Source organism: Tachyglossus aculeatus, chromosome 20 (genome assembly GCF_015852505.1).
Source record: "Tachyglossus aculeatus isolate mTacAcu1 chromosome 20, mTacAcu1.pri, whole genome shotgun sequence".
Lineage (NCBI taxonomy): Eukaryota > Metazoa > Chordata > Mammalia > Monotremata > Tachyglossidae > Tachyglossus > Tachyglossus aculeatus.
Window position 1 is genome coordinate 17,405,760 of NC_052085.1, and position 71,029 is coordinate 17,476,788.

General features: G+C 52.8%; 1 protein-coding gene and 3 non-coding genes across 4 annotated transcripts; 3 read left to right on the top strand and 1 right to left on the bottom strand.

The window, feature by feature from the left end:
• The first annotated feature begins 4,980 nt into the window (after positions 1 to 4,980).
• Positions 4,981 to 5,925, top strand: LOC119941275 (olfactory receptor 2W3-like). The gene has a single exon (XM_038761655.1). The coding sequence runs from the start codon at positions 4,981 to 4,983 to the stop codon at positions 5,923 to 5,925; it is 945 nt and encodes a 314-aa protein (XP_038617583.1).
• A 12,000-nt stretch (positions 5,926 to 17,925) lies between these two features.
• On the top strand, positions 17,926 to 17,997 carry TRNAP-UGG. Its single transcript has one exon. It is a non-coding gene; the product is annotated as a tRNA-Pro (tRNA).
• Positions 17,998 to 24,381: 6,384 nt separating this feature from the next.
• TRNAQ-CUG lies at positions 24,382 to 24,453 on the top strand. The gene has a single exon. It is a non-coding gene; the product is annotated as a tRNA-Gln (tRNA).
• A 6,936-nt stretch (positions 24,454 to 31,389) lies between these two features.
• On the bottom strand, positions 31,390 to 31,462 carry TRNAP-AGG. Its single transcript has one exon. It is a non-coding gene; the product is annotated as a tRNA-Pro (tRNA).
• Positions 31,463 to 71,029: the final 39,567 nt, after the last annotated feature.

Below are 71,029 nucleotides of genomic sequence, written 5' to 3' on the forward strand. Positions count from 1 at the left end.
ATGCGTGCTTAATAAAGACACACCTGGCTTATTATTCTCCCAAGTGCTGAGAACAGTGTTATGCACACAGTAAGCACTCTGTACATACCATTGATTGAATAATCCCAGGGATTCTGGAGTAGAGGGAGGGATTCTTCCTTAGGGACCAGGAGAAGAGGAATAATTCTCCGGCATTTAAAAATTCTCAAGAGAGTTCTCTGCTAGTTCTCAGAGGAACTGGAGCTGAAGAAAAACAAAACACTGAGACTTCCTACAGTACAGATTCTGGAGAATCAAGGTTTCTTTCTTATGTTGTCAATAAGAACTTGGACTGTGAGCTCGTTGTGGGCAGGGAAAGTCTCTACCAACTCTGTTATATTGTACTCTCCCAAGTAGCTTAGTACAGTGCTCTGCACACAGTAAGCATACAATATTTATCACTGACAGATGGAGTGATCTATTTGTTTTAAGAAATAACTTCGATTGTAAGCTCACTGTGTGCAGGGAATGTCTGTACCATCTCTACTGTATTTACTCTCCCAAGCATCTAGTACAGTGCTCTGCACATGGTAAGACCTCAATGGGTATGATTAATTAATTGATAGGGGGTTTAAAGGAACCAACTTGACTGTTGCTGGTATTTCCACCACAAGAAGAATGCTTTACGCTCTTGCCACTCATTAGTATTTTATTATAATTCATGATGATGATCGTATTTGTTACACACTTCCTGTGTGCCAAGTACTGGGGTAGGTACAAGGTAACTGTCCGATCGAGTCCCTGGGTCATGGGGCTAACAATCCAAATATGATGGAGAGCAGGTATTACATCTTCATTTTATAGATGAGGGAATGTGAGGCATAGAGAAGTTAAGTGACTTGCCCAAGGTCACACAACAGACAAAGAGCAGAGCAGGAATTAGAACCCAGGGCATTTGACTCCCAGGCTTATGGACTTTCCAGTAGGCCATGCTGCTTGGCACAGGGGAGGGTGTGTGTGTGTGTGTGTGTGTGAGTGTGTGTGAGTGTGTGTGTGTGTGTGCGCGCGCGTGTGTTGCTGACTTGTACTTCCCAAGCAAGTACAGTGCTCTGCACACAGTAAGTGCTCAATAAATGCGATTGAATGATTGAATGAATGTGTGTGTGTGTGTGTGTGTGTGTGTGTGTGTGTGTGTGTGTTTTGAGGACCGTGGAGGAAGGAATGATGCAATGATTTCTTCTTTGCTGTTTTCATTCAGTTCTCCCATGCATCCAAAGACCCTCACTTGGGCAGGGAACATAGCTACCAACTCTGTTATACTGTACTCTCCTAAGTGTTCAGTATAGTGCGCTGCCCAAGGAAAGCGCTCAGTAAATATTCATTCAATCATATTTATTGAGCACTTACTGTGTGCAGAGCACTGTCCTAAGCGCTTGAATGTTAACTAAGTACCACTGAATGATAAAGTGGTCTGCACACGGAGGGCTCTCAGTAAATATTGATTGACACATTTGAAAAGTGATACAGCAGGGATGAGACCCCAGGTCTTCTGACTCCCAGGGCCAAACTCTATCCATAGGCCACAATGCTTCTCTTGCTTAAATCCCTCCTGCTGCTTTTCCACCTTCTGAGATCAGCTACTCCCAATGCATGTGAGATGCAAGCTTCCTCCTTGAATTCCCAAATAAGCTGTGGCAAAGGAAATAATTACTTCAGCTCCTGGAGTGGCTTGGGAGTGGTGGGATTGATTAGATACACCATCATTAAAAGGACACACACACACACACACACACACACACACACACACACACACACACACACACACACACACACACACACACACACACACACACACACCCTCCCCTGTAGCCTGTTACCAGTGTCCCTTTTTTAATTAAAAGATCAAAAGGAGAAGCAACATTGCCCAGGATAACAGCATGACTGGGGTTCTAATCCTTCTGCCACTTATCTGCTTTGTGACCTTGGGCAAGTCACTCCTCTTCTCTGGGCCTCAGTTATCTCATCTGTAAAATGGAGATTAATTCTGTGAGACCCCTTGTATGACATGGATTGGGCCCAACCTGATTACCTGTATCATCTTCAGGGCTTAGTGCAGTGCCTGGCACACAATAAGCACTTAAGAATTGTCTTTAAAAAAAAGATTATCATCATCATCAATGGAATTTATTGAGCACTTTGTGCAGAGCACTGTATTAAGCACTTGAGAGAGCACAAACACATGCACACAAGGAAAATCGGGCTAAGAAGAAAAACAACAATTGTTGTCTTTGTTAAGTGCTTGCTATGTGTCAAGCACCATACTAAGCACTGAAGAAGATGTCTGTCTACTTGTTTTTTTTTATCCTTCTCCTCGCTTCGAGACTGTGAGCCCCTTGTTGGGTAGGAATTGTCTCCATCTGTTACCAAATTGTACTTTCCAAGAGCTTAGTACAGTGCTCTGAACACAGTAAGTGCTCAATAAATACAATTTAATGGGTGAATGAATGAATGAAGAAGATAAAATAAAATTAGATGGGAAACAGTCCCTGTTCCAGTTTAAATGATGTAGAGAGAACAGGAATTGAATTCCCAATTTACAGATGAGGGACTTGAGGCACAGATCATTTAAACAGATTTGCCCAGCCAGCAATTGGGGGAGTCAGGATTAGAACCCAGCTCTTTCTACTAGACCGTGCTTCTCTAGAAGAAGACAGATATAGGCAAGCTTGCTGTGGGCAGGGATTGTCTCTATTGCTGAATTGTACTATCCAAGAACTTGGTACAGTGCTCTGCACACAGTAAGTGCTCAGTAAATACGATTGAATTAATAAATGAATAGGTAGATAATCTATCCATTGATCCATGCAGCCCTGCTCAAACCTCCAGAAGCTTATGATTGGATCCAGAGAGAGGTTCGGTTTAGCCATCCGGTGCCATCTCTCTCTGAGATCTGGTGACTTCACCTCTAATTGAGCTGAGGTTTTCACATCCCAACGGGCCTTATTGTCTCTGGTCTCCACCCAATCCCATTATGCCTCCGGGATAAAGGCTTAGGGTTGAATGGGGGGAGCCGCATATTCTGGATTCAGAGTCTCCCCGGCCCACCGGCTGGAGGAGGAGAAAAAGCCGTTACAAGCATGGGCTGTTCCTGACTGGTAGTGATATCCGAACGTTAATCCCAGGGCTTAACACACTGGGTTGGATATCACAGGCAGAGGGCAGATGTCTTTTTTCTCTCCTAGAAAGAGCTGCTAGATCCGTGAAGAGATAAGAGGGTTGGAGGAAGAGGAGAAAGCCATGGTCTACTGAGGTTTATGACCTTTTGCTTAATAATAGGGAAGCGGGCTATGGCCCAGTGGAAAGAGCCCGGGCCTGGGAGTCTGAGGACCTGGGTTCTAACCCCCACCCCACCACCTGCCTGCTGTGTGGCCTCAGGCAAGTCACTTTACTTCTCTATGCCTCAGTTTCCTCAACTGTAAAATGAGGATTTGACACCTGTTCTCCTTACTTAGGCTGTGAGCCCTATGTGAGACAGGGACTCTGTGTGTGTGTGTGCGTGTGTGTGTGTGTGTGTGTGTGTGTGTGTGTGTGAGAGAGAGAGAGAGAGAGAGAGAGAGAGAGAGAGAGAGAGAGAGAGAGAGAGAGAGAAGCAGCGTGGCTTAGTGGAAAGAGCCCAGGCCTGGGAGGGTCAGGGTTCTAATACTGTCTCTGTCGTGTGTCTTGGGCAAGTCACTTATCTTCTCTTTGCCTCAGTTTCCTCATCTGTAAAATTTAGACTTAATACTTGTTATTCCTCCTTCTTAGGCTGTGGGACTTGATTAACTAGTATTTTTCCCAGCAATTAATATATTTTATTATGCAACAATATATAATAATGCGTGCAGAGCACCGCATTAAGTGCTTGGGGGCGTATAATATAACAGAGTTGGTAGACGACATTCCCTGATCACAGCGAGCTGATCTTGGGGCCAAAGACCTGGGAGAAGGAATTTATTAGACTACTAGTGGTTTGCTATGCACCACTCTCACTCTCCCCTCCCTGCCAGTCAAATTCATATGAAGAAAGGTCAAGCTCAAAGGGGATTTGAAAAGAAGCTGTTCCCATCTCCTGCCCCTAGACTGGGAAATGACTCAAACATCCATAGCAGATATTTTAAATGGCACTTCTTAAGAGATTACTATGCACCCAGCACCGTTCTAAGCACTGGTATAGGTACAAGTTAATCGAACCAAATACAGTCCCTTTCCCACATGGGGCTCACAGGCTAAGTAGGAGGGAGAACAGGTCCATTTCTCAGTTGAGGAAACTGAGGCCCAGAGAACTCAAAAGAGTTGCCCAATATCCCACAGCAAGTAAGCGGCAGTGGAGGGACTAGAACCCAAGTCCTCTGGCTTCCAGTCCTGTGCTCTTTCCACTATGCCACACTGCTTAATTTTGTAAAGATCTCCGGAGGGGGATATACAATCTCCCCCAGTGGCCTAGATGGGTACTGCGCACACAGGAAGCTCTCAATAAACATGATTGACCGACTGACTGTCACCCTGATGGTTTAAAAGGCCTGTTTTTTCCAGTAGTATTTGTTAGGGGCTTTCTAAGCACGAGGCACTGTACTCAAACCTGGGCTAGATGAAAGACAATCAGGTTGGACACGTCCCACATGGGGCGCCCACTCTTAGTCACCATTTTACAGATGAGACAACAAGCAGACACATTTCTGCCCAGAACGAGCTCACAGTCTAGAGGGGGAGACAGACATTAATATAAATAAATAGATAAATAAGTAAATAAAATGCGGATATATACATATATATGTAGATATGTATTCAATCGTTTTTACTGAGCACCTACTGTGCACAGAGCAGTGTACTAAGTGCTTGGGAGAATAGCAATAAACAGACACATTTCCTGCTCACAACGATGGGATCCAACATGCACATCTTCTCTGTTCTAGACCCCATCCTCCTGGCCCAGACTTGACCCCAGGTTGCCCTTTCCCTAGTTCTCCAGATGATGCGTGGGTGATGACCAGCCCTAACGGCAGTGACCAAGGTGACTTCATCCTGCTGGGCTTCTCCGATCAACCCCAGCTCGAGCCGGTCCTCTTCGTCGTCATCCTGGCTGCCTATGTCCTGACACTGCTGGGCAACTCGGCCATTATCCTGGTGTCCTGGGTGGACTCCCGGCTCCACACCCCCATGTACTTCTTCCTGAGCAACCTCTCCTTCCTAGACCTCTGCTTCACCACCAGCTCCATCCCGCAGCTGCTCTTCAACCTGCGGGGTCCGGTCAAGACCATCAGCTACTGGGGCTGCGCGCTTCAGCTCTTCCTGTTCCTGGGGGTCGGTGGGGTGGAGTGCTTCCTCTTGGCCGTCATGGCATACGATCGCTTCGTCGCCGTGTGCCGCCCTCTGCACTACCCTACCATCATGCACCCGCGCCTGTGCATGGGCTTGGTGTCCGTGGCGTGGGCGGGTGGACTGGCCAACTCCTTAGCCATGTCCCCGGTGACCTTTTTGCTCCCCCGCTGCGGGCGCCACGAGGTGGACCACTTCCTTTGCGAGATGCCTGCGTTGATCCACATGGCCTGCATCGACACCGCAGTGGTCGAGGGAACCGCCTTCGTCCTGGCTGTGGGCATAGTGCTGGCCCCCTTGGTCTTCATCCTGGTCACTTACGCCGCCATCGTCCATACGGTGGTGGGCATGGGGTCGATGACCGGGAGGCGCAAGGCGGCCAACACCTGCGGCTCCCACCTGACGGTGGTGTCCCTCTTCTACGGCAACATCATCTACATCTACATGCAGCCTGGCAGCGGAGGGGCTCAGAAGCAGAACAAGTTCCCGACGCTCTTCTATAACATCGTGACTCCTCTCTTCAACCCCCTCATCTACACCCTGAGGAACAAAGAGGTGAAAGGGGCCCTGAGGAAGCTCCTCGGCTTGGAACGGGACTCGAGGAAGAATTGATCCGAGCTTGGGAATGTTCTAATAATAAGAAGAATCGTACTTGTTAAGCACTTAGTCTAAGCACTAGGAACTGCTCTAAACTCTGGATCTAAACTCTAAGCTTCTCATGGACAGCAGACATGTCGGCCTGCTCTGGAGTGTTGGACTCTCCCAAACGCTTAGTAAAGTGCTCCACACACAGTCTCTAGTCTCTAGACTGTAAGCTTCCTCAAGACCTTAAACTCATTATGGGCAGGGAATGTGTGTGTCATATTGTTGTGTTGTCCTCTCCCAGTCATTTAGGATGGTGTTCTGCACTCAGTAAGTACTCAAATAATATGATCGATGGATGTCTCCAGTGCTCATATTGCATTGCAATCAACGTTGATGAAAGATCATTGTTGACTTCATTAGTTTATTTTTCCCATTTCCTGTTTCCCGTTTGCTGCTGGTATGTCAATTGAAGGGATACATTTTAGACATTAGTGTTTTCTTTTAAAAAAATAATTTCAAACGCATCAGTGATCTGATCTTCTCCTCCCAACGTACCCTTGAGGTAGGTAGATACAGAGTGTGTTCTCCCTATTTTACAGTTGAGGAAACTGATGCCCAGGGAAGTTGTGTGACTTGCCAGAGGTTTGACAGCCGGCCAATGGCAGAGCTGAAATTAAAATCCGTATATCTTGCTCCCTGGCCCTGGACTTCCTACAGTAGAGCAGCCTGCAGTCTCAATGTGGATAAAAGCATTACATTTGTCAGACTGGAAGCTCACTGTAGGCAGGGAATGTGTCTGAAATATTGTTGGGCTGTACTCTAATAATAAAGATAATGATTATGGTATTTGTGGAGTACTTACTATATGCCAGGCACTGTACTAAGCGCCGGGGTGAATACAAGCAAATAGGGTTAGTCATAGTCCCTGACCCAAACGGTGCTGACAGTCTCAATCCCTATCGTATAGAGGAGGTAACTGAGGAACAGAGAAGTGAAGGGACTTGCCCAAGGTCACAGAGCAGACAAGTGCTTATTAACAATGCTCTGCACATTATAAGTGCTCAATAAATATGATCGGTTAGAAAAGTGTCAGGGATGACTCGATCAGTCAGCCAATCATCACTGTGAGCAGGGAATATGTCTACTAACTCTGTATCAGACTATCCCAAGTGCTTAGCACAGTGCTCTGCGCGCAGTAAGCTCTTGACAAATTCCACAGACTGAAAGCTGACTGAACAATAATTGTAATAACTTTGGTGTTTGTTAACTTCCCCTCTGTGAGCTCGTTACAGGCAGGGAATGGGTCTGCTAATTCTAATGTATTATACCCTCCAAGCTCTTAGAACAGTGCTCTGCATATAGTAAATGCTCAATAAATATGGTTGATTGATTAAGCACTTACTCTGTCAACACTGTTCTAAGTGTTGGGGTAGATACAAAGCAATCAGGTCAGACAAGGTCCCTGTCCTACATGGGGCTCACATTCTACTTAGGATGGTAGAGTAGGGATTGCAGCCCCAATTTACAGGTGAGAAAACTGAGGCACAGTACGGTTAAGCCCCTTGCTCCAGGTCAGTAGGCCATGCTACTTCTCCAATAATAACAGTGGTAATAATTGAAGAGGGTATTTCATTCATATAATGATTACGGTACTTGTTAAGTGCTATGTGCCAAGCACTGTTCTCAGTGCTGGGGTAGATACAAGGTGATCAGATTGGGCACAGCCCCTGCCCCCATGGGGCTCATACTCTTAATCCTCATTTTGCAGATGAGGGATCTGAGGCCCAGAGAAGGTAAGTGACCCACCCAAGGCCACACAGCAGACGCGTAGCAGAGCCGGACTTAGAACCCGTGACTTTATGACTCCCGGGCCCTATCCACGACATTATGCCACTTCTCCTCATAGTCTCCCTTATGGTGAACCTTCCCAAGGGTGGGGATAATTCTCTTTCACAGCAATGGAGTCCTTTGCGGGATGGGATTTTTTTTTCCCTAAAAAAGAACCCAGGAGTCTGGTGCCCAGCTGGTGACGGTTGAGCAACATGAAGGGGCTGACAGTCGGGTAACTGTTGACCACAGACTGTGAAATGGCCAAGAGGAATTGATCGTTTCTTAGAGTTGTCCCAAGGAAAAGAAAGATGACAAAGCCTCCAGAGTAAAAGGCCACGATGCAGCTCACCAAGAGCAGGATGGTTTGGGTGGTCCAGGCCCCTGGCCACGTCCTGGGGGTCGGGCGGTGGGAGTGGAGATGTTGGACCCACAGGCTGTGATGGAGGAGGATGAAGATCATGTAGCCGTTGGAGCTTCACACGAGCCCCAGGAAGAGGATGTTGCGGACCGTCATGAGGGTCAGGAACAGTCCCTGGAGTGGAGACCTGATGGGTGAGTCAACATGGAACACCACACAGTAGTTGTCGTGGAACTTATTCTCTCTGCTGGTCATATTGGGAGATAAAACAATCGTCAGAAGGTGGTTGGCTTCCACCAGCAGGTTGACGAACCAGATGGAGACGCAGGCCGAGACGACGCACTTGTCCATCTGGGCTTAGAGCCGGGTCCAGAAGGAGTAGCTGGGGGTGATGGCCTGGATAGCGCCGAGAAGGCTGGTGGTACCCATGGAGGCGCCATGCGTGGTGCGGTACACTATGACCAACAGCTTACATCCAACGTCGGTCTTGACGCAGACTGACGCAGGTGCCGTCACCATAACCACGCTGGTAAGGAGCATCATTGTGTGGACCAGGGCCAGATGAGAGATGATTAGGTCCACGGGCTTTGGCTCGTGGCCCAGGGCGAGCAGGCAAACGTGAACAGTGAGAAGGAAGGAGTTCCCGATGAGTCCCACTGAATTCTGGGAAAGGAAGCACATGCCCTGGATGAGGTTGCCAGAGACCATCTCAGGTGAGCCGGGTCGAGGAATGGCGGCAAGTAGACAGGCATCAGTAGCATCAGTATAAATAAATAGAATTATAGATATATAATTTTGACTCCGGCCACACTCCACTTATCAGCTGTGTGACTTTGGGCAAGTCATTCACTTCTCTGTGCCTCAGTTACCTCATCTGTAAAATGGGAAAATACGATTGAATGAATGAATGAATGAATGAATTGTGTGGCTGGGTCGGGAGTTTGGTCGGAGTAGAAGAGAAAGCGAGAAGAGTCGAGCCAGCAGTCGAACCTGGAATCTTCTGATCCATAGTCAGACGCGTTATCCATTGCGTCCCTGGTCCCACACTCTTCTTCGTTAATGTTACAGCTTCTGGTCTAAGCACCAGGATTTCTGCAGTTCAGGACAAGTCACCATTTGTTACAGAATGTGACGGCCCTTACCACAACAAAGAAAGGTGATTTCGGGCCCTCCTAAGACAGTGCTTGGAACACAGAGGGCGTTTAATTGATATTGTTGACTGAAATAGATCCAGAGCAAGCGTGAACGGCTGTCTCCTCCCTCAAGCGACCCCAGACCCTTGGGTCCTCATCATCCTCTTCAATTTAGATCTGTTTAGATCCGAACAAGGGACTGTTCGATTATATTTGGCAGACAGAAAGTGTCCTTCTCCTTTCTTTCCTGTAATTTTCCCATTGGATCTCCTTTAATTCACTCCGTTCCCCGTCTCTCCCGCAGAGACACTCGGGAGTCCCGGCAGAACAGAGATTCCTATCAGAAGCCGGAGCTACCAGCCTCCTCGATCCTGGGTTTGCCCTGACTCGCCCAAAGTTCAGTGGTCCGCCCTATGGAGCAGCGACATGGACATAATAATAATAATATTGGTATTTGTTAAGCGCTTACTATGGAGCAAGCACTGGTCTAAGCGCTGGGATAGATACAAAGTTATCAGGTTGTCCCACGTGGGGCTCACAGTCTTAATCCCCATTTTACAGATGAGGTAACTGAGGCACAGAGAAGTGAAGTGACTTGCCCAAAGTCACACAGCTGACAAGTGGCAGAGGGGGGATTAGAACCCACGACCTCTGACTCCCAAGCCCGGGCTCTCCTCGACTAGACCTCCCTCATATCCCTCCTCCTCTCATTCTCCATGATTAATGAGATTATTTTTATCACTGAAGGAACGAGTCACAGACAGTGTTATGGTCATAAAGAAAATATGTTCCATAATGTGGAGGGTGATATTCAAACTCGGCAACAAAATTTCAATGTGTTTGCCCGGTTTCAAACCAGGGACCTTTGGCATGTTAGGCGAACGTGGTAACCACTACACTACAGAAACGATGCATTTTTATTCCACTATTACAAAATTCTTACCTATGAAACAATGCCTTATTGTGTCAGGAGAGTTTGTGTATACTGATGTATTCGATCACATTTATTGAGTGCTTACTGTGTGCAGCGCACTGTACTAAGCGCTTATGAAGTTTAGAGCTATGCCATTGAGAGGTATTCTCTTACCAGGGTTATCCATAATGGAAAGTTCTAAGCCGAAGCGTCAGATAAAATGGTTGGAAAGTGCCTGGGCTTGGGAGTCAGAGGTCACGGTTTCTAATCCCTCCTCTGCCACTTAGCCGTGTGACTTTGGGCAAGTCACTGAACTTCTCTGAGCCTCAGTTACCTCATCAGTCAAATGGGGATTAGAGCCCTACGTGGGACAACCTGATAACCTTCTATCTATCTCAGCGTTTAGAATAGTGCTTGGCACATGGTAAGAGCTTAACAAATACCATTATTATAAAGTCCATAAATGTGTTAAAACTACCAGGTGTCGATTTTATAATTTGTAAAAAAAAAGAAAAGAATATAGCTCCAGTGGCACAATCGGTTAGCGTGCGGTACTTATACGGTGGTATGAGCATGGGTAATGTTGAGGTTGTGAGTTTGGATCCTCACCTGGAGCACATTTTTGTTATTCCCCGGTTGTTTTCATTCTACCCAGTAGGATTCCTCCCTCTTCCTAATAATAATCATTCTTGTGGTACTTTTCGACTAGAAAGGTGGGACACTTAGTGAAAGGCCATCAGCATTCACTTTCTCCCTCTGGTATAAATATCCCTGTATGAAGGGTTGACCCCTGGTTCTTTTATAACCCGCTCACACGCCTATCGGTGTCTCAGACTCCATTTTTCTTCATGACAGCGGCAAGGTGGTCAACGATGAGGTTGATGCGGTAGTCAAGGTGGTATGCACATATTTATTATTCTACTTATTTTATTAATGGTGCGTATATATCTATAATTATATTTATTTATATTGATGCTATTGATGCCTGTCTACTTGTTTTGTTTGGTTGTCTGTCTCCCCCCTACTAGATTGTGAGCTCATTGTTAGGTAGGGATTGTCTCTGTAGGCGAATTGAACTTTGCAAGCGCTTAGTACAGTGCTCTACACAGTAAGATCTCAATAAATGCGACTGAATAAATGAATGAATGTCATAAGCGTCTTGATCATCGTGGCAGCAGTTTCCATTTAGAGGACAGGGCGAGGTTCACAGCCCACGGGAATCGCTACAACTTCCTATGTCTCCCTCCTCCTCCCACATTCACAGGGTCTTGCTCTGAAGCGGATGGCTCCCTTGATCTCGAGTCACGTCACTCACATTCATTCATTCATTCATTCAATCAATCATATTTATTGAGCACTTAATGTGTGCAGAGCATTGTACTAAGCGCTTGGGAAGTACAAGTCGGCAACATACAGAGACGGTCCCCACCCAACAACGGGCTCATTGTCTAGAAGGGAGAGACAGACAACAAAACAAAACATGTAGACAGGTGTCAAAATCGTTAGAACAAATAGAATTATAGCTATATGCACATTAACAAAAAATGGAATAGTAAATATGTACAAGTAAAATAAATAGAGTAATAAATCTGTACAACTATATACAAGTGCTGTGGGGAGGGGAATGAGGTAGGGAGGGGGGAATAGGGAGGAGGATAGGAAAAATTAAGTGCCCATTATGTGCAAGACATTCTAGTAGACCCTTGGAAGAGTGCAGTAAATGAAGATGACGTGGCCCCAGCTCTCAAGGAAATTACAAAGTAATGAGGGAGCCGGAAAGATACAAATCATCTGCAATTTGATGAAGGAGGAGAAAGAGTAAGGCTACCTATGTTCATAATAGAAGTGTGAACAGATCAATTCATTCATTCATTCGATCGTATTTATTGAGCGCTTACTGTGTGCAGAGCACTGTACTTAGTGCTTGGGAAGTACAAGTTGGCAACATATGGAGACGGTCCCTACCCGGAAATGAGTGACAAAACAACACAGAATGGCTTAGTTAAATCAAGTCAGGACACCTGTGTTTCAATCTGGGCTGTGCGCTTGCCCGCTGAAAATCTCGGGGCCTCAATTTCATCATCCTATCAATGTCCTCCTCTCCCTTTTCACTGTTAGCTCCATGAGAGACGGGAAATTGCCTGATTTGATTATCTTGTATCTATTTTAATGCTTAGCATAGCACTCCATTGCAATCTTCATCTCATTCTAATTCATTCATGCAATCATATTTATTGAGCGCTTACTGTGTGCAGAGCACTGTACTAAGCTCTTGGAAAGTACGATTCAGCAATAGAGACAATCCCTGCCCACAACGGGCTTACCGTCTAGAAGGGGAGAAACAGACATCAAAACAAGTAAAAAGGCATCAACAATGCTCTGCATACAGTAAGCGCTCAATAAATACGATTGATTGATTAGAAGTATAGATATATACACATCAGCCTCTCTCTGCTCCACCGCCCTTGAACCCACAAACCCCGTGTCGGGGGGTGGGAGATGGAGGCAAGAAAGAGGTTTCACCTCCGTGAGATTCACGAGTGTCTCCATGCCGGGAGAGGCCTCGGGAGCCCCGAAAGTCTGGCCAGCACGAAAACCAGAGGGAAAACGGACTGATAGATGCTAGAGGTGCGGATCTTTGGGACTCTTGCTAGAAGTGTGAGAGGTTGCAATGCTCAAACCGAGGACCAGCTGGAGGCGTCAAAGAGATGGTAAGAGAGTGTCGGGGGAAGTGTGAACTTTCCTACCTAGAACCCGAGACGTCTGTTTGGAAATAAAAACAGAAGGATTTGTTAAAGAGATGGGGAGAGAGGGTTGGGGGCAGTGTGAACTTTCCTAGCTAAGACTAGAGACGTTTATTTCGAAATAAAATTGGAAGGATTGCACTCAACGTGGGGCTGGAACCTGAGATTAAGGGTCTCATGCTCTACCGACTGAGCTAGCCAGGCAACTGAGGAGAATGGTTACAGAATAGTTTCTGCTTACCCTCTGTTGTCATATCAACATAAAGTGCTAGGTGTTTGGACGTCAGTTCCAGTGCAAGCAGGAAATGAAGGGGGTTCAGGTGGAAGCATCCATGGTCGGTGTTGGCCTCTTTGCAGAAACTTTGCTCTGGAGCCCCATCGGCCTCGACTCCTTGACCAGCCTCCTTCGGGCTGTGAATTCCAGCCGATGTCTCCAACGCAACGATTGAGGAGTAGTCGTGGGATGGGATGGGAATTAGAGGCTGTGATTGCGGGAGTCATTAGGCATGGGGGACTGTGAAAGGGGATGTCTCGGAGGTGAAAATGATCATTTCTTATGGGTACCGAAGTGGGATCATTAATTCATTATTCAATCGTGTTTATTGAGCGCTTACTGTGTGCAGAGGACTGTACTAAACGCTTGGAAAGTACAGTTCAGTAACAGAGACAATCCCTACCCAACAACGGACTCCCAGTCTAGAGGGGAGGAGATAGACATCAAAACAAGGAAACAAACATCGATAACATCAATATAAATGCATAGAATTATAGATAAATACACCTGATTAATACAATGAATAGAATAATAAATATGTACAAATATACGCAAGTGCTGTGGGGCGGGAGGGGGTAGAGTAGAGGGAGGGAGTCGGGGCGTCTTATCGGCCTGGGGTCAGGTCTCTTTTTGACTGTATTACTCCAGTTCGCCCACCACTTCAACCCTCCGTATTACAGACGATCTCTACATTCGAGCAGAACGATTGTCACGGGCCTCGTTACTATATTGTTGAGTGTCTCTTCCCCTCACCATTGAGACAGGGTGTCTCCTCCCAGATCGGGAGAAGTCTTCATTTCACATCAAACGTTTTCTCCAGTTTCATGATGGATCCGAGAGATGAAATGTCTGGAACATCTCCCATGGATTCCCCCGGTCAGTAGGAAACACTGAGAGTGGCGCTGGGATCCTCAGAAGAGCAAAACTTGGATTCCAGCAGCACTCGGGGGCTATTTGGGTGATTGGGTGATTCCTCCCCTCCCCAACGCCCCCACTACCTCTCTCTGTCCTACTCCCTTGCCCTCCCCACAGCACGTGTGTATATTTGTGCATATTTATTGCTCTATTTTATTAATGATGTGTATATATAATGCTATCTATTTTGACGGTATTGACACCTGTCTACTTGTTCTGTTTTGTTGTCTGTCTCCCCCTTCTAGACTGTGAGCCCATTGTGGGGTAGGGACTGTCTCTATATTTTGTGGAATTGTACTTTCCAAGCGCTTAGCATAGTGCTCTGCACACCGTAAGCGCTCAATAAATACGATCGAATGAATGAATTGAGTGGACAATCTCTAAAAGCTGCGACGGGAGAGATGGAAATTCCGAAGCAAAAATAGGGTTGCATAGGCTTGGAGATGTGACTAAGATCACACAATCAATATGTCGATTAATCAATCTGATTGATTAATTAATCAAACAGAAACTCCTTATCATAGGCTTTAAAGTACTCAATCACTTTGCCCCCTCCTATCTTACCTCCCTGATTTCCTCGTACACTCCAGCCCGCACTCTTTGCTCCTTTAATGCTCCTTTAACTCCTTTGCTCTCTTCCCTGAACTTCAGTCTCGTCTATCCCGCCACCACCCTCTCGCCCACGTCCTGCTTCTGGTCTGGAATGCCCTCCCTCTTCATATTCGACAGATGATCACTCTCCCCATCTTCAAAGACGTATTAAAAGCCCAGCTCCTCCAAGAGGCATTTCCAGGCTAAATCCACATTACCTCTCTTCCCACTCCTTTTGGTGTCGCCTTTGTGGATTTGCACTCTTTATTCTGCCCTCCCTCAGCCTTATGCACGAAAGCACACATCCGTAATTTACTTAATTTTTGACCGTCTCCTCCTCTAGGCTTCACGCTCGTTTTGGAGAGGGAACGCGTCTGCCAACTCTGTTATATTGTCTTCTTCCAAGCACGTAGTACAATGCTCTGCACACAGTAAGCACTTTACAAATACGATTGGTTGATTGATTGCTCTACTGATCACCGTAGTGAGTATGAGTATGAGCTGAGTGAGTATGAGCACCTACTGGGAGCAGAACACCGTACAAGGGGAAATAGAATTAGCAGACAGGATTCTTGCTTTCCTGGGATAAACAATTTAGTGGGGGAAAGGGAAACTGAAAGATATTTTAGACAGGAGGAGAGATGTGCTTGATTGGGCGAGATGAGGAGAGGCAGAAAGGATAGGGAGATGGGTTTGCATCCAGTGGCCCTGTGGGTCTCGGTATCTGTCCAACAAGGTCCTGGTCTTTTGAGGCCGAACCCGATCCTCCCCGTCTCTCCCCACGGAAGCAGCGGGGGCTGGGCTTGGGGCTTCTCCGAATCCGGGCCCAGGGCCCCTGGGCAACCTGCCCCTGAAGGTTTCCCCGTCGGGACAGATCTTTAGGAGTTACGATTGCGATTGGTCGGGGGGGCGGGCCTGCCGCTCCCGGAAGCGGGCACCTTGGGGGACGGCGGCTGGAAAAGTAAGGAATCGGTGGATCCCGCTGCCACTTGCCCGCCTCGTCGCCGGCCCGGGCGGCGGGGGCGGAGAGCGGCGAAAGGGCCGGGCTCGGCAGGCCAGAAAATACCCGCTCCACCGCTCTCCCCCCACTGCCCGCCGTGGGTGGTGCCACCGCTCATTCCCCTGCGCAGCCACCAGGGGCTCCCCGGCCCCTCGCTCCCTAGACATTCCCCTAGTGCAGCCACAAGGAGGCTCCCCGGCCCCTCGCTCCCTGGGCATTCCCCTGCGCAGCCAGCGGGGGGCGCCCCGGCCCCTCGCTACCTGTGCATTCCCCTAGCGCAGCCACAAGGGCCCCCCCGGCCCCTCGTTCCCTGTGCAGTCCCCTGCACAGCTACAAGGGGTCGCCCCGGCCACCGCCTCCACGCCGCCCTCCGGGCTTTCCCCGGCTGTTGAGGTCGGGCTCGGGGCTGGAGCGGGAGGGATAGGGCAGAGAGAAGGCCCGGTGACGCATTCGGTTTGGGTTTTCTTTCTCTTTTTGAATAACCGCGGTTGGTGGTACTAGTAATGGTGGTATTTGTTAAGCACTTGCTATGTGCCTAGAACTGTTCTAAACGCTGGGGTAGACCAGGTTGTCCCACGTGGAGCTCAGTCTTAAACCTCATTTTATAGATGATGGAACTGAAGCCCAGAGAGGGAAAGTGACTTACCCAAAGTCACACAGCTGACTAATGGCAGAGCCGGGATATCCTCTGCTCCTCCTCCTTTTGCCATCTCTCCGACTCCCTCTGCTCTACCCCCTTCCCCGTCCTAAAGCCCTTGTGTATATTTGTACATATTTATTATTCTATTTATTTTATTAATGATGTGTATAGGTCTATAATTCTCTTTATTTTGATGCTGTTGATGCCTGTCTACTTGTTTGGTTTTGTTGTCCATCTCCCCCTTTTAGACTGTGAGCCCGTTGTTGGGTAGAGTTTGTCTCTGTTGCCGAATTGTACTTTCCAAGCGCTTAGTACAGTGCTCTGCACAGAGTAAGCGCTCAATAACTGCAATTGAATGAATGAATGAAATGCAGGAGGTAAGATAAAGCTTTAGCTTGTGACGCGGTAACCGAGTGGATAAGGCAAGTGGATGCTAATCCATTGCACTCTGCCCGCATGTGGCTGAATCCCATCCTTGTCGCTGCCACTTTGTTTTCTTTCTACTTAAGCTCAGTCACACAACCCACCACCACACGTGTCCCTAAGTCACGTTTGTCTAAAGTAATTAAGACAGGGTTAGTAGAGGGTATTTCATAGACTAATGTTGGTTCTGTTGCTCAAAGTTGTCTATAATATCGCAGAGGAAAACTTGCATTTAAAATATAATTGTGATTTTTGTTAAGTGCTTAATGTGTGACAAAGCACTGTTCTAAGCGCTAGAGTAGATACAAGATACCTTGACTGAATACGTACTCTGTCCCATATAGGGTTCACAGTCAAAGCGGGAGGAAGAACCAGTAGCACTTGTTATGCACGGACTATGTGCCAAACATTGTACATTGAACTAAGCGCTGAGGTCGATGCGGGATAGCGAGGTCCCTCTGTCTAAGTAGAAGGGAGAGCAGGTATTAAATTTTCCTGATAAGTAATCTCTTACGCTGATTCCCTCCTCTTCATCCGAGGAAAAGCCTAAAGCTGGGGGGTGACCAGTGAGGAAAATGTATCTGAGAGCCAATTAAGATATTATGTTCCCTTCCCATAACAAGCCTACAGTCTACAGGGGGAGACAGACATTGAAATTAACCACATATATGTACTTATGTGCGGTGTGAACAGCAAATGCTAAAAGGGCACAGATCTACGTGTAGAGGCGATACAGAAGAGGGAGTGGGGGAAAGAAAGTTTAAATGGGGAAGGTCCTTTTGGGAAGGAAGGTGGGAGGTTAGTGAGATACGGCTTCTTGTAGAAGATACAATTTAATTTAATATAATTTAATACTGCTGTGAAGGGAGTGATGGTCTGTCGCCTACGGAGGAAGACAGTGTTCCAGGCCAGCGGGAGGACATGGGCGAGGGGTCAGCAGTGAGATAGTTGAGATCGAAATATAGAGAAATGCCCTTGTGCAGCGAGGATGAGTGACCATTGCCCAGGTCAGCGAATTGCCCAGCGTCCACACTAAGAGCTAGAAGACACCAGAAGCCTGAGGACACCTCAACCGGGGAGGAGCAGCCGGACTCCCGGGTCCGTGAGATAGCACATGAACCCAGAAGAGCTCGCAGAGACCACAGAACACAGGCACGCATCGCCGAAACCAGGTAGAGGGAAGCCTGGCTGGGTAGCTACAGGCGTGGCTCGTTGGTCTAGGGGTATGATTCTCGCTTTGGGTGTGAGAGGTCCCGGGTTCAAATCCCGGACGAGCCCGGTGTTTTTCTCTCACCTTGATTACTCGGAAGTAGCTTTAGCTTTAAATACGTGTCCTTATATTTTCCCATAGCTCCGATCCGTGAACAATGTCAGTGGTGATGTGAAGATGGCCGAGCGGTCCATTTCAATCCCACTTCTTACATCTATAGACTGTGAGCCATTGTTTGGGATTGTCTCTATTTGTAGCAGAATTGTACTTTCCAAGCGCTTAGTACAGTGCTCTGCAGACAGTAAGCGCTCAATAAATACGAATGAATGGTAGAAACAATACTGGTCTTTTCTCATTCAGGGCATTCTCTGAGAGGAAGCAGGAGAGGGCTTCGATGCAGGTGTCAGGATGGCCGAATGGTTTAAGGCCCCAGGCTCAAGTTAAAAATTCCCTTAATTCGGAATTCTGGTCTCCGACTGGAGGCGTGGGTTCGCTTCTCACTTTCCCTTTTTTAACATGCCTTTTTTTCCAAGTGGTAGGAAAAGATAGTCTTTTCTTGTGCTAGTAAACGATTTAGGGTTGCACAGGAACATTTCCTGCCCACAATGAGTGTAAAATCTAGAGGGAAGAGGAGACAAACGTTAAATAAATAAATTACAGTTATGCACATAAGTGCAACCCCACCACTATGCGACCTGGAGGGGATACAGGAAGAGGTGGGGTCAGGTGGGCACGGATGGTGAGGGCCAAGGGGTGGTATGTCCCGAGGTGACCCTTGGGTACCGGCCATCTCAAGGTCAAAAGCTATCTCGGGACCACCTGAGCCAGCAGGCTGAACTCGGAAGTGAGGGTGGGATACCGCCCCCCACGACCAAATCTGCTAGACTGACAGCCCAAGCTGGGAATACAGAAGGTGTCCCTCGCCCCCGTGCCAATCAAATTAGGTATGGAGGAGGGGGAGGGCAGAGATTGGATAGACTGAGGCCGGAAGCTGGAATGGCCTAGGGGCACAGGCAATGAATACCTGTCGCCTCTGACCTTCGGGGTCAGAACACCAGGACACGCAGCAGCAGGAACAGGGTTTGTATTGGAAGATATCTGCCTCTATCTCCCTCTGTTTCTGTCCCTCTTACTTTTTTCCCCTCTATTTTCATTTCCCTTCCCCACTTTGCCTTTACCTCTCTATTCCTGCCCCTCTATTTTTGCTTCTCCTCCACATATCTGCCACTGTCTCTGCCCTTATATTTTATCTCCTCAAAAATCTCCAGTGGCTACCAATCAATCTGCGCATCAGGCAGAAACTCCTCACCCTCGGCTTCAAGGCTGTCCATCACCTCGCCCCCTCCTACCTCACCTCCCTTCTCTCCTTCTACAGCCCAGCCCGCACCCTCCGCTCCTCTGCCGCTAATCTCCTCACCGGGCCTCGTTCTCGCCTGTCCCGCCATCGAACCCCGGCCCACGTCCTCCCCCGGGCCTGGAATGGTCTCCCTCTGCCCATCCACCAAGCTAGCGTTCTTCCTCCCTTCAAGGCCCTACTGAGAGCTCATCTCCTCCAGGAGGCCTTCCCAGACTGAGCCCCTTCCTTCCTCTCCCCCTACACCCCTCCCCATCCCCCCCACCTTACCTCCTTCCCTTCCGCACAGCACCTGTATATATGTATATATGTTTGTAAATATTTATTACTCTATTTATTTATTTATTTTACTTGTACCAATCTATTCTATTTATTTTATTTTGTTAGTATGTTTGGTTTTGTTCTCTGTCTCCCCCTTCTAGACTGTGAGCCCACTGTTGGGTAGGGACTGTCTCTATATGTTGCCAGCTTGTACTTCCCAAGCGCTTAGTACAGTGCTCTGCACACAGTAAGCACTCAATAAATACGATTGATTGATTGATTGATTGCTGTGGGGCTGAGAGGGGGCAAGAACAAACTGATGAAGTCAGAGTGGCACAGAAGAGAGTGGGAGAAGAGGAAAGGGGGGGCTTAGTCAGGGAAAGCTTCTTGGAGGAGATGGGCCTTCAAAAAGGCTTTGAACGGGGGGAGAGTCATTGTTTAGCTCGAGCCTCTTTGGTGTTTTGCTGATTTTCCCTTCGGAAAAGTTCGGATTCCATTAGGGCGAGTTCCCGAGTAGAGCGGAGATTGAGAGGAGGGCCCAGACAGAATGTGCGATTACCTTTAACTCCCCGCCCCCCTCGCAGTGCTTAGAACAGAGCTTGGCACATAGTAAGCGCTTAACAAATACTATTATTATTATTATTATCATTATTATTATTATTATCTCTCCCAGATGCCTCTTGGGCGCTCCATCAAAACCTATCTTTTCCTTCAAGATCCCAGGGCAAGCTGGAGAATCTCGCTCGAGGAATCATACATAGATCGGTCTGAAGAAAAAGGCAGGAGTGCACACTTCCTTCGACCACCTATATCTAATTCGTGATATTAGAATGACTAATATCAGCATTATGACTGAAGTTATCTCGGTTCCCTTCAATTTTAAACCAAGACAACTGGGCCAAGGGAGAAAGGGGACGACTCAAGTGTTTAAATCCAGCCATCGCTTCTATCTGGGGCTCGGATAAAAACAAAGGACACCCTGGAAAAGGAGAATTCCCTGACCGTGACGTTGAAAGTGCTGAATGCTAACCACGAGACCACAAGGGAATCGCTAGCAGTGTTTTCTATACCCTCTCATTTTGGCTTTTCAGTGTTGCATTTCTCCTTGCTTCATTTTTATTTAGATTCATAATGAAATATGAGATTTGTTAGGCACTTACTGTGTGCCAAGCACTGTTCTAAATTCTGGGATAGATGGAAGTTAATCAGGACGGAAGCAGTCCTTTGCCAACTTGGAACTCAGTCTAAGAAGGAGACCTTGAGACCCATCAGACCAACACCTTTCACCACCCCACTCGCCTCGAACTTTGCCCCATCCTCCTTCATCTACGCTCTGTTCTGTCCCTTTGTAGAAAGAAAGATCTTTCCCTCTTCTCGCTGCTTAATTCGGGTCGATTATTGGGTGCCCGAAATACCTGTGCGGACTGCCCATTTTTCAACCATCCTTTACATTCCTTCACTTCTCTGTGCCTCAGTTACCGCATCTGTAAAATGGGGATTGAGACTGTGAGCCACAGATGGGATAGGGACTGTGTCCAACCCGATTTTCTTGTATCCACTCCAGCGCTTAATATAGTGCCTGGCACGGAGTAAGCGCTTCACAAATTCCGCTATTATTGCTATTTTATTATTACTATTATTATTGTTATTATTATTCTTCACTGGTTCGGGGCTAGGGCAGGAGGTGAGGCTACCGAAGTGGAGGATCTTTGACTCTGTAAAGATCATGCCCCTGCCTCCGGGCTGGATGAACTTCTAACCAGCCAGGACCCGCTGTGAATTCACAAATCAGAAACCCCACGTCTTGCGATGGGATTGCCTTGCATGCATTCGCAGTTCAGGCAAATCGCTTTCAAATTAACCTGAACGAGGTTACCCTAGCTGCTCTCCTCCTAATTCACTCCTCTGGCCTCGGCCCCCCTGCTCTGAAATGGCGGGAAGTTGATTCACATCTCTCCGTTTCCTGACGTCAGATATTCTGGAATCAGACAAGGGAGTGAAACTGTGAGAGTCAGGAAGATAAGAGAAAGAAGCGTCAGATGGAGGCAGAGCTCCTTATCCGCCAACCCAAACCTTGTCCTCTCCCGGACTTTCCCATTACTGTAGACGGCACCATCATCCTTCCCGTCTCAAAAACCCATAACTTTGGCGTTATCCTTGACTCCGATCTCTCATTCAACCCACATATCCAATCTGTCACCAAATCCTGTCGGTCTCACCTTCACAGCATCGCTAAAATCCGCCCTTTCCTCTCCATCCAAACTGCTACCACGTTAGTACAGTAACTCATCCTACCCCGCCTAGATTACTGCATCAGCCTCCTTTCTGACCTCCCAACCTCCTGCCTCTCCCGACTCCAGCCCATACTTCACTCCACTGATGGAGTATCTTTCTACAGAAACGTTCAGGACATGTCACCATCCCACCTCAAAAATCTCCAGAGGTTGCCTATCCACCTCCGTATCAAACAAAAAGACCCCCGCCTCTTCCTGCCTCCAGCAAAGTCTGGCGATGGCACCACATTTTATGATGGAGCCCTTAGGCTGGTTCTCCCTTGGGTCTAGTTCCTTAGAAGCTGTTCCTGGTGGAAGCAGGACGTCGGTGAACAGATCTAAGAGTTTAGGGGCTCTTCGCAACGAATCTCTCCTCACTTGCAGCATCGCAATAAGGGTCCCAGAGCAGTTCCGGTCTGGGTGGGCAAGCCTGCCCTTATCTGGACCCGGATTATTCAGGAGCAGCTGCTGAATGGAGTACAAATGAGGATTCCTCTGCCATGACTCGTAGAATTCACTGGAAAATTCATGGACATGAGGTTCCATGAAGTGAAGCTAAATGCCCCAGTGGTCCCATGGTGTAATGGTTAGCATTTTGAACTTTGAATCCAGAGATCCGAGTTCAAATCTCACTGGGAACTTTGTCTTTTTTCCCCCTTCCCCAAAAGTCTGTCCACTTCTACGGAAGTCACATGGAGGTCCGTGCGGCCCCTGGCTATAACAGCGATAAGAAAAAAATAGCCAATGGCGATCAGGGCTGGAAAAACGTCTGTTTGACTAAAAACAGCAAAAACTCCCTCTTTGGAAGAAGGCTTCTTTGCTTTACCAAATAAAGACGGTATCTTTCTTTAGTCTCTCCTTCCCCACTTCGGTCCTAGTGGAAGGGGACAGAGGAAAGGAGCGAGCTCCTGGCCGGGAATTGTCGGATTTGGGCAAACAGGTAGGGAGTGAGCCAGTAAAGGTCCTGGGGGAAAAAGTGAGGAAATGAGGACTCCAAACCAGACTTGCCCGAGGAAGGTCACTGAGGTCCCTCTGGGCTGATCGGAATGACTCTCCTGAAAGGTGAACACCAAAAGACACAGTCCATATGGCAGAAGCTCATGCGGGGACGGAAGGGGTAAGATAATTATGGTAATCGATAACTGTGTTATTAATTAAGCGTTTGCCCGTTGCCAAGCACTATGTCGAATGCTGTCGCAGAGAGGAGGGAAGATGGTAAAAAATAACGATTCAGAAGCTAATGAGATACAAACTCATGAAGACAGGTTGATAACAACAGAATTCTCACTCTAACATCGCTAAAATCCACCCATTCCTCTCCATCCAACCTGCCAACACGTTAATCCAAACTCTTCTCCTATCCCGCCCTGATTACTCTATCAGCCTCCTTGCTGATCTCCCTGCCTCATCTGTAAAATAGGGATTAAAAGTGTGAGCTCCACGTGGGACAAACTTATTACCCTGTATCCACCCCAGCGCTTAGAACAGTGATTGGCACATAGTAAGTGCTAAACAAATACCATAATTATTATTATTAGCACTCCTGTCCATACTACACTCTGCGGAGGATCATTTTTCTACAAAAGCGTTCAGGACATGTTTCCCCACTCCCAAGAACCTCCAGCGGTTACCCATCCACTTCCGCATCAAACAGAAACTTCTTAGCATCGGCTTTGAAGCACTCAATCAATGTAGATCGGGTTTTGTTCTATTTGTTTTTGTATAGATCACGGTTTGCACAAAAGGGGAAAAGTTAAGTATTATTGTTACTGGTACTACGACTAATATTACTACCACTATTACATATTATAATCATCACAGTAAGCGCTCAATAAATACGATTGAGTGAATTGACTCATCATCATCATCATTATGCTTCCTATTTCATATTTTGCTTTTTATGAAAGTTACCATAATGATAGTGATATTAATGTGACAATGCTAATATATCTATTACTATGACTGTGCGCCTCCTAGGAATGACCTCTACCCTTTCCTCTGGGGAACTGAACACCAAAATCATTGGTGCCGGAGCAATCAAACCCGACAGGCCCGATGGGCTCTTCCCCAATTTTAAGGAAGAAAAGAATGGCGACTCTAGTGGGATTCAAACCCACAACCTCTGAATTGCCTCCTCTACTCTTTGAGTCCCATGCTCTAGCCACTGCTCCACAGAACCAGCTGTGAAGTATAATTTCCCATCAGCTCTATCTTTGGGATTGGGAAATACAGTTTTTCTGTTTTCCTGCCCATCCAGAAAAGAAGTTTCCGGCGAGTTTTTAATCCCGTGGCCTACCTGGATTCTCTATTCTAGTCCTGCGGCCTCCCAACGTCAGGCCTCAGAGGAATTTCGGGGATTTTCCAGGTGTGGAGGCTCCAGACGGTGCTGAGCCCTCCAGTAGAGGAAAGGTCAGCCATCGAATGTCGGGGAAGCCACTGAGGCCCGCCTTAAAACACTTTTTTTCCTAGGTAACCCCAGTGGAATTCAGGATGCAAATGCTTCTATCACAAAACGAATGTACCACACTACATTCAGATAAGTTATGACATAAATCACCAGTAAGGGCCCCATGGTGTAATGGTTAGCACTCTGGACTCTGAATCCAGCGATCCGAGTTCAAATCTCGGTGGGACCTTAAGCTTTTTTTCTTCCTTATATCCCGATCTGCTTCTTTCACGACGGAGTCCCACTCCTTCCGTGCCCAGAACTTCCTGACGAGTCACTTTGGTTGTTTGAAGGGTGCAGCTTACACCTTGCGTGAGTAACTCTTAAAACTTAGTGCCCTTCGGCACATATCGCTTCCTGTGATCGCAACCAGCTAGACAGACAAGCTCCAAGCAAAGACCAAATGCTGACATACCAGCAGGGGCTCCAGACGAAGCACCTTTTAAGAATCTAACACAAAGGAACTGTAATTGATAGATTAGGATAATTAGGCGGAAGAAACTCTACGTGACGATCAACAAGTATAGTATAAAACGCTGGGGAAAACGCCTGTCGCTGCTGCTCGCTGTTATGCGACGGGACGACAGAGACCGCCTGGGCACGAGAAGATCTTTTAGCAGGGGACACTCGCGCCCCTTTGCTGGAGGCCTTAACAGAACCAGGATCCGTTGCTACTGATGTTTTGTGCGTGCTGATAAACGTTTTGCTGACTATTGTGGCTTGTTCCATCTGTAAACTGAGTCACAAAACTACCCCTCCCCCTTTTCCCCCATCCTTAATTAACTGGCTTTATGAGGAGTAACATTGTCTCACGTGAGGCAGGACACCCTCGAGCTGGAGTAGAGGTCGAGCCAGCCTGAAGGACGGAGAAACTCTCTCTGAACTGAGCCTCAGGGCACCTTCTCGTGGCAACAAGGCTGAGTGAAGAGATGGTTGATATCTGCAATCTCCTGTAGGGAATAGGAATCAATCAAGCCATTGATCACACACGCCGATCACACACTTTGAAAGAGTAGTCAATGAATAGTATTTATTGAGTTCCTTTTGTGAATATCGCACTGTAATAAGTGCTCGAGGGAGCAATATGAGTATTCGATGAGAATAATGTTGGTATTTGTTAAGCCCTTAGTATGTGCCAAGCACTGTTCTAAGCGCTGGGGTAGATACAAGGTAACTAGGTTATCCCAGCTGGGGCTCACAGTCTTCATCCCCGTTTTACAGATGAGGGAACTGAGGCCCAGAGAAGTTAAGTGACTTGCCCAAGGTCACACAGCTGACAAGTGGCAGAGCCGAGATTAGAATCCACGACATCTGGCTCCCCATTCCGGGATCTTTCCACTGAGCCACACTATTTGGTGCTCTTTCTGAGCACCAAAGCCCTCGGACGAGTACCATAGATTTAGATGAAATGATCCCTGCACTCAAAGGATCTTACAGCCTAATAAATATCATATGAGTTATCCTTATCCCCTCCTACCTTCACTATTTCACATTTTCCCCCCTCAGAAACAAAATGAGGCCTTGACCCCGACACGATTTGAACACATGACCTTGTGATCTGGAGTCAGACATGCTACCATTGCACCACGAGGCCACAGAAAATGTGTCTTGCATGTGTCTTATTAATCGTGCTTAATTACTGGACAGAAACTTTCTAATAGGTGGGATGTCTGCGCTTCCTACCCTTTCCTCCACGATGGGCTTCTCTGTTGGCTGTCAAAGGCAAAAATGTGGCCACTCGTTCGGGTTTTGCAACCTGATTAGATCTCACTTAATTCACTCTGTCCCCTGCTTCTCCTGCAGGAACACTCAGGAGTTCCAGAGGAACAGAGATTCCTATCAAGATCCAGAGCTACCAGGCTTCTCCACCCTCGATTTGCCCTGGCTCTCCCAGAGTTCAGTGGCCACCCTGTGGAGCAGCGACATAGGTGGCCTTCAGCTGCACCTTCATCACCTCCCTCCTCCTCGCATCCTCCATGATTAATGAGATTTTTTCTCTCTCAAGGAATGAGTCACGGGCAGCGTTACGGTTACCATGAAAATATGTTCGGTATTGCGGACGGTGATATTATTGAAACGCTGCAAAAATTTCAATGTTTCCGCCCGGTTTCAAACTGGGTACCTTTCGCATGTTAGGCATAAGTGATAACCACTACATTATGGAAACGGCACAACTCTTCATCGTATACCGGAGAATGGAGAGACAAAAATAATGCCGAACTACTTTGACCAAAAGGAATGTAAGGATGTACCAGCAAGAAATAGAGAAGCAGCGTGGCTCAGTGGAAAGAGCCCGGGCTTTGGAGTCAGAGGTCATGGTTTCACCTCCCAGCTCCACCACTGGTCCACTGTGTGACTTTGGGCAAGTCATTTAAATTCTCTGGGTCTCAGTTACCTCATCTGTAAAATGGGGATTAAGTGTGTGAGCCCCATGTGGGACAACTTGATTACCTTGTATCTTCCCCAGCGCTTAGAACAGTGCTTTGTACGTAGTAAGCACTTAATAAATGCCATTATTATTATTACTATGAAATAGCGGAATGAATCATTGAATATGCAAAGAAGCACACAAATAAAACATGCATATGTTCATACGGGATGAGAAGAAGAATGGAATAGAAAAGTGTTAAGCATGTTATGGAGTTGATTATCTAACTTGGATTTTGTGAGTTAATCGGGAAAGATTTCCCAGAGAAAGTGTTTCTAGGAAGGTTGGAAAGATTAAGAGAAGTGTCGTCTGGATGATTTGGGTTGGGAGGTATTCCCGGAATGGAAGAATGGAGAAAGAGAGAGAGAGAGAGAGAGAGAGAGAGAGAGAGAGAGAGAGAGAGAGGAGGGAGGAGAGAAAGCCAAGTGCGGAATTACATGGGGCTGGGAAAAGTGGAGAGGGCAACATGTAAAGCAGCTGGAAAAATTGCTGTTGATATTCATGGTATTTGTGGAGCGCTTACTATAATAATAATAATAATAATAATAATAATAGTATTTGTTTAGCACTTACTATGTGCCAAGCAGTGTTCTAAGCGCTGGGTTAGATTACATGGTATTCAGGGTGTCCCAAGAGGGGCTCACAGTCTTAACCCCGATTTTCCAGATGAGGTAACTGAGGCACCGAGAAATTAAGCGGCTTGCCCAAGGTCACACAGCAGTCAAGTGTCAGAGTAAGGATTAGAACCCACGTCCTCTGACTTCCAAGCCTGTGCTCTTTCCATTGAACCAGGCTGCTTTTCCATGACGCATCCTGTTCGGTCACCTTCCGTGGACAAAAGCCCAGTGTGGGCGAGGTCTCGTGTGCTCATGTCCACGGTCGATAGGAAGTGGAATGCAGTAGTCGGGGGTGACAGCAAAAGAAATGGGACTGAGGCAGAAAGAAAGACCTCCAAATTAATCGATTTGAGAATTTATAGAAAAGTCGAAAAAGTGTGGCTCCAGTGGCACAAGGGGATGAGAAAACCATAGCTTCAGTGGCGCAATCAGTATTTATACAGAGATACAGGCATGAGCAATGCCGCACGTGTGAGTTCGAGCCTTGCCCTTTGTCTTTTCCCTGGCTGCTTTTCATTCTACCCATTAGGATTGCCTTTCCTTTTCCTGTCAAAATAGTATTCTGTTCCATCTTAGTTTCGACCTCAATCCTTCAGAGAGTCGTGGCGATTCGGACAGCTTTCATTATCCCTGTTACAACATCACGAATACCATGGACTGCCCGAAAAACAAACAAATGGATTTTGGACCAAATTTAATCAAAGTGGTCTTTGGAAGGCCAAATGAATATACTTAGATTAGCACATTTTGGACACATAATCAGGAGGACTAATTCCCTGGAAGAAGACACTAATGCTAGGAAAAGTCCAGGGAAAACGTGGAAGAGGCAGACGGGCAGCTATGTGGAGAGAAACCACGCCAGTGATAACGGAAGAACCATTAGAAAGGTTGTGGATTCTGGCAGAGGACAGGACGTTCTGGAGAAAGTCTACCCGTGGAGTCGCTATGAATCGGAAACGACTCGCTGGCACGTAATAATAACAATAATAATAATAATAATGACAGTAATAATAATATTTCAGAGAGTTTTAGCAATTCAAACATCTGCCATTATCCCTGTTATAATTTCACTGTAAGCGTTAACAGTGGAGGAAAAAAAAAGTAGAGTCCTTAGAGCCAGAATTGAACCAGCGACGTAAGAATGTCTAAGAATATACCACTACAGTCCTCCACTCAACCAGCTGAGCTAATGAAAGGTCGCATAGCAATAATTTCGTTCATCCTTCCTCAACGGCTAATCTTCCAACACGTCTTGTCTACCTGGTTGTCATATCAGAATACCTTGACAATCGGGATTCATTCAATCGTATTTATGGGGCGCTTACCGTGTGCAGAGCACTGTACTAAGCTCTTGGGAGAGTATAATATAAAAATAAATAGACACATTCCCTGTCCTCCACGAGCTTACAGTCTAGAGGTCCTGGAGTTTGTGGGCAACATGGCTGCATGAATACCGAGTCCTTCATCGAACACCGGAATCAATCAATCCATCCATCTATGGTATTTATTGAGAGCTTACTGTGTGCAAACCTCGCTACTGAGCTCCTGGAAGAGTAATAGTAATAAATCTAGACTGTAAGCCTGTTGTTGGGTAGGGATCATATCTATTTGTTGCCAAATTGTACGTCCAAGCACTTAATACAGTGCTCTCCACCCAGTAAGCGCTCGATAAATACAATTGAATGAATGAATGAATGAATGATGGCATTTGGTAAGCGCTTACTATGTGCCAAGCACTATTCTAAGCTCAGGGGTAGATACAGGGTAATTAGGTTGTCCCACGTGGGGCTCACGGTCTTAATCTGTCATCTGACAGTTGAGGTCACTGTGGCACAGAGAACCGAAAGACTCCTTTCACCTCCCCACCCAAGTCGGCGGAACCCACCAATAGTGTTCTTAACCTGAGGCTGCCGAAACTCAACTCAAAGATCCCTAGAAAGTTTTTCCCAGTAGCCCCACTTCTGATTCCTCTCTCTACTGCATCCCTGCTGACAAAGGGCTTCCTGGAGAGACATTTCCGGGATTCCCAAATATTGTCAAAGGGGCACTCAGAGACGTTCTCCCATCCCCTTTGGGGAGAGCATCGCAGCACACGATCAGCTAAAAATGACCCAGGAGCCAGAGAGCTTCAGCAGGGGGAGAGTATGGCATCTAGAGGATGATCCAGCACGAGTATGGTGGCAGCGTGGCCTAGTGGGAAGAGCCCAGGCTTGGGAGTCAGAGGATATAGATTCGGATCCCAGCTCCGCTACTTGTCTAACTGTGTGAATTTGGGCAAGCCACTTAACTTCTCTGTGCCTCAGTTACCTTATTTGTAAAATGGGGAGTAAGATTGTGAACCCCATGTGAAACAACTTGATTACCTTGTAATCCCAGCTCCGCCACTTGTCTGCTGTGTGAACTTGCACAAGTCACATAATAATAATAATAATAATGGTATTTGCTAAGTGCTTACTATGTGCAAAGCACAGTTCTAAGCACTGGGGCGAAACAAGGTGATCAGGTTGTCCAACGTGGGGCTGACAGTCTTCATCCCCATTTTACAGGTGAAGTCACTGAGGCACCGAGAAATTAAGTGATTTGCCCAAATTTACACCATTACACCAAACTTAGCCATTAAGTGACAGAGCCGGGATTAGAACCCATGACCTCTGACTCCCAAGCCCGTGCTCTTTCCACTGAGCCACGCTATTTCTCTGTGTCTCAGTTACCTCATCTGTAAAATGGGGATTAAGATTGTGAACCCCATGTGGAACTACTTGATTACCTTGAATCTACTTCAGTGCCTGGCTATGTGCCAGAAGCGCTTAACAAATACCATTCTTCTTTTTATTATTATTATTATCATTATCGCTGTGGTCCGAGGGAACTGAGATGGTTGAGGGGCCCTCATGGTAGAATTCCCATTGAGGGGAAGGTCTGGAGTGCACAGGAGAAGAGTTTTTATCTTTGGAGTATTTGCTCTAGAGAAAGGCATATTTCCACATTTCGAAAAATCCTCTGAAATCACATCTGTCTCTGTTATTAATGAAAAACACCCGATTATTTTGCTAGATGTGGCAGCATGGCCAAGCAGTCTAAGTCGCTGGCTTTAGGCTCCAGTTTCTCTGGAGGCATGGGTTCCAATCCCAACCCTCCAAATCTACTATTATCTCTCTTTGAGGTATTCCATATTAATTAACACACAATATACACTTGGATTGTTGTAGGTAGTTCTGACCTCTCAAATCAGGCTCTAGTCTCATGAGGTCTGGAAAGGGCGTGGACAAGTTCAGACAAATAGCAGACCACCACATGGTCTGTTATAGCACAACTATTAGTGGTGAAGAATGGCAGTCTAAAGGCCGAAAAAGCTCAGTTGTGAGAGCATTAAACTGAAGCTCTAAAGGTCCCAGGTTTCGGCAATGTGTTGTTTTTGTGACTGCGAAATCGGGGAATCTTTTCCTGTTCATCTACTTTCGCTTGCTCCAGCCTAAACCACTGATAACCATAGAGTTATCAGGGAATATAAGGGGCTGGGGTAACTGGGGTCCCTTATTCGCTTTTCCCCCACGTGCTTGAATCCCTCCATTCCCATTCTAGCGGGAAAGATAGAAACACAAATCAAAATCCCTACACCTTGCCCTTTGGCCATTCGTCTGCAGGTGAGGACCGCCCGAAGACAGACTCTTATGGAGTCGGGATGGCTGAGCGGCCTGAGGCGCTGCATTCAGGTTGCAGTCTCCTCTAGAGGCATTGGTTCGAATTCCTCTCCTGTTATTCTGTTTTCCTTCCCTGCCCTAACTTTGACCATTCTTGTACAAGGAGATATCCTAAAGGGTAGAATTTTTGTGCTACTGGGCTTGGTCACGGGCCGTGAGTACAAAAACTAGAGAAAAATTAAAACTGCCCCTTCCACCCATTAGCTTACAGTCTACAATCAGAGACAGGCATTAAAATAAATAACGGACAGGGGGATTGGGAAAGTAGAAGGAAATGGACATGAAGCCTGGGAATAGAGTGCTCTGCTCACAGTAAGTGCTCAATAAACACGATTGAATGAATGAATGACTACTTCCATTTAATGAAGGGGAAAAAAGGTTGTGCTCGTCCGGGATTTGAACCCGGGGCCTCTCGCCCCCTAAGCGAGAATCATACCCCTAGACCAACGAGCCAACTAAGTAAACTTTCTCAGATTACTCTGCTGTCACTCACTCTACTGTCACAAACGACACCCTTTTCCGACCATGAGTAGAATCGTTATCACCAATGTGTTAAAGAGGCCCACAGCGATTAGCCTGCTGCTACATAATAATAATAATAATAATAATAATAATAATGCTATTTGTTAAGCGCTTACTATGTGCCGAACACTGTTCTAAGCGCTGAGGTAGCTACGAGGTTATCAGGTTGTCTCACGTGGGGCTCACAGTCTTTATCTCCATTTTACAGGTGAGGTAACTGAGGCACAGAGAAGTTAAACGACTTGCTCAAGGTCACACAGCTTATAAGTGGTGGAGCCAGGATTCTGTATCAAGGAGGTTTGAAGCGGTGGGACGATTTGAAAAATATAGTCAAAAAGGAACGGGACCCCAGGACGATAACCGTAAGCAACGGTCGTCAGAGTCATAATCCCCATTTTACAGATGAGATAACTGAGGCACAGAGAAGTGAAATGACTTGACAACAGTCAACAGTCAAGAGGCGAATCTGGAATAAGGTCCTTCTGACTTCCATTAGTTTTTGGAGTCACGGACCAAGTGACTAAGCCCAATAGCCCGAAAATTATCCCCGTTAGGATCTTTGGGATACCTCTTAAGGGGGAGAAAAACGAGGCTTGGGCTTGTTGAAAGGGGGTGTCCCCACCTCAAACCCATTACCTCAGGGGCAAAAGCAGAACGATCTATTCTAGCGGGATTCATTCAGTTATTTCTTAAACCCTTCCTAGATGATAAGTCCTGGGGTGTCTACAGTATAAAAAGATCAGCCCCACACCCTATGCCCCAGATCCTCACTTGCGGTGTGAGGGGTCCCGGGGGCTCAAATCTCTGAGGAGGCCGAAGGGCCCAAGAGATGGGAAGCGGTTGGGAATGGGTGGAGGATTGGAGCCGGGTCACGCTCGAGCTCACAATGCCTCTTCCAGAGAGGCCTACTAGAAATGAAAGCAAAACAATTCCGCCCAACGTGGGGCTCAAAGCTACGACCCTGAGATTAAGAGTCTCATGCTCTATCGACTGAGCTATATGGACAGCTGATGACAAGTGGCCTCGAGAGACCATGGAATCTGTTTTTTGGTCCATGCTCGTAATGAATAATAATAATAATAATAATAATAATAATGGTATTTGTTGTTGATGGTGATGATGATGGTATTCGTTAAGCACTTACTATGTGACAGGCACTGTTCTGAGCGCTGGGAGACACACAAGATTATCGGTTTGGGGCTCATAGTCTTAATCCCCATTTTACAAATAACGTAACTGAGGCTCAGAGAAGTTAAGTGACTTGTCCAAAGTCACACAGCTGAGAAGTGGTGGAGTCGGGATTAGAACCCATAACCTGCAACTTCCAAGCCCGTGCTCTTTCCATTAAGCCACGGGTTTGCTGAGGAAGGAGGCGGGGCGTGGGGGAGATATTTGGAAGGGGGCGCGACTCGTCACGAGTGAGCGAGACATCCCCTGACCTTGTGCCCAGACATGTAGCCAGAGTCAATTGGGCTCAGAGACTACGGGCTAGAGCAACCAGGGGCGGGGCAGTGGACATCTCCTGTCCGGAGACTTTGTGGAGATTATTGATTTCATGATGTTTCCAGGAGAAGGGGTAGGTCCACAGTGTTGAAGGCAGCTGAGAGCCAAGGAGGTTTAGTATGGAGTAGAGGCTGGTGGATTTGGCAAGTCAGAGATCGTTGGTAACTTTTGAGAGAGTGGTTTCTGTGGAATGAATGGGGAAGGGCCAAGGAGAGGATTGGAGGAGAGGAATTTGAGACAGTAGGTGTAGACAACATGATCAAGGAGTTTGGAAAGGAATGGTAGGAGAGAGATGCGGCAATAATTGGAGGGAGCCCTGGGGTCAGGGGAGGGATTTTCTAGGATAGGGGAGACATCAGCATATTTGAAAGCAGTGGGGAAGAAACCATTGGAGAGCAAACAGCTAAAGATGGTGGTCAGGAAGGGAAGAAGAGAGGGGGCAGCTGTTTTGATAGGTGCTAAGGGATGGGGTTGGAGGCGCAGGTGGAGGGGGTGGATTTTGAGAGGAGATGGGAGATAACGTTTTGAGATACTGCTGGGAAATGTGGATGAGTTAATGAAGGGGCAAGGGAGGCAAGGGAGAGGGAGGAGCAGGGGAGATTTTAGGGAGATCATACCTGGTCACTCCTTCTTCTTCAAGAAGGATCTCCTTCTTGCCATTTCCACTGGCCTGTACTCCATCCAGATCCTCCTCAACCTCTCAGTTGCTTTTGACATTGTGGATCACCTCCTTCTCCTGAAAACATTATTCAACCTTGGTTTCATGGACACTGTCCTCTCCTGGTTCTGCTCCTATCTCCCTGCCTGCTCATTCTCAGTCTCTTTCGAGGGCTACTACTCTGCCTCCGACCCAATAACAGTGGGGGTCCCTTAAGGCCCAGTTTGGGTCCCCTTCCATTCTCCATCTACACCCAATACCTTGGAGATATCATTCACTCTCATGCCTTCAATTCCTACATCCACGGGGATGATTCCCTATTCTCCCTCTCCAGCTCTGACCTCCCTCCTTCTCTGCAGTCTCTAGTCTTAACCCCGTTTTTCAGATGAGATAACTGAATAGCAGAGATGTTTAAGCAGCTGGCCCGAGGTCACACAGCAGACATGTGGCAGAGCCGGGATTGGAACCCACGTCCTCTGACTCCCAAGCCCGTGTTCTTTACACTAAGTCATCCCGGAGGGAGTTGGGAGGGCCAGTGAGGATAGGTTTGAGGGGAGAAGGTATTAACATGGTATTAACTTTGGCTTCACAGACTCCGTCCTCTCCTGGTTCTCCTCTTATCTCTCCGGTCGTTCATTCTCAGTCTCTTTTGCAGGCTCCTCCTCCCCCTCCCATCCTCTTACTGTGGGGGTTCCCCAAGGTTCAGTTCTTGGTCCCCTTCTGTTCTCGATCTACACTCACTCCCTTGGTGAACTCATTCGCTCCCACGGCTTCAACTATCATCTCTACGCTGATGACACCCAAATTTACATCTCTGCCCCTGCTCTCTCCCCCTCCCTCCAGGCTCACATCTCCTCCTGCCTTCAGGACATCTCCATCTGGATGTCTGCCCGCCACCTAAAACTCAACATGTCCAAGACTGAACTCCTTGTCTTCCCTCCCAAACCCTGCCCTCTCCCTGACTTTCCCATCACTGTTGATGGCACTACCATCCTTCCCGTCTCACAAGCCTGCAACCTTGGTGTCATCCTCGACTCCGCTCTCTCGTTCACCCCTCACATCCAAGCCGTCACCAAAAGCTGCCGGTTTCAGCTCCGCAACATTGCCAAGATCCGCCCTTTCCTCTCCATCCAAACCGCTACCCTGCTCATTCAAACTCTCATTCTATCCCGTCTAGACTATTGTTTCAGCCTCCTCTCCGATCTCCCATCCTCTTGTCTCTCCCCACTTCAATCCATATTTCACGCCGCTGCCCGGATTGTCTTTGTTCAGAAATGCTCAGGGCATGTTACTCCCCTCCTCAAAAATCTCCAGTGGCTACCAATCAACCTACGCATCAAGCAAAAACTCCTCACCCTCGGCTTCAGGGCTCTCCATCACCTCGCCCCCTCCTACCCCACCTCGCGTCTCTCCTTCTCCAGCCCAGCCCGCACCCTCTGTTCCTCTGCCACTAATCTCCTCACCGTGCCTCGCTCTCGCCTGTCCCGCCGTCGACTCCCGGGCCACGTCATCCCCCTGGCCTGGAATGCCCTCCCTCTGCCCATCCGCCAACCTAGCTCTCTTCCTCCTTTCAAGGCCCTACTGAGAGCTCACCTCCTCCAGGAGCCCTTCCCAGACTGAGCCCCCTCCTTCCTCTCCCCCTCCTCCCACTCTCCATCCCCCCGCCTTTCCTCCTTCCCTTCCCCACAGCACCTGTATATATGTATATATGTTTGTACGTATTTATTACTCTATTTATTTATTTTACTTGTATATATCTTTTCTATTTATTTTATTTTGTTAATATGTTTTGTTTTGTTCTCTGTCTCCCCCTTCTAGACTGTAAGCCCACTGCTGGTTAGGGACCGCCTCTATATGTTGCCAACTTGTACTTCCCAACCGCTTAGTACAATGCTCTGCACACAGTAAGCGCTCAATAAATACGATTGATTGATTGATTGATTAACACCCTGGTCCGGGCCTCCCACCCACCCACCCCGATCTTACAATCTTGATTTTTCTTCCTAGCTTATTCGTTCTCTTCCCTGTCTAATCATTGTTCTCCCTGCTACTCCATCAGTTGGTCGATATTTTCTAGGTCTGCTTCCCCACATTAGATTTTGTGTGCAAGGGATGTGTGCCTTGTTTCTGTTATGCAATCTTAAATCCTTCCTCGCCGTGGAGGAGAATGCCCACTGGGGCCACACCATCAGTGGTGATGTTAGGTTTTCAAAAGACCTTGGCGTGGTGGAGAGGATTGTAGAATTTCTGAAAAACGGCGGGCTCGTGGGCATTGCAAATCCCCAGTGGCTGCTAGCTCAGGGTACTATGCCACACCAGGATTCTGCTGTCAACCAGGCTATAAATGGAGATGCAAATAAGATCTGGTGTGCACTCTGAGATCCCAGACTGAGCCCCCATTTTCCTCTCCTCCTCCCCATCCCCCTCACCCTACCTCCTTCCCCTCCACACAACACTTCTATATATATTTGTACAGATTTATTACTCTATTTCTTTTACTTGTACATATTTACTATTCTATTTATTTTGTTAATGATGTGCATATAGCTTTAATTCTATTTGTTCTGACGACTTTGACACCTGTCTACATGTTTTGTTTTGTTGTCTGTCTCCCCCTTCTAGAGTGTGAGCCCGTTGTTGGGTAGGGACCATCTCTATAAGTTGCCAACTTGTACCTCCCAAGCGCTTAGTACAGTGCTCTGAACACAGTAAGTGCTCAATAAATACGATTGAATGAATTTCCTCCTGCTTTCCTGGCATCTGTACCTGCATTTTCAGCTGACTCCTCAAGATGGACACCTCCAAACAAGAATTCCTCATCTTTTCACCCAAACGTTGTTCTCCCACTGATTTTTCCCCTCCCATCCTCTTACTGTGGGGGTTCCCTAAGGTTCAGTGCTGTGTCCCCTTCTGTTCTCAATCTACACTCACTCCCTTGGTGACCTCATTCACTCCCACGGCTTCAACTATCATCTCTACGCTGATGACACCCAGATCTACATCTCTGCCCCTGCTCTCTCCCCCTCCCTCCAGGCTCGCATCTCCTCCTGCCTTCAGGACATCTCCATCTGGATGTCCGCCCGCCACCTAAAGCTCAACATGTCGAAGACTGAGCTCCTTGCCTTCCCTCCCAAACCTTGTCCTCTCCCAGACTTTCCCATCTCTGTTGACGGCACTACCATCCTTCCCGTCTCACAAGCCCGCAACCTTGGTGTCATCCTCGACTCCGCTCTCTCATTCACCCCTCACATCCAAGCCGTCACCAAAGCCTGCCGGTCTCAGCTCCGCAACATTGCCAAGATCCGCCCTTTCCTCTCCATCCCAACCGCCACCCTGCTCATTCAAGCTCTCATCCTATCCCGTCTGGACTACTGCATCAGCCTTCTCTCTGATCTCCCATCCTCGTGTCTCTCTCCACTTCAATCCATACTTCATGCTGCTGCCCGGATTATCTTTGTCCAGAAACGCTCTGGGCATATTACTCCCCTCCTCAAAAATCTCCAGTGGCTACCAATCAATCTGCGCATCAGGCAGAAACTCCTCACCCTGGGCTTCAAGGCTCTCCATCACCTCGCCTCGCCCCCTCCTACCTCACCTCCCTTCTCTCCTTCTACTGCCCAGCCCACAACCTCCGCTCCTCCACCGCTAATCTCCTCACCGTACCTCGTTCTCGCCTGTCCCGTCATCGACCCCCGGCCCACGTCATCCCCCGGTCCTTCCCTTCCCCACAGCACCTGTATATATGTATATATGGTTGTACATATTTATTACTCTATTTATTTATTTGTTTTATTTATTTTACTTGTACATTTCTATCCTACTTATTTTTATTTTGTTGGTATGTTTGGTTCTGTTCTCTGTCTCCCCCTTTTAGACTGTGAGCCCACTGTTGGGTAGGGACTGTCTCTATGTGATGCCAATTTGTACTTCCCAAGCGCTTAGTACAGTGCTCTGCACATAGTAAGCGCTCAATAAATACGATTATTGATTGATTGGAATGCCCTCCCTCTGCCCCTCCGCCAAGCTAGCTCTCTTCTTCCCTTCAAGGCCCTGCTGAGAGCTCACCTCCTCCAGGAGGCCTTCCCAGACTGAGCCCCTTCCTTCCTCTCCCCCTCGTCCCACTCTCCATCCCCCATCTTACCTCCTTCCCTTCCCCACAGCACCTGTATATATGTATATATGGTTGTACATATTTATTACTCTATTTATTTATTTATTTATTTATTTATTTATTTATTTATTTATTTATTTATTTATTTTACTTGTACATTTCTATCCTATTTATTTTTATTTTGTTGGTATGTTTGGTTCTGTTCTCTGTCTCCCCCTTTTAGACTGTGAGCCCACTGTTGGGTAGGGACTGTCTCTATGTGTTGCCAATTTGTACTTCCCAAGCGCTTAGTACAGTGCTCTGCACATAGTATGCGCTCAATAAATACGATTGATTGATTGATTGATTGATTTCCGCCACTGTAGAAAGCAACAGCATCCTGTCTTTCAAGTCTGTAACCTTAGCGCTATCCTCACCTCATCTCTCCCAGTCAACCTATATACTCAATCTATCACTAAATCGTGCCAGTTTAGCCTTCACAACTTCAATTAAATTCTGCACTTTCCTCACCATCCAAACTGCTCCGACGCTGATCAAAGTATTCATTCATTAATTCAATCGTGTTTATTGAGCTATTACTGTATGCAGAGCACTGTACTAAGCGCTTGGAAAGTACAATTCAGCAATAAAGAGAAACAATCCCTGCCCACAACGGGCTCACAATGTAGAAGAGGTGTGACAGACATCAAATCAAGTAAACAGTCATCAATAGCATTAATCTAAATACATATTATTATAAATATATATATAAATACACATTAAAACAAGTAAACAGGCATTAATATAAATAAATAAAATTATAGACATATAGATAAAAACACAAGTGCTGTGGGGCGGGGAGGGGGTGTGGGAAGAGTGCCCTATCTGTAAATTCACCCCCTCCCTCCGCTTGAGCAACACACAGCAAGTACATGGAACTGCTACACTACAAGAATGAGGAGTGGGAGCTGTCCCTGTCCAATAGACATCCTGGTAACACGGGGAGGGCTAACCAGTATGAGGGGGCTTCGCACACAAATGCATGATAAGTAGGGTATATAAGAGGCATTGTTGCAGTCAATCAATCAATCAATCGTATTTATTGGGCGCTTGCTGTGTGCAGAGCACCGTACTAAGCGCTTGGGAAGTACAAGCTGGCAACATATAGAGACAGACCCTACCCAACAGTGGGCTCACAGTCTAGAAGTCATTAGTTGTAGGCGTTTAGACCGAGCCCTGCAGAGCCTGCCCTGATGATTAAGACTCGGGCCCCCCCGCTGGCTTGCTGCGCTGCCGCTGTGTGAGTACACCTAATAAAGAGGCAGAACTGATCACTCTGGCTCGGTGTCTGGTCTCTGGCTCATCGCCACCCAATCTAAAGAACCGGAGCTGCACTCTGGTCGGCGGCTCCAGCTGACTTGGGGGGTGGCATCTCCCCACAGGAGGGTAGAGCAAAGGGAGCGAGTCCGGGCAATGGGGAGGGAAGGGACAGCTGAGTAAAAGGGGGGGGGGGGGCTTAGTCCTGGAAGGCCTCTAGGAGGAGGTAAGCCTTCAGTAGGACTTTGAAGGGGGGGAAGTGTGATTGGCAGATGTGAGGAGGGAGGACATTCCAGGCCAAAGGTAGGACGTGGGCCAGGGGTTGACGGCGGGACAGGCGAGAATGAGACACAGTGAAAAAATTAGTACCAGAGGGGCAGAGTGTGCTAGCTGGGATGTAGAAAGAGAGAAGGGAGATGAGGAAGGAGGGACAAGGTGATGGAGAGCTTTGAAGCCAGTAGTGAGGAGGTTTCGTTTGATACGGAGATTGATTCACAACTACTGGAGATTTTTGAGGAGAGGGGTGACATGCCCAGAACGTTTCTGTAGAAAGATAATTCAGGCAGAAGAGTGAAGTCTGGACTGAAGTTGGGAGAGACAGGAGGTTGGGAGGTCAGAAAGGAGGCTGATTCATTCATTCAATCGTATTTATTAAGCACTTACTGTGTGCAGAGCACTGTACAAAGCACTTGGGAAGTACAAGTTGGCAACATATAGAGAAGGTCCCTACCCAGCAATGGGTTCACAGTCTAGAGGGGGGAGACAGACAACAAAACAAAACATATTAACAAAATAAAATAGAATAAATATGTACAAATAAAATAAATAAATAGAGTAATAAATACGTACAAACATATATACATATATACAGGTGCTGTGGGGAAGGGAAGGAGGTAAGGTGGGGGGGATGAAGAGGGGGAGGAGGGGGAGAGGAAAGGGGGCTCAGTCTGGGAAGGCCTCCTGGAGGAGGTGAGCTCTGAAGGGCTTTGAAGGGAGGAAGAGAGCTAGCTTGGCAGATGTGTGGAGGGAGGGCATTCCAGGCCAGGGAGATGACGTGGGTCGGGGGTCGACGGAGGGACAGGCGAGAACGAGATACGGTGAGGAGATCAGAGGAAGAGGAGCGGAGGGTGCGGGCTGGGCTGTAGAAGGAGAGAAGGGAGGTGAGGTAGGAGGGGGCGAGGTGATGGAGAGCCTTGAAGCCAAGGGTGAGGAGTTTTTTGCCTGATGCATAGGTTGATTGGTAGCCACTGGAGATATTTGAGGAGGGGAGTAATATGCCCAGAGCGTTTCTGCACAAAGGACGATCCGGGCAGCGACATGAAGTATGGATTGAAGTGGGAAGAGGACAGGAGGATGGGAGATCGGAGAGGAGGCTGATGCAGTAATCCAGACGGGAAAGGATGAGAGATTGAACGAGCTGGATAGCGGTTTGGATGGAGAGGATTGATGCAGTAATCCAGTGAGGATAGGATAAGTGATTGTAGTAACGTGGTAGCAGTTTGGATGGGGAGGAAAGGGATGATCTTGGCAGTGTTGTGAAGGTGAGACCGGCAGGATTTGGTGACGGAATGGATATGTTGGGTGAATGAGAGAGCTTAGTCCAAGGACGATACCAAGGTCGTGGGCTTGTGAGATGGGAAGGATGGTAGTACCGTCCACAGTGATGGGAACGTCAGGGAGAGGACAGGGTTTAGGAGGGAAGATAAGGAGTTCCGTTTTGGACATTTTGAGTTTTGGGTGGCGGGAGGACATCCAAGTACAGATGTCCTGAAGGCAGGAGGATATGTGAGCCTGGAGGGAAGGAGAGAAAACAGGTGAGGAGATAGAGATTTGGGTGTCATCCGCGTAGAAATGATAGTTGAAGCTGCGGGAGCGAATGAGTTCAGAAAGGGAGTGGCTGTAGATGGAGAATAGAAAGGGACCAAGAATTGGCCCTTGAGGGACCCTTATAGTTAAGGGATGGGAGGTGGAGGAGGAGCCCGCGAAGGAGATTGAGAATGGATGGCTAGAGAGATAAAAGGAGAAACAGGAGAGGACAGACTCAGTGAAGTCAAGGTTGGATAACACGTTGAGGAGAAGGGGATGATCGTCAGTGTCGAAGACAGCTAAGAGGTCCAGGAGGAATGAGGATGGAGTAGGAGCCTTTGGATTTGGGAAAGAAGTAGGTCATTGATGACCTTTTGAGAGAGCAGTTTCAGTGGAGTGGAGGAGGTGGAAAGCCAGATTGGAGGGGGTCCAGGGAAAGACAGTTGTAGGAGAGAAATTCAAGGGAGAGAGTGTAGAACGACTCACAGCTACAGGGAGTTTGGAAGGAAGAGTAGGGGGAGAGGAGGTTTTTTTTAGGATGAAGGAAGGTGGGGGCAGGGGTTTGGCAGGGCAGGAGGGGGAAGAAGCCATTGGGAGAGTGAGCAGGTTGAAGGATAAAAGTTAGGGAGGGGAGGAAGGGTGTAAAGAGTTTTTAGAGTGAGGAGGGAATGGGGTTCTGATGTGTCAGTGTGGAGGGGATGGGCACTTGAGAAGGTGGGAGGAGATCTCTTGCAGATACTGCTGGGGAGATGATGAGAAGAATAGAAGGGGAGTGTCGAGAGAAGGGGTGGGATTGGAGGAGTGGGGGAGGGGTGATATTGGGGAGCTCAGACCTGATGGAGCTAGATTTTCTGAATGAAGTAGGTGCTCAGGTCTTTGGGGGGTGAGGGGAATGGGGGGGAAGAGGGAGGGACAGTCTTATGAAATCCCTCTAATGAAATCTCTCACCCCTTCCCTCCTCCCCTCCTTAACTTCCGTCTGCAACTGCTCACTCTCCACTGGTTCCTTCCCCTCTGCCTTTAAACATGTTCACGTCTCCCCCATCCTAATAAAGCCCTCTCTTGACCCCACGTCCCCTTCTAGTTATCGCCCTATCTCCCTCCTACCGTTCCTTTCCTTTCCTAGAACGAGTCGTCTACACTTGCTGCCTCAAAGTCCTTAATGCCAACTCTCTACTTGACACCCTACAATCTGGCTTCTGTCTGGCTTTCGGTCACTCCACGGAAACTTCCCTCTCAAAGGTCACCAATGACCTCCTTCTTGCCAAATCCAATGGATCCTACTCTATCCTAACCCTCCTCGACCCCGCAGCTGCCTTCGACACTGTGGACCACCCCCTTCTCCTCAACACACTATCCAACCTTGGCTTCACAGGCTCCAGGAGGCCTTCCCAGACTGAGCCTCCCTTTTTCTCTGCTCCTCCTCCCCTCCCCATCTCTCCTACTCCCCTCCCTCTGCTCTACGGGCCCCCCGCCCCACAGCCCTGTGTATAGACATACACTTTAATTTTTATTATTCTATTTATTAATTGAAGTATATATCTATAATGGTATTTATATTGACCTAAATCGATGCCTGCCTGCTTGTTTTTGTTGTCTGTCGTTCCCCCTTCTAGACTGTGAGCCCATCACTGGGTAGGGATTGTCTAGATTAGTTGCCGAATTGTTCTTTTCAAGCGCTTAGTAACAGTGGCTGGTGCAGTCAGTAAGCGCTCAATAAATACAATTGAGATGAATGAGATGAAACCCCCTTTTACAACAACAGACTATATCTGTCCTCTACAGTCCAGATCTGTATTAAATGTTGCACTTAAAAAACACCTTGCGCTGTGCTGGTGTTTGCTGCGATTTGATATTATTTTGGGGAGGATTCCACATATGGGCCAACCACTGTATTAGGGTCTCTGGGATAGCTAGAAGATCATCAGGTCCCACATGAGGCTCACAGTCTAAGGAGGGAGGGGGAACAGGCATTGAATTGCCATTCTGCAGATGAGGGAACTAAGTCCCAGAGAAGTGAAGTGACTTGCCCATTATCATACAGCAGAGAGTTGGCAGAGTCAGGATTGGAACCCAGGTCTCTGACTCGTAGGCCCGGACTCCATCCGCTAGGCCAGAAGTCGTTCTAATGCAATCCTTGAAGAGTCAAAATTAACCATTTATTCATTCAAATGTATTTATTGAGTGCTTACTGTGTGCAGAGCACTGTTCTAAGCGCTTGGAAAGTACAGTTCGGCAACAAATAGAGACGATCCCTACTCAACAATTGGCTCACAGTCACACTCTGTTGCATTGTACTCACTATGTTGACCGATGTCCTACACTCTGAAATAAAGATGGAGGCGGGCAGTGTGGGTGATTTCGACTTGCCGCTGATGATGATTTCTGTTTTGTCTGCCCAGGAACGGAAGTTCCCACGCTCCCAGAGGGATTTAAGGAGAAACTCAAGGTCAAACGGGAAGAGCTGCAAGGGTGTCCTCTGCTGGCAGAGCTCGCGAGCTGCACGAGAATCCCCGACCCCAGAAAATCCCCAAACACTTGTTAATTGTGCAGAACGGGAGGAGCTGCGAGAGCGCCCCCTGCTGAACGACCTCGCGAGCTTAAGCAAAAACTCGGTCTTCAGCCTATCCACAGTCATCAGTTGATTTGGAGGGGACGGGAGAATTTGAGAAGACGCCCTCTCCTGACCGAGTCCAACAGCTGTAGGGGAATCCCCTGCCCTAGCCAATCCTTGCACTTCACTGATTTGTGGGCGACGGGAGAAGCTACAAAGGCGCCATCTACTCATCGGGCCCTGTCGCTGCAGGGAAATCCCTTGCCCCTACCAATCCGTGCCCCACTGAATGGGGGGGAGTGGGAAGACCTGCGAGGCCGCCCTCTGTTGGCTGATCCCGGGAGCTGCAGGAAGGTCCCCAGATCCAGCCGATCCCCACGCTCCACTCATTTAAGGAGAAGGGAAAAAGGGGAAGAACTGCTACCGTGTCCTAGGCTGGACAAGTACGCGAACAGCAGGGGAATCCCCAGCCAATCCCCAAGCACCAGTTGATTGGGGGGAACGGGAGGAGCTGGGAGGGCGCCCTCAGCTTACCCACCCAGAACACTGCAGGACGGGCCCAGGCCCCAGCCAATCCGCGCGCTCCACAGAATGGGGTTTGGGCCGGGAGGAGGTGCGAGGGCGCCCTCTGTTGGCCGAGCCCAGGAGCTGCAGGAGGGTCCCCAGCTCCAGCCGATCCCTAAGCTCCACTCATTTAAGGAGATTCGAGGAAACGGGAAGAGCTGCCAGGGATTCCCCTGCTGCCCGAGCTCGCGAGGTGCAGGTGAATCCCCGACCCCAGCAAATCCCCAAACACCAGTTGATTGGGGGGAACGGGCAGAGCTGGGAGGGCGTCCCCTCTTGGCCCACAACTCAATCTTAAGGAGAGCCCCTGACTTCAGGCGATCCACAAGCACCAGTTTATTTGGAGCGGATGGGAGTAGCCGTGTTGGCGCCCTCTGCTGACCGAGTCAAAGAACTGCAGGGGAATTCGCGGCCCCAGCCAATCTCTGCACTCCACTGATGTGGGGGTGATGGGAAAAGCTGCGAGGGCGCCATCTGCTGGCCGTGCCCTCGAGCTGCAGGGAAATCCCTTGCCCCAACCAATCCGCACCCCAGTGGATGGAGTTGTGGGAGGAACTTCGAGCGCGCTCTCTGCTGGCCAAGCACAGTAGGTGGAGCACGGTCCCCTGCCCCAGCCTATCCCCACGCTCCACTCATTTAAGGAGAGTCGGGGAAACGGGAAGAGCTGCGAGGGCGTCCTCTGCTGGCCGAGGTCGCGAACAGCAGGTGAATCCCGGACCACAGCCAATCTCCAGGCACCAGTTGATTAGGGGATCGGGAGGATCTGCCAGGTGGCCCCCTGCTGGCCGAACTCGCGAGCGGCAGGACAATCCCCGAACTCAGCGGATCCCCAAACACTATTTGATTTGGAGGTGACGGAGGAAACTGAGATGGCGCCATCTGCTGACAGAGTCGAAGAGTGCAGGGAAATCACTTGCCCCAACTAATCCGCGCCCTACTGAATGGGGGAGAAGGGAATCCCTGCGAGGGGGTTCTCAGCTGGCTGAGCCGAGGAGCTGCAGGAGGGTCCCCGGCTACAGCCGATGCCCGTGCTCCACTCAGTTAAGGAGAGCGTGCGAAACGGGAAAAGCTGCGAGGGCGTCCGCTTCTGGCCGAGTTCGCGAGATGCAGGAGAATCCCCGACCCCGGCCAATCCCCAAGCGCCGGTTGATTGCGGGAACCGGAGGTGCTCCGATGGCGCGCCCTGCTGGCCTACCCAGAACACTGCAGGACGGACCGAGGACCCAGCCAATCCCTGGCCTGCACTGAATGGAGGGTGGCTGGGAGCAGTTGCGATGGCGCCCTCTGTTGGCCGAACCCTGTAGCTTCAGGAGGGTCCCCGACACCAACCGATCCCCTCACTACACTCATTTAAGGAGAGGGGGCAAACGGGAAGAGCTGAGAGGGCGTCCTCTGCCGGCCGAGGTGGCGAGCTGCAGGAGAATCCCCGACCCCAGCCCACCCCCAAGCACCTGTTGATTTGGGAGAACAGGCCGAGCATTGGGAGCGCCCTCTGCTGGCCCACCCAGAGACCTGCAGGACGGAACACTTCCACAGCCAATACCCGCTTTTCTCTGAATGGGGCCTGGGCCTGGAGGAGATACAAGGGCTCTCTCTTTTGGCCGAGCAAAGGAGCTGCAGGAGGGTCCCGGGCTCCTGCCGATCCCCACTATCCACTCCTTCAGGAGAAGGGCGGAAACTGGAAGAGCTCTTATGGCGTGCTCTGCTGGCCGAGCTAGGCTGCAGGAGAAGACCGGACCCCAGCCAATCCCTGAACACCAGTAGATTGGGGGAACGGGAAGAGTTGCGAGGGTGCCCCGAGATAGCCGACCTCCCGAACTTAAGGAGAATCCCCGACCTCATCCGATACCCAAGCACCAGGTAACTTGGACGGAACGCGAGAAGCTCACAGGGCGCCCTCTCCTGACCGAGTACAAGAGCTGCAGGGGAATCCCGGCCCCAGTCAATCCCCTCAGTCCACTGATTTGGGGGCGACGGGAGAAGCTGCGAGGCCGCCCTCTGCTGGCCGGGCCCTCTAGTTGCAGGGAGCTCGTGAGCCGCAGGCGAATCCCCGACCCCAGCCAATTCCAAAGCACCAGTTGATAGGGGGATCGGGAGGATCTGCGAGGGGGCACAACCAATCCGCTCCCCACTGAATCGGGGGACGGTAGTACCTGAGATGGCTTTCTCTCCTGCCCGAGCCCAGGAGCTGCAGGACGGTCACCGGCTCCAGCCGATCCCCACGCTCCACTCATTTAAGGAAGTGGGGCAGTGGGAAGAGCTGAGAGAGCGTCTTCTGCTGGCCGACCCCACGAGCTGCAGGAGAATCCCCGACCCCAGCCAATCCCTAAGCACCAGTTGATTGGGGGAACGGGAGGACCTGTGAGGCCGCCCTCTGCTGGCCCACACAGAGACCTGCAGGACCCGCCCCCTGTCCCAGCCAATCCCCACGCTTCTCTGAATGGGGGTTGGCCCGGGAAGAGCTGCGAGGGCGTCTAGGCTGGCGGAGATGGCGAGCTGCAGGAGAATCCCCGACCCCAGCCAATGCCCAAGCACCAGTTGATTGGAGGGAATGGGAGGGGCTGTGAGGTATCCCTCTGCTGACCCACCCAGAACACTGCAGGACGGTCCCAGGCCCCAGTCAATCTGCGCGTTCCACAGAATGGGGTTTGGGCCGGGAGGAGCTGCGAGGGCGCCCTCTGTTGGCCGAGTCCAGGAGCTGCAGGAGGGTCCCCAGCTCCAGCCGATCCCCACGCTCCACCCATTGAAGGAGAGTCGGGGAAACGGGAAGAGCTGAGAGGGCGTCCCCTGTTGTCCGAGCTCTCAAGGTGCAGGTCAATCGTCGACCCCAGCCAATCCCCAAGCACCAGATGATCGGGGAGAACGGGCAGAGCTGCGTGGGTGCCCCCTGCTGACCGACCTCGCGAGCTTAAGGAGAACCGCCGACTTCAGGCGGTCCGCAAGCACCAGTTGATTTGAAGCGGACGGGAGTAGCCGAGTTGGCGCCCTCTGCTAACCGAGTCCAAGAACTGCAGGGGAATTCGCGGCCCCAGCCAATCTCTGCACTCCACTGATGTGGGGGTGATAGGAAAAGCTGCGAGGGAGCCATCTGCTGGTCGTGCCCTCGAGTTGCAGGGAAATCCCTTGCCTCAACCAATCCGCGCCCCAGTGGATGGAGTGGTGGGAGGATCTTCGAGGGCGCTCTCGGCTGGCCAAGCTCAGTAGCTGGAGCACGGTTCCCTGCCCCAGCCTATCCCCACGCTCCACTCATTTAAGGAGAGTCGGGGAAACGGGAAGAGCTGCGAGGGCGTCCTCTGCTGGTCGAGCTCGAGAGCAGCAGGTGAATCCCCAAACCCAGCCAATCCCCAGGCACCAGTTGAGTAGGGGATCGGGAGGATCTGCGAGGTGACCTCCTCCTGGCCGACCTCGCGAGCGGCAGGAGAATCCCCGAACTCAGCGGATCCCCAAACACTAGTTGATTTGGAGGTGAAGGACGAAACTGAGAGTGCTCCCTCTGCTGACAGAGTCGAAGAGTGCAGGGAAATCACTTGCCCCAACTAATCCGCGCTCCACTGAATGGAGGAGAAGTGAATCCCTGCGAGGGCGTGCTCAGCTGGCTGAGTCGAGGATCTGCAGGAGGTTCCCCGGCTACAGCCGATGCCCATGCTCCACTCAGTTAAGGAGAGGGTGCGAAACAGGAAAAGTTGCGAGAGCGTCCTCTGCTGCCCGAGCTCGTGAGCCGCAGGCGAATCCCCGAACCCAGCCAATTCCAAAGCACCAGTTGATTGGGGGATCGGGAGGATCTGCGAGGGGGCACAACCAATCCGCGCCCCACTGAATGGGGGGACGGGAATACCTGCGATGGCTTTCTCTCCTGCCCGAGCCCAGGAGCTGCAGGACGGTCATCGGCTCCAGCCGATCCCCACGCTCCACTCATTTAAGGAAGCGGGGCAGTGGGAAGAGCTGAGAGGGCGTCCTCTGCTGGCCGACCCCGCGAGAGGCAGGAGAATCCCCGACCCCAGCCAATCCCTAAGCACCAGTTGACTGGGGGAACGGGTGGACCTGCGAGGCCGCCCTCTGCTGGACCATCCAGAGACCTGCAGGACCGGCCCCTGTCCCAGCCAATCCCCACGCTTATCTGAATGGGGTTTGGCCTGGGAACAGCTGCAATGCCGTCTAGGCTGGCGGAGATGGTGAGCTGCAGGAGAATCCCCAACTCCAGCAAAACCCCAAGCACCAGTTGATTGGAGGGAATGGGAGGGGCTGTGAGGTCGCCCTCTGCTGACCCACCCAGAACACTGCAGGACGGGCCCAGGCCCCAGCCAATCCGCGCACTCCACAGAATGGGGTTCGGTCCGGGAGGAGCTGCGAGGCCGCCCACTGTTGGCAGAGCCCAGGAGCTGCAGGAGGGTCCCCAGCTCCAGCCGATCCCCACGCTCCACCCATTGAAGGAGAGTCGGGGAAACGGGAAGAGCTGCGAGGGCATCCCCTACTGACCATGCTCGCGAGGTGTAGGTGAATCCCCGACGCCAGCCAATCCGCAAACACCAGTTGATCGAGGGGAACGGGCGGAGCTGCGAGGACGCCCAATGTTGGCCGACCTCGCGAGATTAAGGAGAACGCCCGACTTCAGGCAGTATGCAGTCACCAGTTGATTTGGAAAGGACGGGAGTAGCCGAGTTGGCGCCCTCTGCTGACCGAGTCCAAGAACTGCAGGGGTATTTGCGGCCCCAGCCAATCTCTGCACTCTACTGATGTGGGGGTGAAGGGAAAAGCTGTGAGGGCGCCATCTGCTGGCCGTGTCCTCGAGCTGCAGTGAAATCCCTTTCCCCAACCAATCCGCGCCCCAGTGGATGGAGTTGCGGGAGCATCTTCGAGGGCGCTCTGCTGACCAAGCACTGTAGCTGAACACGGTCCCCTGCCCTAGCCTATCCCCACGTTCCACTCATTTAAGGAGAGTCGGGGAAACGGGAAGAGCTGCGAGAGCATCCTCTGCTTGCCGAGCTAGCGAGCAGCAGGTGAATCCCCGACCCCAGCCAATCCCCAGGCACCAGTTTATTAGGGGATCGGGAGGATCTGCGAGGTGGCCCCCCGCTGGCCGACCTCGCGAGTGGCAGGATAATCCCCGAACTCATTGGATCCCCAAACACTATTTCATTTGGAGGTGACGGAGGAAACTGAGAGGGCGCCCTCTGCTGACAGAGTCGAAGAGTGCAGGGAAATCACTTGCCCCCACTAATCGGCGGCCCACTGAAAAGGGGAGAAGTGAATCCCTTCGAGGGCGTTCTCAGCTGGCTGAGCCGAAGAGCTGCAGGAGGGTCCCCCGCAACAGCCGATGCCCATGCTCCACTCAGTTAAGGAGATTGTGCGAAACGGGAAAAGCTGCGAGGGCGTCCGCTGCTGGCCGAGTTCGCCAGATGCAGGAGAAACCCCGACCCCGGCCAATCCCCAAGCACCGATTGCTTCCGAAAACCGGAGGTGCTGCGATGGTCCCCTCTGCTGGCCCATCCAGAGCACTGCAGGACGGGTCGAGGCCCCAGCCAATCCCTGCACTGCACTGAATGGAGGGTGGGTGTGAGCATCGGTGATGGCGCCCTCTCTTGGCCGAACCCTGTAGCTGCAGGAGGGTCCTCGACACCAGCCGATCCCCCCACTCCACTCATTTAAGGAGAGGGGCAAACGGGAAGAGCTGCGAGGGCGTCCTCTGCCGGCCGAGCTCGCGAGCTGCAGGAGAATCCCCGACCCCAGCCAATCCCTAAATACCTGTTGATTTGGGAGAACAGGCCGAGCAGCGGGAGCGCCCTCTGCTGGCCCACCCAGAGACCTGCAGGATGGGACACTTCTCCAGCCAATACCCGCTTTTCTCTGAATGGGGCCTGGGCCTGGAGGAGCTGCTAGGGCGCTCTCTGGAGGGCGCCCTTGCATCACCTCCCGGCCCACACCCCATTTCGCAGGGCACGCAGTGGTTGGGGCAAGGGATTTATCTGCAGCTCGCGGGCCCGGCCAGCCGATGGCGCCCTCGTAGTTAATCCCGTCGCCCCCAAATTAGTGTAGTGCGGGGATTGGCTAGGAACGGGTATGCCCCTGCAGGTCTTAGACTCGGTCAGCAGAGGGCGCCCTCTCTGGTTCTCCTGAACCCTCCAAATCAACCGGTGCTGAGGTTGCGGATTCCAATGACATTAGCGAGTTCGGCCAGGAGGGTACGCTCTGAAATCTCCTCCCGTTCCCCCAAAACACCAGGTCCTTGGAGATTGGCTGGGGTGGGGGATACTCCTGCAGCTCGCGAGGTCGGCCAGCAGGGTCGACCTCGCAGCTCATCCCTTTCCCCCCAATAAACTGGGGCTTGTGTATTGGCTGGGGTCTGGGATTCTCCTGAAGCTCGTGAACTCGTTCAGCAGAGGATGCCCTCGCAACTGTTCCCGGCCTCGCCCTCTCCTTAAATGAGTGGAGCGTGGGGAAATGTTGGGGCCGCGGAAATTCCTGCAGCTCCTGGGCTCAGCCGGCATAGGGCGCCCTCGCAGCTCCTCACGGCCCACACGCCATTCAGTGGAGTGCGGGGATTGGCTGTGGCCGTGGCCCGACCTGCATTGCTCTGTGTGGGCCAGCAGATGGCGCCCTCGCAGCTCCTCCCGTTCTCCGGAATCAACTGGGGCTTGTGAATTGGCTAGGGTCTGGGATTCTCCTGAAGCTCGCGAGCTCGTTCAGCAGAGGACGACCTCGCAACTGTTCCCGTCCCCCCCCCCACGCCTCCTTAAATGAGTGGAGGGAAGGGATCTGTTGGACCCGGGGACCGTCCAGCAGCTCCTGGGCTCGGACAAGAGAGGGCGCCCGCGCATCACCTAACGGCCCACTCCCAATTCAGTGGGGCGCGGATTGGTTGGGGCAAGGGATTTCTCTGCAGCTCGCGGGCCCGGCCAGCAGATGGGACCCTCGCAGTTAATCCCGTCGCCCCCATATTAGTGTAGTGCGGGGATTGGCTGGGACCGGGTATTGTCCTGCCGCTCGTAGAATCCATCAGCAGAGGACGTTCTCTCAGCTTCTCACGTCCCCTCCAAATCAACTGGTCCTTGGGGATTGGCTGGGGTAGGGTATACTCCTGCAGCTCGCGAGGTCGGCCAGCAGGGGGCGCCCTCGCAGCTCCTTCCGTTCGACCCAATCTACTGGTGCTTGGGGAGTGGTTAGGGTGGGGACTCTCCAGCAGCTCGCGAGCTTGGCCAGCAGAGGACGCCCTCGCAGCTCTTCCCATATCCCCCCTCTCCTTCAATGAGTGGATCGTGGGAATCGGCTGGAGCTGGGGATATTCCTGCAGCTCCGGGGCTCGGCCAGCAGAAGGCGCCCTCGCAGGTCCTCACGGCCCACACGCCATTCAGTGGAGTGCGGGGATTGGCTGGGGCCCTAGGTCACCTGCACTACTCTGTTTGGGTCAGCAGAGGGCGCCCTCGCCGCTCCTCCCGTTCCCCCCAATCAACTAGGCCTTGGGGACTGGCTGGGGTCGGGGATTCTCCTGCAACTCACGAACTCGGCCAGCAGAGGACGACCTCGCAGCTCTTAACCTGTCCCCCATCTCCTCAACAGAGTGGAGCGTAGGGATCTGCTGGAGCCGGGGACCGTCCTGCAGCTCCGGGGCTCGGCCAACAGAGGGCGCTCCCGCATCACCTCCTGGCCCACCCCCCATTCAGTGGGACGCGGATTGGTTGGAGCAAGGGATTTCTCTTCATCTCGCGGGCCCTGCCAGCAGAAGATGCCCTCGCAGTTAATCCCGTCGCCCCCAAATTAGTGTAGTGCGGGGATTGGTTGATACCGGGTATTCTCCTGCAGTTCTTAGACTCGGTCAGCAGAGGGCGCCCTCTCAGCTTCACCCGACTCCTCCAAATCAACCGGTGCTTGGGCATCGGCTGAGGTTGGGAATTCCCCATATGTTCGCGAGTTCGGCTAGCAGGGGGCGCACTAGGAGATCCTCCCGTTCACCCCGAGCAACTGGTGCTTGGGGAGTGGCTGGGGTCGGGGATACTCCTGCAGCTCGCGGGCCCTGACAGTAGATGGCGCCCTCGCAGCTCCTCCCTTTCCCCCCAATAAACTGGGCCTTGTGGATTAGCTGGGGTCAGGGATTCTCCTGCAGCTATCGAGCTCGCTCAGCAGAGGACGCCCTTGCAACTCTTTCCGTTCCCCCCCTCCTTAAATGAGAGGAGCGTGGGGATCGGCTGGAGCCCGGGACACACCTGCAGCTCCTGGGCTCGGACAGCAGAGGGCGCCCCCCAGCTCCTCACGGCACACACACCATTCATTGAAGTGCGGGGATCGGGCGGGGCCGTGGCCCGACCTGCACTGCTCTGTGTGGGCCAGCAGAGGTCGCCCTCGCAGCTGCTCCCGTTCCCTGCAATCAACTGGTGTTTGGGGATTGGCTGGGGTCAGAGATTCTCCTGCAGCTCGTGAGCTCTTCTAGGAGACGACGCCCTCGCAGCTCTTACCTTGTCCCCCGTCTCCTCAACTGAGTGGAGCGTAGGGATCTGCTGGAGCCAGGGACCGTCCTGCAGCTCCTGGGCTCGGCCAAAAGAGGGTGCAATCACGTCACCTCCCGGCCCACCCCCGATTCAGTGGGGCACGGATTGTTTGGGGCAAGGGATTTCTCTTCAACTCGCGGGCCAGGCCAGCAGATGGCGCCCACGCAGTTAATCCCGTCGCCCCCAAATTAGTGTAGTGCCGGGATTGGCTGGGACCGGGTATTCACCTGCAGCCCTAAGACTCGGTCAGTAGAGGGCGCCCTCTCAGCTTCTCCCGACCCCTCCAAGCCAACCGGTGCTTGAGGATCGGCTGAGGTCGAGTTTTTTCCTGAAGCCCGCGAGGTCGGCCAGGAGGAGGCGCCCCCGGAGCCCTCCCGTTCCCTCCAATTAACTGAGGCTTGGGGATTTGCTGGGGTCGGGCATTTTCCTGCAGCTGACGAGCTCAGCCAGCAGAGCACGCCCTTGCAGCTCTTCCCGTTTCTCCCGCTCTCCTTCAGTGAATGGATCGTGGGGACCGGCTGGAGGCGGGGACATTCCTGCAGCTCCTGGGCTCGGCCAACAGACGGCGCCCTCGTAGCTCCTCACGGAGAACACGCCATTCAGTGCAGCGCGGATTAGTTGGGGCCAGGGATTTCTCTGCTGATAGCGCGCCCGACCAGCTGATGGCGCCCTCTCCGGTAATCCCGTCTCCCCCAAATTAGTGTAGTCCGGGGATTGGAGGGGACCGGGTATTTCCCTGCAGCTCTTAGACTCGGTCAGCAGAGTTCGCTCTCTCAGCTTTTCCGTACCCCGCAAATCAACCGGTGCTTGAGAATCGGCTGAGTTTGGAGATTCCCCTGAAGTTCGCAAAGTCGGTGTGCCAAGGTGACCCTAGGCACCGGCCATCTTGAGGGCAAATGCCACCTCTGACGCAATTCCTCTGGCCAGAGGGGAGCGGGGCGGAAGGATAGGTGTCCCTCACCTCTGTGCTGACCAAATAAGGTATGGAGGCAGGAAGGGGCGGAGATGGAGCAAGCAGAGGACGGAAACAGGAAGGGCCCACACCACAGGTGATATAAATACCTGTGGCCTCTGACCTTCTGGGCAGAACATCGAGACGGGCACCAGCAGCAGGAGCAGCCGCAGCAGCAGCAGTAGCAACGGCCCACGTGTCTCTCTCCCTCTGCCCAGAACGCCAGACGGCCGCTCTACAACCAGAACCAACACACTGAGGTAAGGGCCGCGGGATGGGTGAGTGTCTCGTGGGTGGAACCCAGGTAACCCGTTGCTGTTGGGAATTATGAGTGGATTCCTCCCATGTAGGGAGAGCACATTGTGAGAGCTAGCCGCCCACCACGTGCGCGGGTAATGTAATGAATTCTTCCCATGTGGGAAAGTAAGTGGATTCTTCCCGAGTGGGAAGTGCATATGGGTGAGGGTTAACCAACTCACCCACGTGCGATTAACGGATGATTGTGTTCCTCCCGTGTAGGGAAGTTCTAATATTGCTCATTGATTATATTCCTCCCGAAAGGGAGGCTCAATTACAAGTGAATTCTCCCGGCGTGGGTGACCACGTGGCGGAGGCCGGCCGGCCGCCCGCCACGTGCGTGGGAAATCAGGTGAATTCCTCCCGTGTAGGGAAGCTCTATTATCGCTAATTGATTATATTCCTCCCGAAAGGGAAGCTCAATCCATTGCGCACTTCGCGGAATAAATTTTACATAAAACTTAGGCTTTCCGTCCCCGGCCTCTCTCTCTCGCGCGCGCCTCGCCGATCACTGAACGAACCCGTCCCCGGACGACGGGTGACAGTCGGCCAGAAGGGGGCGCACTAAAACCTCCTCCCGTTCCACCTAAGCAACTTGTGTTTGGGGATTGTCGTTGGTCGGAGATACTCCTGCAGCTAGCGAGGTCGGCCAGCAGGGGATGCCCTCGCAGGTCTTACGGCTTCCCCCCTCTCCTCAAGTTAGTGGAGCCTAGGTATCTGCTGGAGCCGGAGACCGTCCTGCAGCTCCTGGGCTCGGCCAACGTAGGGTGCCCGCGCATCACCTCCCGGCCCTCTCCTCATTCAGTGGGGCGCGGATTGGTAGGGGCAGGGCATTTCTCGGCAGCTCGTGCACGCGGCCAGCGAATGTCGCCCTCACAGTGAATCCGTCACCCCCAAATTAGTGTAGTGAGGGGACCGGGTATTACCCTTCAGCTCTTAGACTCGGTCAGCAGAGGGCGCCTTCTCACCTTCTCGCTGCCCCTTCAGATCTAACGGTGCTTGGGGACGGGTGAGGGTGCGGATTCTCCTGAAGTTCGAGATGTCGGCCAGTTGGGGGCCAACTAAAATCTCCTCCCGTTTCCCCCAAGCAACTGGTGCTTGGGGTTTGCCAGGGGTCGGGGATACACCTGCAGAACGCGAGGACGGCCAGCAGGGGGAGCCCTCGCAGCTCCACCCTTTCACGCCAATAAACTGGGGCTTGTGGATTGGCTGGGGTCAGGGATTCTCCGGCAGTTCGCGAGCTCGGCCAGCAGAGGACTCCCTCGCAGCTCTTCCCGTTTCCCACCCTCTCCTTACATGAGTGGAGAGTGGGGATCTGCTGGAGCCGGGGACATTCTTGCAGCTCTTGGGCTCGGCCAGCAGAGGGCGCCGTCGCAGCTCCTCACGGCCAACAAGATATTCAGTGGAGTGCGGGGATTGGCTGTGGCCGTGGTCCGACATGCAGTGCTCTCTGTGGGCCAGCAGGGGGCGGCCTTTCAGGTCATCCCGTTACAACCAATCAACTCGTGCTTGGGAATTGGCTGGGTTCGAAGATTCCCCTGCAGCTCGCGAACTCGTCAATCTGATCACGCCTTCGCAGCTCTTACCATTTCCCGCCTCTCCTCAAATGAGTGGAGCGTAGGGATCTGCTGGAACCAGGGACTATGCTGCAGCTCCTCGGTTCGTACAACAGAGGGCGCCCTCGCATTACCACCCGGCCCACATCCCATTTCGTGGGGCACGGAGTAGTTGGGGCAAGGATATATCTGCAGCTCGTGGGCCCGGCCAGCAGATGGCGGCCTCGCAGTTAATCCCGTCGCCCCCAAATTAGTGTAGTGCAGGGATTGGCTAGGACCGGGTGTGCCCCTGCAGGTCTTAGACTCGGTCAGCAGAGGACGCCCTCTCTGGTTCTCCTGAACCCTCCAAATCAACCGGTGCTTGGGGAGCAGCTGAGGTTGCGGATTCCAATGACGTTAGCGAGTTCGGCCAGCAGGTGGCACACTAAAAGCTCCTCCTGTTCGCCTAAAGCACCAGGTCCTTGGGGATTGGCTGGGGTGGGGATACTCCTGCAGCTCGCGAGTTCGGCCAGCAGGGTCGCCCTCGCTGCTCATCCCTTTCCCCCCAATAAACTGTGGCTTGTGTATTGGTTGGGGTCTGGGATTCTCCTGAAGCTCGTGAGCCCCTTCAGCAGAGGATGCCCTCGCAACTGTTCCCGGTCCCGCCCTCTCCTTAAATGAGTGGAGCGTGGGGAAATGTTGGAGCCACGAAAATTCCTGCAGCTCCTGGGCTCGGCCAGCAGAGGGCGCCCTCGCAGCTCCTCACGGCCCACACGTCTTTCAGTAGAGTGTAGGGATTTGCTGTGGCCGCGGCCCGACCTGCAGTGCTCTGTGTGGGCCAGCAGAGTGCGCCCTCCCAGCTCCTCCCGTTCTCCGGAATCAACGGGGGCTTGCGAATTGGCTGGGGTCTGGGATTCTCCTCAAGCTCGCGATCTCGTTCAGCAGAGGTCGCCCTCGCAACTGTGCCCGTCCCCCCCCCCCCCCCCTTCCTTAAAGGAGTGGAGAGTAAGAATTGAAGCATAGAGGGATCAGGACCAGGAGACAGGGGTACCTGGGCCGGGATACAGGGGGACACGGGCAGGGAGGCAGAGGGGTCCCAGGGCTGGATGGCAGAGGGGTATCTGGGCTGGGTGACAGGGGGACATGGGCAGGGAAGCAGAGGAGTACCTGGGCCGTGAGATGGGGACCAGGGCTGGGAGGCAGAGCGGGAGCGGGCCCAGGGCCAGGGGAATAGGGGGACCCGGACCGAGAGGCAAAGTGGTACCTGGGCCGGACGACAGGGGGACCAGTCCCAGGAAGCAGACGGGAAACAGGACCGAGAGGCAAAGGGGGACCAGGGCCGAGAAGCGTTGTGAGAAGGTCAGGGAGGTAGAAAGCGGCAAGGACCGGAAGAAACAGGGGGACCAGGGCTGGTAGACAGTGCGACCAGGGCCGGGGGTCAGATGGGTACCTGGGCCGGGAGACAGTGGGACTATGGCTGAGAAGCAGAGGGGAACCAGGGCCGAGAGACGAGGTGTGACCAGGTCATAGAGGCAGAGGCCGGCCTGGGCCAGGAATTTGAGGGGGACCAAGGCAGGGAGCCAGACGGGGACCAGCGCCGGGAGGTAGAGGGGTAGCTGGGCCGGGAGGCAGAGGGGGACTAAGGCCGAGAGGCGGTGGCGGATCAGGACAGGGAGGCAGAGGGGGACCAGGGCCTGGAGGCAGACGGCAGTACCAAGGCAGGGAAGCAGAGGGGGACCAGGTCCTGGAGACAGGGGTACCTGGGCCGGGATACAGGGGGACCAGGGCATGGAGGCAGAGGGGTCCCAGGGCTGGATGGCAGAGGGGTATCTGGGCTAGGTGATAGGGGGACCAGGACAGGGAAGCAGAGGAGTACCAGGGCCGGGAGATGGGGACCAGGGCCGGGAGGCAGAGCGGGCCCAGGGCCGGGGGAATAGGGGGACCCGGACCGAGAGGCAAAGTGGTACCTGGGCCGGAAGACAGTCCAGGACGCAGAGATGGACAAGGGTCTGGAGGTAATAATAAAAGTATTAACGGCCTTTATTAAGCGCTTACTATGTTGAAAGCACTGTTCTAAGCGCTGGGGGGTTACATGGTGATCAGGGTGCCCCCCGCGGCGCTCACAGTCTTCATCCCCATTTTACAGACGGAACTGAGGCCCAGAGAAGTGAAGTGACTTCCCCAAGGTAGTCGGGATTTCAACGCCTGGCCTCTGACTCCAACCCCCGGGCTCTTGCCACTGGACCACACTGCTTCTCTATACTGTTCTATACTATACTGTAATATACGACATACTTTCCTGTTCCCAAGCGCTTAGTACAGTGCTCTATACACTGTAAGCGCTCAATAAATGAATACGATTGAATGAATGAATGAATGGTATAGTCCTCGAAGCTATATCTGCAACCCTAGAGAGAGCAGCGGATGCGCAGTCGAAGCCTGGGTGGGGGGGGCAGGGGGAGAAGGGAGGGATCTCTGCGCATGCGCGTGCCGAGCCAGGGAGGGGGGAGCAGAAGTGGGGCGCATGCGCATTCGGAGCCTCGGCGACGGGAGGAGGGGGCCCCGCGCCGGAGAGGGCGGAGCATGCGCAGTCGGAGTGCCCCACGGGGGTTGGAGGAGGAGGGAGGCCCGTCCTGAAGAGTGTGGCGCATGCGCGTTCGGATCCCGGGTCGGGAGAGAAAGGAGGCCCCGCGATGTGGATCGTAGCGCGTGCGCGGTCAGAGCCCGGGCGGGAAGGGAAAAGGGGCCCGCCCGGAAGGGCGGGGCGCATGCGCAGTCAGAGCCCCGGCCCGGGAGGGGGGAATACTGGGACCGCCCGGGAGTGCGCGGCGCATACACATTCGGAGCCCAAGCCTGCGGAGAAGGGAGCCCCCGACCTGGAGAGAGTAGCGCATGCGCAGTCGGAGCCCGGACGGGAGGGGAAAAAGGGGGCCCGTCCGGCAGAACGCGGCGCATGCGCAGTGGGATCGCGCCCGCGCTCACTATGTACGAAGCTTCCTATGCTGCCAAGATGTACTGGTGATAAGAATGATGGCATTTATTAAGCGCTTACTACGTGAAAGCACTGTACTATGCGCTGGGGAATTTACAAGGTGATCAGGTTGTCCGACGTGGGGCTCACGGTCTTAATCCCCATTTTACAGAGGAGGTAACTGAGGCCCAGAGAAGTGAAGTGACTGGCCCAAGGTCACACAGGTGACAAGCGGTGGAGCGCGTTTCGAACCCGTGACGTCTGACTCGAAAGCCCGGGCTCTTGCCACTGAACCACACTGGTTCGCTATACGGTACTATACTCTAGCGTAATATACTATGTACTATCCTGTTTCCAAGCGCTTAGTACAGTGCTCTACATACAGTAAGCGCTCAATAAATACGATTGAATGAATGAATGAACGATACAGTCCCCAAATCTATATCTTCAGCCCTAGAAGGCGCAGCGCATATGCAGTCGATGCCCGGGAAAGGGGGGAGAAGGGAGGGAACACGGCGCATGCGCGTTCGGAGCCCGGAAGGAGGGGAGGAGTGGGACGCATGCGCAGTCGGGGCCTAGGCGAGGGGAGGAGAGGGCCCCGCCCCGGAGAGGGAGACGAATGCGCAGTCGCATTGCGCCTCGGAAGCGTAGGAGAAGGGAGCCCCCGCCCTGGAGGGCATAGCGCATGCGCAGTCAGAGCCCGGGCGGGAGGGAAAAAAGGGGCACGCCTGGGAGAGCGCGGCACATGCGCAGTCGGACCGCGCCCGCGCTCACTATGTACGAAGCTTACTACGTTGCCAACTTGTAATAATAATAATAATGATGATGGCATTTATTAAGCGCTCACTATGAGCAAAGCACTGTACTAAGCGCTGGGGAATTTACAAGGTGATCAGGCTGTCCCACGTGGGGCTCACGTTCTTAATCCCCATTTTACAGTGCAGGTACCTGAGGCCCAGAGAAATGAAGTGATTTGCCCAAGGTCACAGAGGTGACAAGCGGTGGAGCGGGACTCGAACACCTGATGTAAAAGGAGACCAGGGCCTGGACACATAAAGGAGCCAGCCAGGTCCGGGTGGCAGAAGGGGACCGGGGCCTAGAGGCAGAGGGAGACCTGTGCCAGGAAGCAGATGGGTCCGTAGGCTGGGAGACAGGGATACCAGGGCCAAAGGGCAGAGGGGGACAAAGGCCAAGAGGCAGCCTGGGGACTAGGGCAAGGAGGCAGCGGGGGACAAGGGCGGGAAGACACGCCAAAAAGTAGAGGGTCACCTGGGTTAGGAGACAGGGGGACCTCGGCTGGGAGGTAGAGAGGACCCAGGGCCGGGACGGAGAGAGACCCAAGGCTTGGAGGTAGAAGGCGACCAGGGCTGGGAGGCAGAGGTGGACCGTGGCAGGCTGGGAGGCAGAGGGGTACTTGGGCCAGGAGAGAGGGGGACCAGGATCAGGAGGCAGAGGGGTACCTCGTCCTGCAGAGAGGGGGACCAGCACCAGTAGGCAGAATGGTACCTGGCCCGGGAGACAAAGTGACTTGGGCCGGGAGGTAGAGGGGACCCAGGGCTGGGATGGAGAGAGAACCAAGGGCCTGGAGGTAGAACGATACCAGGGCCAGGAGGCACAGAGGGACCAGGGCCGTGCGGCAGAGCGGGACCTGGGCCAGGAGGCAGATGGGTACCTGGGCCAGGAGACAAGGGAACCAGGGCGGGGAGGTAAAGGGCCATAGGGGTATCTGGGCCGGGAAGCAGAGAGGCTCCAGGGCCGAGAGGCCCGGGTTGGGGGGGCAGGAGCAGGGTGGCCTAGAGGGACTGGCGCCGGAAGGCAGAGGGGGAACAAGGTGGGGAGATAGAGGGGAACCAGGGCCAGGAGGCAGAGGGGTACCTGGGCCAGGCGTCGGAGACCAGGGCCGGAATGGAGAGAGACCCAAGGCCGTAGAGGTTGAACGGAGGCCAGGGCGGAGAGTCACCCAGGGACCAGGGCAGGGCAGCAGAGGGGGACCAAGGCCCAAGGCAGCAGGACACCTGGGCCAGGAGACAGGCGGACCAGGGCTGCGAGGCAGAAGGGGACCAGAGCCGGGAGGTAGAGGGGACGCAGGACTGGCACGGAGAGAGACCCAAGGGCCTGGAGGTAGAAGGAGACCAGAGCCAGGAGGCACAGGACCAGGGCAGGCTGCAGAGTGGGACCAGGGTCAGGAGGCCGAGGGGGACCAGGGCCAGGAGACAGAGGGGTCTCTGGGAAGGGACACAGGGGGACCAGAGCCGGGAGGCCAAGGTGTACCTGGGCTGGTAGATGGAAGCCAGGGCAAGGAAGCTGAAGGGGATTTCGTCCCGGAGGCGGTGTGGTACCTTGGCCGGAGGCAGAGGGGGACCAGAGCTGACAGGTCTTGAGGACCAGGGCCGGGAGGCATAGGGGGCCGAGGGCCTGGAGGCAGCGTGGTACCTGGGCCAGGAGGCAGAGGAGTACCCGGGCCGCTAGACGGGGGACCAGGGCCGGGAAGCAGAGGGGAACCAGGGCCGGGAGGCAAAGGGGGACCAGGGCCCAGAAGCGGTGTGACAAGGTTAGGGAGGCAGAGAGTGGCCAGTACCGGGAGAAAGATGGGGACCAGGGCTGGTAGACAGTGCGACCAGGGCCGGGAGTCAGAGGCGTACCTGGGCCGGGAGACAGTGGGACTATGGCTGAGACGCAGAGGGGAACCAGGGCCGAGGGACGGGGTGTGACCAGGTCATAGAAGCAGAGGCCGGCCTGGGCCAGGAATGTGAAGGGGACCAAGGCAGGGAGCCAGACGGGGACCAACGCCGGGAGGCAGAGGGGGACTAAGGCCGAGAGGCGGTGGGGTATCAGGACAGGGAGGCAGAGGGGGCCCTGGGACTGGAGGCAGACGGCAGTACCAAGGCAGGGAAGCAGAGGGGGACCAGGTCATTGAGACAGGGGTACCTGGGCCGGAATACGGGGGGACCAGGGCATGGAGGCAGAGGGGTCCCAGGGCTGGATGGCAGAGGGGTATCTGGGCTGGGTGACAGGGTGTCCAGGACAGGGAAGCAGAGGAGTACCTGGGCCGGGAGATGGGGACCAGGGCCGGGAGGCAGAGCGAGCCCAGGGCCAGGGGAACAGGGGGACCCGGGCAGAGATGCAAAGTGGTACCTGGTCCAGAAGACAGGGGGACCAGTGCCGGGGGTTGAGGGAAACCAAGTCCAGGACGCAGAGGTGGACAAGGGCCGGGAGGTAATAATAATAGTAATAATGGCCTTTATTAAGCATTTACTATGTGCAAAGCACTGTTCTAAGCGCTGGGGGGTTACAGGGTGATCAGGTTGCCCCCCGAGGGGCTCACAGTCTTCATCCCTATTTTACAGATGGAACTGAGGCCCAGAGAAGTGAAGTGACTTGCCCAAGGTAGTCGGGATTTGAACGCCTGACCTCTGACTCCAAAGCCCGTGCCCTTGCCGCTGAACCATTTTGCTTCTCTATACTGTTCTATACTGTACTGTAATATACGACATACTTTCCTATACCCAAGCGCTTCGTACAGTGCTCTGCACACTGTAAGCGCTCAATAAATGATACGATTAAATGAATGAATGAACGGTATAGTCCTCAAAGCTATATCTGCAGGCTTAGTGAGCGCGGCGCATGCGCAGTCGAAGTCCTAGTGGGGTGGGGAGAAGGGAGGGAGCTCTGCGCATGCGAGTGCGGAGCCAGAGGGGGAGTAGAAGTGGGGCGCATGCGCATTCGGAGCCTCGGCGACGGGAGGAGGGGGCCATGCCCCGGACGGGGCGGAGCATGTGCAGTCGGAGTGCCTCATAGGGGTGGGGGGAGGAGGGAGGCCCGTCCTGCAGAGCGCGGCGCATGCGCGGTCGGTGCCCCTGCCGGGGGAGAAGGGAGGCCCCGCCCTAGACGTTGTAGCGCATGCGCAGTCAGAGCCCGGGCCGGAAGGGAAAGGGGGCCCGCCCGGGAGAGCGCAGCGCATGCGTAGTCAGAGCCCCCGCTGAGGGTGAATAGGGGACCCTCCCGGGAGTGCGCTGCGCATGCGCGTTAGGAGCCCGGGCCGGCGGAGAAAGGAGCCCCCGCCCTGGAGGGAGTAGCGCATGCGCAGTCTTAGCCCGGGTGGGAGGGAAAAAAGGGGGTACGTCTGACAGAGCTTGTCATATGCGCCGTGGGACCGCGCCCGCGCTCACTATGTACGAAGCTTCCTATGCTGCCAAGTTGTACTAATAATAATAATGATGGCATTTATTAAGCACTTACTAAGTGCAAAGCACTGTACTACGCGCTGAGGAATTTACAAGGGGATCAGATTCTCCCACGTAGGGCTCACGGTCTTAATCCCCATTTTACAGAGGAGGTACCTGAGGCCCATAGAAGTGAAGTGACTTGTCCAAGGTCACACAGGTGACAAGCGGTGGACCGGGATTCGAACCCCTGACGTCTGACTCGAAAGCCCGGGCTCCTGTCACTGAACCACACTGCTTCGCTATACGGTACTATACTATAATGTAATATACTATATACTATCCTGTTTCCATGCGCTTAGTACAGTGCTCTGCGCACAATAAGCGCTCAATAAATGCGATTGAATGAATGAATGAATGAACGATACAGTCCCAAAATCTATATCTTCAGCCCTAGAAGGCGCGGCGCATGCGCAGTCGATGCCCGGGAAGTGGGGGAAGGAGGGAGGGCACACGACGCATGCGCCTTCGGAGCCCGGAGGGACGGGAGGAGCGGGACGCATGCGCCGTCGGAGCCTAGGCGAGGGCAGGAGGGAGCCCCGCCCCGGAGGGCGGTGCATGCGCAGTCGCAGTGCGACTCGGAAAGGGGGGAGGAGGGAGCCCCACCCTGGAGAGCATAGCTCATGCGCAGTCAGAGCCCGGGCGGGAGGGGAAAAAGGGGGCACGCCCGGAAGAGCGTTGTGCATGCGCTGGCGGAATCCCGGCCGGGGGAGATGAGAGGCCCCGCCCTGTAAACCGTAGCCAATGCGCGGTCAGAGTCCGGGCGGAAGGGAAAGTTGGCCCACCCGGGAGAGCGCGGCGCATGCGCAGTCAGATCCCATAAGAGAGGGGGGGTGCAATATGGCGCTCGCTTGGAGAGCGTGGCGCATGCGCAGTCGGAGCCCGGGCCGGCGGAGAAAGGAGCCACGGCCCGGGAGAGAATAGCGCATGCGCAGTCGGAGCAAGAGCGGGGAAAAAGGGGGCCCGTCCGGCAGAGCGTGGCGCATGCGCCTTGGGACCGCGCCCGACCTCACTATGTACGAAGATTCCTATGCTGCCAGGTTCTACTAATAATAATAATGATGGCATTTATTAAGCGCTTACTACGTGCAAAGCACTGTACTAAGCGCTGGGGAATTTACAAGGTGATCAGGTTGTCCCACGTGGGGCTCACGGTCTTAATCCCCATTTTACAGAGGAGGTAACTGAGGCCCAGCGAAGTGAAGTGACTTGCCCAAGGTCACACAGGTGACAAGCGGTGGAGCGGTATTCGAACCCCTGACGTCTGACTCGAAAGCCCAGGCTCTTGCCACTGAACCACACTGCTTTGCTATACGGTACTATACTATAGTGTAATATACTATATACTATCCTGTTACCAAGCGCTTAGTACAGTGCTCTACACACAGTAAGCGCTCAATAAATACGATTGAAGCTATATCTTCAGCCCTAGAAGGCGCAACGCATGCGAAGTCGAAGCCCGGTAAGGGAGGAGAGAAGGGAGGGAGCACGGCGCATGCGCGTTCTGATCCCGGAGGGAAGGGAGGTCCCGGACCGAGAAGCAAAGTGGTACCTGGGTCGGAAGACAGGGGGACCAGTGCCGGGAGGTTGAGGGAACCCAAGTCCAGGACGCAGAGATGGACCGGGGCCTGGAGGTAATAATAATAATAATAAAGATGGCATTTATTAAGCGCTTACTTTGTGCAAAGCACTTTTCTAAGCGCTGGGTGGTTGCAAGGTTATCAGGTTGCCCCCCGCGGGGCTTACAGTCTTCATCCCCATTTTACAGATGGAACTGAGGCCCAGAGACGTGACGTGACTTGCCCAAGGTCACACAGCTGACAAGCGGTGGAGTCGGGACTTGAGCCCCTGACCTCTGACTCCAAAACCCGGGCTCTTGCCACTGAACCACACTGCTTCCCTATACTGTACTATACTATACTGTCGTATACTGTAATTAATAATATATGTAATATACTGTATACTATCCTATTCCCAAGCGCTTAGGTCAGTGCTGTACACACTGCAAGCGCTCAATAAATAAATACGATTGAATGAATGAATGAACGATACAGTCTCCAAAGCTATATCTTCATCCCTAGAGAATGCAGCGCATGCGCAGTCGAAGCCCGGGTTGGGGGGAGAATGGAGGGATCTCTGCCCATGCGCGTGCGGAGCTAGTGCGAGGGAGGAGCATTCGGAGCCTCGGCGAGGGGAGGAGGGAGCCCCGCCCCGGAGAGGGCGGTGCTTGCACAGTCGGAGTGCTCCAAGTGGGGTGGAGGAGGTAGGGCCGTCCTGGTAGAGCGCGGCGCATGCGCGGTGGGATCCCGGGCAGTTGGAGAAGGGAGCCCCCGCCCTGGAGACCCTAGCGCATGCGCAGTCGGAGCCCGGGCGGGAGGGGAAAAAGGGAGCACCCTCGCTGGTTCTCCTGAACCCTCCATATCAACCGGTGCTTGGGGAGCAGCTGAGGTTGTGGATTCCAATGACGTTAGCGAGTTCGGCCAGCAGGGGGTGCACTAAAAGCTCCTCCCGTTCCCCCAAAGCACCAGGTCCTTGGGGATTACCTGGGGTGGGGGATCCTTCTGCAGCTAGCGAGGTCGTTCAGCAGGGACGCCCTCGCAGCTCTTCCCTTTCCCCCCAATAAACTGGGGCTTGTGTATTGGCTGGGGTCTGGGATTCTTCTGAAGCTCGTGAGTTCGTTCAGCAGAGGATGCCATCGTAACTCTTACCGGTCCCACCCTCTCCTTAAATGAGTGGAGCGTGGGGAAATGTTGGAGCCGCGAAAATTCCTGCAGCTCCTGGGCTCGGCCAGCAGAGGGCGCCCTCGCAGCTCCTCACGGCCCACACACCATTCAGTGGAGTGCGGGAATTGGCTGTGGCCGTGGCCCGACCTGCATTGCTCTGTGTGGGCCAGCAGAGGGCGCCCTCTCAGCTCCTCCCGTTCTCCGGAATCAACTGGGGCTTGTGAATTGGCTAGGGTCTGGGATTCTCCTGAAGCTCGCGAGCTCGTTCAGCAGAGGACGCCCTCGCAACTGTTCCCGTCCCCCCCACCACGTCTCCTTAAATGAGTGGAGGGAAGGGATCTGTTGGGCCCGGGAACCGTCCAGCAGCTCCTGGGCTCGGACAAGAGAGGGCGCCCGCGCATCACCTCACGGCCCGCACCCAATTCAGTTGGGCGCGAACTGGTTGGGGCAAGGGATTTCCCTGCAGCTCGGGGGCCAGGCCAGCAGAAGGGACCCTCGCAGTTAATCCCTTAGCCCCCATATTAGTGCAGTGTAGGGAGTGGCTGGGACCGGGTATTGTCCTGCAGCTCGTAGAATCCATCAGTAGAGGACGTTCTCTCAGCTTCTCACGTCCCCTACAAATCAACTGGTCCGTGGGGATTGGCTGGGGTAGGGGATTCTCCTGCAGCTCCCGAGGTCAGCCAGCAGGGGGCGCCCCCGCAGCTCCTTTCGTTCCACCCAATCTACTGGTGCTTGGGGAGTGGTTTGGGTGGGGACTCTCCTGCAGCTCGGGAGCTTGACCAGCAGAGGACGCCCTCGCAGCTCTTCCCGTATCCCCCCTCTCCTTAAAGGAGTGGATTGTGGGGATCGGCTGGAGCTGGGGATATCCTTGCAGCTCCGGGGCTGGCCAGCAGAAGGCGCCCTCGCAGGTCCTCACGGCCCACAAGCCATTCAGTGGAGTGCAGGGATTGGCTGGGGCCCTGGGCCGACCTGCACTGCTCTGTTTGGGCCAGCAGAGGGCGCCCTCGCCACTCCTCCCGTTCCCCCCAATCAACTAATGCTTGGGGACTGGCTGGGGTCTGGGATTCTCCCGCAAATCACGAGCTCGGCCAGCAGAGGACGACCTCGCAGCTCTTACCGTGTCCCCATTTCCTCAACAGAGTGGAGCATAGGGATCTGCTGGAGCCGGGTCCGTCCTGCAGCTCCGGGGCTCGGCCAACAGAGGGCGCCCTCGCATTACCTCCTGGCCCACCCCCCATTCAGTGGGGCGCGGATTGGTTGGGGCAAGGGATTTCTCTTCATCTCGCGGGCCCTGCCAGCAGAAGATGCCCTCGCAGTTAATCCTGTCGCCCCCAAATAAGTGCAGTGCGGGGATTGCTTGATACCGGGTATTCCCCTGCAGTTCTTAGACTCAGTCAGCAGAGGATACCGGGTATTTCCCTGCAGTTCTTAGACTCGGTCAGCAGAGGGCGCCCTCTCAGCTTCACCCGACTCCTCCAAATCAACCGGTGCTTGGACATCGGCTGAGGTTGGGGATTCCCCTGATGTTTGCGAGGTCGGCAGCAGAGGGTGCACTATGAGCTCCTCCCGTTCTCCCCGAGCAACTGGTGCTTGGGGAGTGGGTGGGGTCGGGGATACTCCTGCAGCTCGCGGGCCCTGACAGCAGATGGCGCCCTCGCAGCTCCTCCGTTTCCCCCCAATAAACTGGGCCTAGTGGATTAGCAGGGGTCAGGGATTCTCCTGCAGCTATCCAGCTCTCTCAGCAGAGGCCGCCCTCGCAACTCTGTCCGTTCCCCCACCTCCTTAAATGATAGGAGCGTGGGGATCGGCTGGAGCCCGGGAGACTCCTGCAGCTCCTGGGTTCGGACAGCAGAGGGCGCCCTCCCAGCTCCTCACTGCCCACACAACATTCAGTGGATTCCCTTTATTGGCCGGTGCCGTGGCCCGACCTGCACTGCTCTGTGTGGGTCAGCAGAGGTCGCCCTCGCAGCTGCTCCCGTTTCCCGCAATCATCTGGTCTGATTGGCTGAGGTCGGAGATTCTCCTGCAGCTCGTGAGCTCTTCTAGGAGATGACGCCCTCGCAGCTCTTACCTTGTCCCCCGTCTCCTCAACTGAGTGGAGCGGAGGGATTTGCTGGAGCCGGGGACCGTCCTGCAGCTTCTGGGCTCGGCCCAAAAAGGGTGCCCTCACATCACCTCCCGGCCCACCCCCCATTCAGTGGGGCGCGGATTGGTTGGGGGATTTCTCTTCAACTCGCGGGCCCGGCCAGCAGATGGCACCCACGCAGTTAATCCCGTCGCCCCCAAATTAGTGTAGTGCCGGGATCGGCTGGGACCGGGTATTCACCTGCAGCCCTTAGACTCGGTCAGCAGAGGGCGCCCTCTCAGCTTCTCCCGACCCCTCCAAACCAACCGGTGCTTGGGGATCGGCTGAGGTCGGGTTTTCTCCTGAAGCCCGCGAGGTCGGCCAGGAGGAGGTGCCCTCGAAGCCCTCCCGTTCCCTCCAATCAACAGAGGCTTGGGGATTTGCTGGGGTCGGGGATTTTCCTGCAGCTCGCGAACTCGGCCAGCAGAGGGCGCCCTTGCAGCTCTTCCCGTTTCTCCCCCTCTCCTTAAATGAGTTGATCGTGGGGATCGGCTGGAGGCGGGGACATTCCTGCAGCTCCTGGGCTCGGCCAACAGCAGGCGCCCTCGCAGCTCCTCACGGCGAACACGCCATTCAGTGGAGTGCGGGGATTGGCTGGGGCAGTGGCCCGACCTGCAGTGCTCTGTGTGGTCCAGCAGAGGGCGCCCTCGGAGTTCCTCCCATTCCCCGCAATCAAATGATGCTTGGGGATTGGCTGGGTTACGGGATTCTCCTGCAGCTCGCAAGCTCGGCCAGCAGAGGACGCCCTCGCTGCTCTTACCGTTTCCCCCCTCTCCTCAACTGAGTGGAGCAGAGTGATCTGCTGGAGCCGGAGACCGTCCTGCAGCTCCTGGGATCGGCCAGCAGACGGCGCCCTCGCATCACCTCCCGGCCAACGCCCCACTCAGTAGGGTGCGGATGAGTTGGGGCAAGGGATTTTCTGCTGATCGCGCGCCCGGCCAGCTGATGGCACACTCGCCGGTAATCCCATCGCCTCCAAAATTAGTGTAGTGTGGGGATTGGAGGGGACCGGGTATTTCCCTGCTGCTCTTAGATTCGGTCAGCAGAGTTCGCCCTCTCAGCTTTTCCCGACCCCTGCAAATCAACCGTTGCTTGAGAATCGGCTGAGTTTGGGGATTCCCCTGAAGTTTGCAAAGTCGGCCAGCAAGGGGCGCACTAAAACCTCCTCGCGTTCCCCCTAAGCAACTGGTGTATGGGGATTGTCGTTGGTCGGATATACTCCTGCAGCTCGCGAGGTCGGCCAGCAGGGGACGCCCTCGCAGGTCTTTCGGTTTCTCCCTTCTCCTCAACTGAGTGGAGCCTAGGGCTCTGTGGAGCCGGAGACCGTCCTGCAGCTCCTGGGCTCGGCCAACGTAGGGTGACCGCGCATCACCTCCCGGCCCACCCCTCATTCAGTGGGGCGCGCATTGGTTGCGGCAAGGGATTTCTCGGCAGCTCGGGCGCGCGGCCAGCGAATGTAGCCCTCACAGTGAATCCGTCGCCCCCAAATTAGTTTATTGAGGGGACAGGGTATTCCGCTTCAGCTCTTAGACTAGATCAACAGAGGGCGCCTTCTCACCTTCTCGCTGCCCCTTCAGATCTGACGGTGCTTGGGGACGGGTGAGGGTGCGGATTCTCCTGAAGTTCGAGATGTCAGCCAGCTGGGGGCGCACTAATATCTCCTCCAGTTTCCCCCAAGCAAATGTTGCTTGGGGATTGCCTGGGGTCGGGGATACACCTGTAGCTCTCAAGGTAGGCCAGCAGGGGGCGCCCTCGCAGATCCACCCTTTCACCCCAGTAAACTGGGGCTTGTGGATTGGCTGGGGTCAGGGATTCTCCGGCAGCTCGTGAGCTCGAGCAGCAGAGGACTCCCTCGCAGCTCTTCCCGTTTCCCCCACTTCTCCTTACATGAGTGGAGACTGGGGATCGGCTGGAGCCGGGGACATTCTTGCAGCTCTTGGGCTCGGCCAGCAGAGGGCGCCCTCGCAGCTCCTCACGGGCAATACGATATACACTGGAGTGCGGGGATTGGCTGTGGCCATGGCCCGACATGCAGTGCTCTGTGTGGACCAGCAGAGAGCGCTCTCGCAGCTCCTCCCGTTCCCCCCAATCAACTGGTGCTTGGGAATTGGCTGGGGTCGAGGATTCCCCTGCAGCTCGCGAACTCTGCCAGCATGTCACGCCCTCGCAGCTCTTACCATTTCCCCCCTCTCCTCAACTGAGTGGAGCGTAGGGATCTGTTGGAGCCAGGGACCATCCTGCAGCTCCTCGGTTCGGACTACAGAGGGCGCCCTCGCATCACCTCCCGGCCCACACCCTATTTCGTGGGGCACGGAGTTGTTGGGGCAAGGGATTTATCTGCAGCTCGCGGGCCCGGCCAGCAGATGGCGCCCTGGCAGTTAATCCCGTCGCCCCCAAATTAGTGTACTGCGGGGATTGGCTAGGACCGGTTATGCCCCTGCAGGTCTTAGACTCGGTCAGCAGAGGGCGCCCTCTCTTGTTCTCCTGAACCCTCCAAATCAACTGGTGCTTGGGGAGCCCCTGAGGCTGGGGATTCCAATGATGTTAGCGAGTTCGGCCAGCTGGGGGCGCGCTAAAAGCTCCTCCCGTTCCCCCAAAGCACCAGGTCCTTGGGGATTGGCTGGGGTGGGGGATACTCCTGCAGCTCGCGAGGTCGGCCAGCAGGGTCGCCCTCGCAGCTCCTCCCTTTCACGCCCAATAAACTGGGGCTTGTGTATTGCCTGGGGTCTGGGATTCTCCTGAAGCTCTTGAACTCGTTCAGCAGAGGATGCCCTCGCAACTGCTCCCGGTCCCGCCCTCTCCTTATATGAGTGGTGCCTAGGGAAATGCTGGAGCCGTGGAAATTCCTGCAGCTCCTGGGCTCGGCCAGCAGAGGGCTCCCTTGCAGCTCCTCACGGCCCACATTGGCCGAGCAAAGGAGCTGCAGGGGGGTCCCAATCTCCAGCCGATCCCCGCGATTTACTCCTTAAGGAGAAGGGGGGCAACGGGAAGATCTCTTATGGAGTCCTCTCCTGGCCGAGCTAGGCTGCAGGAGAAGACCGGACCCCAGCCAATCCCTGAACACCAGTAGACTGGGGGAACGTGAAGAGTTCCGAGGGTGTCCCGATTTAGCCAACCTCCCGAATTTAAGAAGAATATCCGACCTCATCCGATACCCAAGCACCAGTTAATTTGGAGGGACCGCGAGTAGCTGAGAGGGCACCCTCTCCTGACTTCCGACCTCTCCTCGCCCTCTCAAACTCCTCACCCTGGGCTTCAAGGCTCTCCATCACCTCGCCCCCTCCTACCTCACCTCCCCTCTCTCCTTCTACAGCCCACCCCGCACCCTCCGCTCCTCTGCCGCTAATCTCCTCACCGTACCTTGTTCTCGCCTGTCCCGCCATCGACCCCCGGCCCACGTCATCCCCGTGGTCTGGAATGCCCTCCCTCTGCCCATCCGCCAATCTAGCACTCTTCCTCCCTTCAAGGCCCTACTGAGAGCTCACCTCCTCCAGGAGGCATTCCCAGACTGAGCCCCTTCCTTCCTCTCCCCCTCGTCCCCCTCTCCATTCCCCCATCTTACCTCCTTCCCTTCCCCACAGCACCTGTATATATGTATATATGTTTGTACATATCTATTACTCTATTTATTTATTTATTTATTTTACTTGTACATATCTATTCTATTTATTTTATTTTGTTAGTGTGTTTGGTTTTGTTCT

Excerpts from the sequence above, each read along its gene's own strand:
- LOC119941275 (XM_038761655.1), top strand. The coding sequence starts at position 4,981 with ATGACCAGCCCTAACGGCAGTGACCAAGGTGACTTCATCCTGCTGGGC.